The sequence below is a fragment of the Microtus oregoni genome, unplaced genomic scaffold (genome assembly GCF_018167655.1).
Source record: "Microtus oregoni isolate MIOR12 unplaced genomic scaffold, Mior012 000143F_ref0000043, whole genome shotgun sequence".
Lineage (NCBI taxonomy): Eukaryota > Metazoa > Chordata > Mammalia > Rodentia > Cricetidae > Microtus > Microtus oregoni.
The window spans coordinates 578,293-650,381 of record NW_024544793.1 but is presented as its reverse complement, the minus strand read 5'-3'; the positions used below and the strand labels follow the sequence as shown (position 1 = coordinate 650,381).

Here is a 72,089-nt window from a genome sequence, read left to right as displayed (position 1 = left end):
CACTAAAGGGGAAGGACAGCTTTTGCTGTGATGACCATGTGTTCTAACCCCATTTTGAGTGGTGGCTCCATTTGTCACAGCTCACTGAACTCAAACTCTCTTTCCTTTAATTACTGTATGTTAATTATCTCTAAAAAAACTAAAGACAACAGCACAGACCAGTACATGAAAGGGAGTGTTTGAGCACCAAAGTGCTGAGCAATCACTGTTCTGATCAACTCAATGAGTTTCTTGAGTCTGCGACTATGTGTTGCTAACAAAGGCTCTTTGACAAGATTCCTTTGCGTAGAAAACTTCAAACTATCTTGTACTTGTATTTGTTGCTATTTCAAGGGATATGTTTTCAAAGTCAGTATTTTATGCTTCAATGTCACTGGTAGACATCTTGACAACCTTGGCTTCTAGTAATTCTTAGTGGAGTGAGTCCCTAGGGGATGATCTCTGCTTTTGAGGAGCCAACAAAATATTTGGGAAGTTATCTATTTACATATTTTATTTGATATAGATTTTAGGAAGCTATACTTTACAACATATATTGCTCTCAACATGCTATTATTTACTTCTCCAACCTACCTTGGACCTCTTTATGATGAGAAAAAGTAGCCTAGGTAACAGAAGTAGAGATTCTTTCTCTAGAAGCTCCTAGAAGTACAGTTATATATGGCAGTTCCTCTTTAGGTGTCTGCAATAATTATACGAGTATGGGTTATTATAAAGATTTAATGGGTATCTAGAGATCAGAAACTGTGAATATAAGAAATGAAAACAGTGCTGGACTTTATATATTGCCAGTCAATAGCTCAGAGCAGTGTGATATTAAATAGGTGGCCTGGAGATTGTAGGACGGGGGAGTGATTGGACCCCTTGGGTTGATGGAGTGGATGATGTTAAAGATGTACTTCAGTGATTCTTTAGTTAAGGATCCCTTCTTGAACATGAGAAATAAGTGAATTTGGTACAAAGAACATATATCATAAAGTTTAGAGTTGACTGTAGACCATCGGGCTTTTGGAAAGGTACTAAAGCCATGACTGAGGACCTACTCTGAGTTAATGAGGAACATTTGAATGCTTGAAGAATGTCAAGCATCTCTAACCTGTGAGGTTGAGAAGTGAAGGCTGAAGGAAATAGTCTCATCCTTCTATCTGCCCCTTCAGTACACCAGGCTCTAAACGCAATAACTACTTGTTATATAGCTGAGTTGGTGAAAGCAGAAATGTTTCTAAATGTTAAGAAATTTTGGTAAAAACTGCAATTCACTGGAGTAGCCCTTCTATGGAAACCTAAGACCTTGAAGGATCGTTTGCTCTTTAAGGCCATTATGAATTTATCCTCCTCATGAGTGTCCTGGCTCTCAGCTCCATAAAACCTGCAATAACTGCTGTTTTATGACTTACACCTGGTCATAACACAAAAGATTGATTGGAGCTCCCATCCTACGAGGAGGGAAGATAGCACTTTCAAATATATGGCTTCCCAATAGATTTTTCAGAGGATGAGCCAAAACGGCTTCTTTAAGATTCTTGCAGGCAAATGTGGTCAGTGCCCAAGTCTGTAAATAATATACCGAACCCTAAAGTTTACATTCCGGCTTGTTTGAGTTTGTGCTTTCCTTATTAGAGTCAATATGTGTCAGAGGAATGAGCGGTGCTTTACAAAATGAGATTGAAATCTTGTAAGGGGAAAATATTTCTTTCTCCTTGTATTCTTCCATTTCCTTATCTCCCTTCCACACTCTCCTCCCAGTTCAGTAAAACTCCTCTTCTATCAATCTGATATTTTCAAGACTCTTGTGTGCGGTTTACAGTTTTATACAACTAATAAAGAAGATTAAAAAGGAAAAAGGACTTTACACCTTTCTGTGCTCTGAAATCCATTTTTTAAAAAAGCCCTCTTGTGTGGGAAACGTTAAATGCTGCTTTGTCAGAAAGTGCTGGAAATATGACAGGGAAAAAATGACTTCCATATATCTAAATGGCATTTGAAAGAACAAAAATCAGGGGCTGTTAATGTAGCTAGATGTGGGGATTCAGGTAATATGGCCTGTAATTCATTCTGACGGACAGTTGGGAGGGGAAATCAGAAGAAAGCTGACCAAATACTACCCCTTGGGAAAAAAAGTCAGCTTCCAAACTGTTACCTAACACATCAAGCTGATCTCTCTGAGCAGGACTCCTTTCCAGCTAAATACTGAATTTAATTTCATACATCACATTTTCTGGGAGAGATTTAGTAGTTTAATTATATTTTTAGGTGTTAAAGAACTGTAAACATAAATTATCCTTTTGTTTTTTTATCTTTAAAGAAGAGTTTAGAAAATCATAATTAAAAGTTTAATACGATTCTTCTTTAAGTCTTTTTATTACTTATACGGAGGGTCAAATTGATCTCAGGCTTTCGTGGTAGCAAATGCCCCAGGGCATCCCTCCAAGGCATCTCTACACTGACTGAAATGTCTAGAAGTCATTCAATCAGCTATTTGTTTTGCCTACAGAGATAATCGGCATTTCTTCTTTTCTACCTGAAATGATTTGAGGTGAGCATTTATTTCTATATCTTTCAGACGCTGCTGAAGTATAGCATGGGATGGAGGAAAATCACTGGAAATAGTTTCTTAAATTCTAAAACATTTTAATTGTAATATTATAACTCAGACCACCCAGAATATTTTTGACTCAAATGTTAAAATCCTTCATGTCAAAGCATAATAAAAGCAGAGCTAGTCTCATAGAACTATCTGAGAACTTCTTTGCATATAAATATCTCACAGAGTAGGATACAATATTATAAAATCGATTGGCAGTGAAAAAAATGCTCTGATGTTATGTCAACATTTGTTTCCTAGATGTATATACAGAAGTGCTTGCAATGGTGGGGGTTGGAAAAAGGCTGTTCTAGTCAAAGACTAACCTCTTCCTAGCTTGCATCTGGCTGGTAGAACATGCCAACAATGCTTAATGTAATGGGTCACATCTGTCAGAAGGATTTCGAATTGTACCTGTGAAGCCCTGTAATTAGTAACCCTCCAGCTGCTAGTTCCCTGAGTATTTGCCTTGGTAACAACTTATAGGAAGTATAAATGCCAATCAAGAGTATTTAAGAGCCAAAGGACACTGTGGTGAAATGGGAACATTTTCTTCTAATGTAAAAATAAAAATTTCCTCACTTCTTGTCTGTCTTGCCAAGGTTACTAGCAGGTCTTTCATCTAGAGACGAGTACGGAATGGGCTTCAGCTTGTTGAGGAGAGATTTGGCTTGTTGACTTTGCTTCAAAGCGAAATTCTCTCATGAATTCTGCAAAAAGTCAATCTGTCTGTTTTCTGTATGTTAGGGTGATTTGAGAATGACTGAAAGCCTGTAGCTAGAGACTTCACACTGGGAAGCTGACCTTTTGCTTGCAAAGGAGATTTGCTGTTTGTTTGGCTCATGGGTATATCTGCAAATGCTGGCATGCTGGGTTGTGTTTACAGATCAGAATCCATTGCTTGCTGAGATGGAAGGTGCAGTATGGAAAATGGAGGTTTAAAAATGTTTCACTACTTTGAGTTTCAGTACATTCTTTCCTAAACCCATTTGGATGAGCTTCCAATAAAAACTTACTATCTCATAAATGGCTATGTAATAAGAATGAACCCTTAAGTTTATGACATGTGATAAAAACTAGGTGATTTTTATATAAAAGAATGAAATTGAAACTACAAAACAACAAAAAGAAAGGTATTTTTTTATTTGTGTATTTTTGTAATAGCGACCATTTTCTAAGCATAATAGGAAAGCACAGATTGGGAAGAAAAAGATTGATTAATTGATGTTATAAAATCAACCAACCAAACAATTGAATGCTAAAAAAAATCCATCATAAACAAAAAATAAAGGAAAGCAGCAAAAGGGAAAATGTTTGTAGCAGATATTAACTATAATTGTTCCACTTAAACAGTTTGTTTGAGTCAGTTTAAGAAAATGAAACCACAAGTAGGGGAATGGACAAATGTTGTAAATAGGGAATTCACAAAAGAAGAAGCAAAATGCCCAATAAATACATGAAGAATAATTTATTTTCATTAAAAGCCAAACAAATACAAACAAAATACATCTATTGCACTGGTGAATTTGAAAAGGATTAATAATAACTTGAATGAACAATACTTTTAGAAAGCTGAACGCTCACATAGTAAATTCACAATGTAAGAGGTAAATCTTATGTAGTAACATAAAAATGTTCCTTAATTTTCCAAAATATGCATTTTTACTTGTAGGAATTTGCTATAGTGAAATAATTAGAAGTCTGTAGAAAGCACTACTATATTTAGGGTATAAAATTACCAGAAAAACAGTAGGGAGTTGGTTAAATACATTATGTACACTTGTAGGTTGATAAGTTATAGAGATGTATACATGTGTGCTATAACAGAATGTGTATTGACTTGAAAAAGCTGACACAATCTACATTGTGTTTAAGATAACATTAAAAAATAGTAAATAGTATAGATAGCATGGTTTTAAAGAGGGTTGGAGCAGTAGAGAGATAGAGACATGGATACAGTTATCAACGGGCACATAAAATTGTGTACTTCAAAGTAGTTATCTTGTAGAAGTGAGATTACAGAATGATGATTTTTCCTTTACTTTAAAATATTATTAGTTTTGAAGTTAGTTAAGCACTAACAACAAAATTATCTATGTAAGCATATCAGTTCAATTAAAATGCAGCTCATTTACTAGAAAGTACTAGCAAATGTAAGTTTTTATTTTCTTTTTGAGCCCATGCCAAATTTTGTAAACCAATCCCCCCAATTGAGTCCTACAGATTTTTTCAAAACCCTGTTGTCCTTCAACCCAGCAGTTATTCACCCATCTACCCATTTCTATATTCAACACACATTGCATTTATGCCATGTGGATGCTTAGTAATGTTCCCAAATGCACCATGATTTTGGAAAGAATTTCTGCTTTCCATACGTACCAGTTTCGGAAAACGAATCCTCAGACCATTTAAGTCACCAATTAAGATATATCCGTACAGAATAAATACTTTGTTTGAAATGGATGCTGAGCATTGCTACTTGAACTTTAAGGGGAACCTTAAATCTCTTTGCCTAAAAGAGTGAATGTGTGGTCATGGCAAACCACTTTTCAAGAATATACCTGACAAAACACTTCCCCTTCTCTAGTCCACACATATTTGAGGTGGATAGCATATTTCCAATTATATTCCACCATATAGAGTCCCCTAGCCAGATTAGCCATAATCAATGAAGTTTCTGGATATTTGTAACACATATTAGTTCTGCATTGTTGGTACTGACTACCCACTATTTCATGGCTTTCTTAATTTTTGCCATCTGCCCTTCTCTGTGTTTGGTATTTACATTCTTCTACTCTATAACCTGCCCTCCTGACTCTGGCCTCTACACATGGTGTGGTCCAAATGCCTGCTTCATTTTCTCTGTTGACTGTCCAGATTTTCTATTATGGCTATAACAAATTCTCTCAAACACAAGACCTTAAAACAAGACAAAGTTAGCTTGCAGTTCTAGAGATCAGAAATCTAGAAAGAGTTTCTCCAGACTCAAAACCAAGGTGCTCTGAGAATTGCACTTAATTAGCAGGTTTTAGGGGAGAATCAATTTTCTTGATTCTTCCAGCTACATTACTTGACTTGATGCCCCCATCTTCATCTTGCATCTGTATCTCAGTGCTCTGCTGTCATCTACGAAAGCCTTTCCACTGGTAAGAACCTGTAGAGGATTTAACTATTGTCTCTCAAAGATATGTGTGACTGTTTTGTTGTTTAGAAAAAAGTGCTTCAGAAGTGTAATTAGGGATTTGGAGGTGAAGAAACATCTGTAGTATCTGCATGGGTTCTACGTCCAATGACACGTATCTTAGAAAAGAAATAGATGGAGGTTTGAGATAGACAAAGAGAAAGACAGCAACAGACAGGGAAGCATCGTGTTGTACAGGCAGGGATTAGAGTAGTGTAGCTATTAATCAAGAGTTACAGAAGCCGCTGGAAGCTGAAAAGGGGAAGGGATTAGTTTTCCTAGAGCTACACAGGGAGTCAACCTTGTTCCAGCCCCTAGACTGGAAGAATATATTCCCATGGTTAAAAGCCACTCAGTTTGTGGGAATTTGTTACAGTGTGTGACTACAAATTTTTTACTGTAATTATCCAAACTAATCTACTTCGAATTTCTTACATTTTTCTAAGATTTAAGATGTATATTATATGTTCAAGGAATAAGAATTGTTGGAGCCCACAAGACTATACAGTAAATGTACAGCTGACAGACCAATAGGCAGAACCACAGGAAGTGTATATGTAATAGTCTGTCTTGTCCCTTTAAGAGACATGCCCTGCCCATTCCCCCCACCCCAGCCAAGCAGATCTCTTCTAGCCAGAGTCCCTGAGTCCCTTTCCTCTCTCTCTCTCTCTCTCTCTCTCTCTCTCTCTCTCTCTCTCTCTGTGTGTGTGTGTGTGTCTGTCTGTCTGTCTCTGTCTCTCTGTCTCTGTCTCTCTCTCAGAAGCAGCTTCTGCCTCTCTCCCTTCTCTTCACTTCTCCCCTCCCCCCCTCTCTCCCTCTCTGCTCTTCTCCCTTCTCCCCTTCCTCTTTCCCCTCCATAAACCACTAAACAAATATTCAACCTCACTCTGCATGGTAGCCAATCCACCTTGGTCTCTCACCCACCATGAGGTTCCCTGCCTGGGACCTGGCTGCCTTCGTTTCCATGGTCTCATAGCCTGCTGCCCACTGCAGCCACTGGGGGAACAGCACCATTTTATTTAAGCCATTACAGTATATATAAATGTCCACATGGAGCTACCCATTTTGCAGAGCTGCGGGAACACTTGTCTTTTCAAAAAGTTGCTGCCATATTTGTAAAAACCATGTGAGGCCATGATTCTCCCTTCAAAATGGGATTCATTCACAAAATACATCTGCAGTGTAATTTCTCCTGCATGGACGAGGGAATGACCTTTCTATTCCCCCACACCATGAGAGATAACATAGATAACTTGGAGCAATAACATTCACTCTTTCTTCTATCAGTCAAATTTGTTTGGAGTCAATCCCACATAATTACTTGCTAACAGACCACATAGAAATTTATGTAGAAGAGAGGGACTGAGCAGGAAGGTAGCATGACCTGCCTTTACCAGACAGACAGGTTTGGGTGTGTGTGAAGTCCAGGTTCAGGGGTGTTCAGTAACTTTATCTAATGGTTTGAAATGTCAGGTATTTCCCCTTGGATGCTGGCTCTTTCCTGGATGGTGTCACCTGTTCCGAAGTGCTGCTTTATCAGGTCCTTGCTGTCCTTTGTGTGATTTTGATATGTATATTTTCATTGTCTTCACTTATGGAATTTTCCAACTATGTCTGTAAAATCTAGAAACTTTGTGGGATCACCCCTTATTTTTTTTCTCATTCTTCTTCTTCGTGCCCCATTCACTTCACTTTTTCCCCTTGCCCGAAAAATAAAGAACCTGCAGAGGTAATGTGCTTAAGTTATTTTTTTTTTACCTTCAAATCTTCACTTGCCATAGACATCCTATTATGAGCCCTGAGGGAGTACTGAGGCTGGTACTCAAAGTCACCAATTCTGGATGAGGGTTCTATTAGTGGGAATAGTCTGCATACCATGGTGCCTAGGTAGACTGTTCATTCATCCCCCATGTCATTCCAGAGAGTATCCAATCCCAAGATATCTTTTATAATTTACTTCCATATTCACTTAGCTAGAATCTATTTCCTGGATGTCAATACTGGATAATTACGCCCCCACGGATCAGACTGACTTGTTTTCAAATGTTGTTCCTTTATTTTCTGTGTGATCTTTGAATAATTTAATTTCTATCACCTTGATTTTTGATCTGTGAAATCTATAGTCAAATATACTCCATAGAATCATAGCATAATATTGTGTAGGAACTGTCAATGCTCTTTGACCTCACGTCTCTGCCTCTTCTTCTCTATTTTCCTCATCTTTATTGTTGTTTTATTAAAGATTAATTTTATTTTAAATTATGTGTGTGGGAGTGGTGCATGCTTAAGTGTATGTACCTATATGGAGGCCAGAAGAGGGTGTCAGATTCTATGGAACTGGAGTTACAGGTGGCTGTCAGCTAGCGGATGTGGATCCTGGAAGCCAAAAGTAGGACTTCTGCAAGAGCATATGTACTCTTTGACAGCTGAGTGATCCCTCTACCCCTCTCTAGGTTTAATTAAGACTTGATTTCCAGGTAAAGCATGTACAGTCACTGTGTAGATAGCATATTCTGATTGCTTTCTTCCATGACATTGCATTCAAATTTGTATCATGATCCTATATAATACTACAGTTCTTGATTGTAAAGGATAAATCCCATCAAATTTGTTTTAGGAAATTCACAGTTGTAATAATAGACAAAAATATTTATTATTTATCTACTATATATGTTTAGGTCCAAGGCAATGAGGTTGGCACAGTATGTGTGACTGATGAATCAAGAAGACTCACCAGCAACAATATGACTATCGTAGCCTAGTGTCATGATGAACATAACTACAAGGAAGGCTTAGATTAAAAGAAAGAGCAACAAAGACTTACTTGAATGATGTGCAAGTTGAGATGTGAAGGGTGACTGGATGTTTATTTATGTATTGTCTCTCTATGTTCTGCAAAATGGAAAAGTAGAAAAACAAAATAAAAATCTTATTTTATTAAATTCAATAGATTTAAATAAAAACATTAGCTCAAATTTCTGGGTATATTTGTTTGTGTTCTAAAATCTAAAATTTTTGAACATCTTTGCAGTAATAAGGAGAAAGTAAGTGTCCCTTTATTGATAACATTTTGTGGTCACTTTGAGAAATATATGGCTTTTATTTACCATTTTATACTCATGCCCCCTATTGTAAGCAGTTAGTGAAGATGCAAATACCATATCACAAGAGCCCTGAGGTAAAAAATCCTGATTTAGGGAAGAGAAGATGTTTATAGACAGAATTTTAGTCATGGTAATAATATCAAATGATAGTTGATGATCTCTAAGAATAATAATAATAGAAATACATTGTGTATTTATTTATGCTCTACATGCTGTTTCAGGTATTTGTGTATTAATTCATTTTCTATTTCCAGTTCGTGAGGTAGGAAAATGCTGATCTCTTTACTGGTAGGAAAACTGTAGCCCAGGGATTAAAAAGCAATGTGTAAATTTAGACAGCATGTGACAGAGCTAGGATCCAAGTCGAGACAAGCTGAAAGTCTGTGCTCTTAAACCCACAGTAAACGCTCCTCCATCCCTTGGGGAAAAGAAGGGCTTCATGGGAAAGTAGACACAAAAATGATATTTGAGGATGGAAAATGAACAACTGTCAATATAACCATCTGGCTCTATATCTACTAGCTGCCAAGAGGTTGGTTGAGTGTGGATTTAGCTGAATCTGGGAGTTACCTGGTGAGAAAGATTCTGAGGAAAATAAATCTTAAGCGGTGGTTGTTGTTAAAGAAATATAAGTGCGACTATTACTAGACAAGTTTTTGAGCTTTCGCTATGTATTGATAAATACTCTACACGATCTACTTCAACACTCCAAATAGTTGACATTCTGTAGTCACCCCTCAGTGTTGGTGATTAGTTCTAGTACCCCTGTATTAGTTTTTCATCACTGTTACTGACTGACAAAAAGCATTCTACAGGAGGACAGATTTATTTGACTTATGTTATAAAAGTATTTTGGTCCATCATGGCAGGGAAGGCATTGCAATGCAGCCCGGTCCTTAGTAACAAATGTGTCTGGCAGAGGCTATACACATTATAGTAGCATAGTAACCAGAATGTGACAGAAACCTGGAACTGTGTAAAATTTCAAAGGCCTCTCTCAGTGACCTATTTCTACCAGCTATGTGCCACCTCCCAAAATTTCCATAGTCTCCCAAAATAGTGTTACTATCATGGGTAGGAATCAAGTATCTGAAACATGAACCTCGAGGAGACAGTTCAGATTTAAAGATTAATAGCATCTCTCACATGGCTTCCAAAATATGCTTATGACCAATTTCTTTATGTATAATAAAGTACTTATTGTTCATAATCTATGCATGCCAACAGTATAATTAAATGAATCAATTCATCCATTCACCGAAATGGAGTCTTGCTATGTTGCCTAGGCTATTTTTCAACTTCTGAGCTCAAAACAGTCTCCCACCTCTGGTGTGGGACAATTCTGTATTCTGTCAATTATATTTTAAATAAATGCTGATTGGTCAGTAGCCAGGCAGGAAGTATAGGTGGGACAACTAGACAGGAAGTAGAGGGGGGTCAAAGAGAAGAGGAGAATTCTGGGAAGAATGAAGCCCTTTCCTCTGTAGTCCTGCCCAGACCATGGAAGAAGCAGGATGTGATCTACCCCACTGAAAAAGATACTGAGCCATGTGGCTATCATAGATAAGAATAATGGGTTAACATAAGTTATAAGAGGTAATAAGAAGCCTGAGCTAATGGGCCAATCAGTTTACAACCAAATATAGACCTCTCTGTGTGATTTCTTTGGGGCTTGTTGGGCTGTGGGACCTGGTAGGAGGACAGAAACCCTCAACAAAGCAGGCCCTTATGTTACACACCTCAGCTGCCTAAGAGTTGTGATTATAGTTATGTGACACCATACCCAGCCACACTTGAATTATCTGCAGATTACTTAAACTATGACATACAATGTAAGCACTGTGTATATAGTTATTATATTGCATTTAAGGAACAATCCAACAAAATGTTGCTACATGTTCAGCCCAGAAAAAAATTTTGATATTTCATATCCAGAGTTGGTTCAATTCATGGATGTGCAATCCATAAATACATAGATACATAAGCCATGACACAGAGAAGATACTGCCCAAACGCCCCAGACTTGGAAGAGGTACAGTCAGGGTTTGAACCAAGGCAGTCTGAGTCGTTTTAAAATATATTTAACTCTCCCACTAACTCTTCTGTCTCTTGTGTTAAAAACTCATTCCCTTTGTGCTAATTTATTCTCATGAACCTTCAAATAAATCAGTTGTATTTAATTTGAGAAGACGATTTTTCTTAGAGTGAAAAACTCCCTGAAAAAAATGTCCTCTACATTCTGTCTTCATTTATTCTCCTCTCATTCTCATCTACACCAGGCATACTGTTCCTCCACCACGTCACTAACATTGCTTTCATTATGTTCTCCAGTGACTTTCTCATTGCTCCATGCACAGGCTGATTCTCAGGTCTCCTACTACTTGACTTTTCAGCTCTAGTTAGCAAAGGAGATCATTCCCTTGTCCTCTAGGACATGATACTTGATTTTCTTCATCAATCCAAGGTTTTGTTTTGTTTTTCTACTTTCTTTTCTTGGTTCCTTTTCAAATTCTAGGCTTCCCTATATCAGAGTGCTAGACTATTTCTAACTTCTATTCACAGTCATTCCCTTAGCAGCATTATTTTACTTTCTGAAATTGCATGTGTCATATTATTGGATCTCAAAAATATTGCCTGCAGTTCAAATCACTTTCAAACTGCAGAGTGTAGCTGGCAACCTTTTCACTGAAAGCTCCATTTGGGTGTCTAATAGGAATCTAAAACATAACATCTCCCAAACTGTAAGTATTGACATGTCCCCTACAATCAGATTCTCCCACTACAGTTATGGCTATTCAATCTTCCACATTTTCTTAGTTAGTTTCACACTGATGTGATAAAACACCATGAGCAAGTCAACTTATAGAATAAAGAGTTTATTGTCTTACAGTTACAGATTGTTAGAGTCTATTCCACCATTATGGGGAGCATGACAGTGTGCAAGCACGATGCTAATACGGTAGCTGAGATCTTACATCCTTATTTGCAAGTAGGAGGCAGAAAGAGCTAACTGGCAATGAAGAGCTAACTTCAAAGCCCATGCCCAGTGATACACATCCTCCAGCAAAGCCACACATCCTGGTTCTTCCCAAACAGTTCCACCAACTGGGAACCAAGTATTCAAATATATGAGGCTAAGGGCATCATTCTTACTCAAACCACTACAAAGGTGATCAAGTCAAAAGTGTTAACATTATTGTTGAATTTCCCCTCTTTTAAAATCTTCCCACTAAAAACAATCAATAATTTGTTATTCAAAAGATAATTATTATTTTACCAGCTTTGATCATCTCACCACAGCATGCTTGGATTGTTGTAATGGTATCTTGATCAATCTCCTTCATCCCAACCTAAAGCAGCCCAATCTTTCTAAAAACCAAAGATTTATCAAAAACGTTTCTATTCAGATATTCATCTCACTTTAAGCAAAGCTAATATCTATATAATGCCGTACCAATCTCCTCCAATATTTTTAGCTATTATTACATATCAGAACCACCTAGAAATCCTTAAAAAGTACTAAAGTCTGGGCCTAAATAAATTATATCTTTAGAAGGGAAAATATGTGCTATAGCTCTGATTTCTCAAGGTTGTTTTAGTTTTTGGAGAATCTGAAAGCCAGGAAGGGCTGAAAATGCCTGGTTTCACTACCCTTTGATCTTATCTTCTATTCACTATCTAGATTACTGGATTACTCTTACAGTACCCACATTTTCTTTCCTTCTGGAAGAAAGGAGGCATATTCTTTCCTCTGGGGGCTTGGCAGTAGCTGTTTTCTCTGCCTACTAACCCTATCCTTGCTTTCAAACATGCCTTATTCTCTTACCTGCTTCCAAAGTGGGTTTCTGGACTGATGAGAAACTTCCATTTAGCAGGTAAAGGGGTTGCTGCCAAACCTGATGAGCTGAGAATAATCCTCAGGACTCATATTATGCAAGAACAGAAGCCTCTCTGCAAAGTTATCCTGTGACCTACACACATACACCACCCCAATAAGCAAATACCAGTGTAGAAACCAAGAAACAGCATGTATATTCTTACTTAGGCATGGTTACATAGTAACTGTGATTTCAGCACTACTAAGGGGGCACAATATAAAAAGGTAGATTGTTTGTGAGCCTTTCTCTAGTTACTTAGTTAAAAAAGTCTATTCCTTTTCATTTTTGTTTCTTCTAAAATGCTTAACAAAAACTTTAGAATTACTATTTTTATTTAGTTCTTTTAATATGTCTCTCCTATGGAGAAAATGCTATTTAAGGGTTGGGTTACATCTGTTTTCTTTGCTATTTCCTCAATTGTTGCAAAGAGCACACTCAAAACACATTTATGAGGTGAAATATTTAACAAAATAACTCACAGAAAGACAGCATAAGAGACAGTCAAATTAAATGAAGAGGTAAAGGAAATTTATAGTTAAGTAGTTAAATCTGTTTGCTGAGGGCAAAATGGTCCCCAAAGCATAAATGTATGTGGATAAGAATAGAGCTTGAAATTCATTTTTGTCAGTTTAATGAAACTTATGACGCTTTTCTCAGATTAACAAAAAAGAGAAAATCCATAGAGACTAATTGTTTTGAAATAGTTGAAAACTACTTTGAAGATAGAAATAGGAATAATACACATGCCTTCATAGTAACAGATTAAATTGGGAGTTGTAAACCTCTTTTTTCCTGTAAAGGGATATATAATTAATATTTTGATCTTGTGGACAATGCAGTTTATTGGGATTACTTAGCTCTGCTTTTTTTCAGCGTGAAAGCGGCCACATGCAGTATATATGTGATTAAAAGGGCCTGTTATCCATTAAAACAATTATTTTCAAAAAGAGGCAGAAGGTATGTTTTCTCAAATAGTAAGGTATACTGAGAGTTTAAAAGTCGTGATACCTTTGAAGCAACCAAAGGAAAATGAATATTTGAGATATCCAAAATACTTGTAATATGGTATAGAAATTCTTATGGTCTTTTGGTGACAAAATTACAGTGACTGATGATAATCATGTTATTTTTGACTCTGCATTCCTAGTTGAAACAAATACTAAATGAAAGGTTTGTCTGACAAAGGTACATTTTTTCCTATCTAAATTTATAGTTTCACTGATTTTTTCTTTTAAATAACTTTATTTATTCTTTGAAATTTTCACATATTTATGCAGTGTTCTTTGTTTATATTCAAACTTTGACCTCTCTGTTCAACTCTTTTTCAGGTCTCCCTATAACATCTCTGTCTCAACTTCATGTCCTATTTATTTACTTTAATCCACTGAGTCCCATTAGTGCTACAATATGGGTACAGGGTCATTTATTACAACATGGGTAACATACTGATGGTCAACTCCCAGGAAAAAAGTGACACATTTTTAGCAGGTATCAACTATGAATAGCTTTTCAGCTGGGGGGGGGTGACCTCATGAACTCCTCCTATATCCATGCTGGATTGTTGAATTGACTTAATCTTGTACAGCTCTCATGCATGTATAAGTTCATGAGTGCTATCATCATGTCATGTCTAGAGGGCAGAATTTGACAGCACTCCTTTCCACCCTGTGGTTCTTATATTCTTCCTGTCCCCTCTTCTGAGATGTTTTCAGAGCCTTGATAGGGTGTGTGTCTGTGTGTGTGTGTGTGTGTGTGTGTGTGTGTGGATGAGAGAGAGAGAGATAGACAGACAGACAGACAGACAAAAGTCATATTTATTGCTCAACTCTCACAGTCACTTTTGTCCTCAGCATGTTAACCAGTTTTAAGTCTCTGTATTGACTACTACCACTACACAATGAAGCCCCTCTGACAAAGGTTGACAGCAGTTTGGGTCTTGGGTATAAACATAAACAAACACTTAAAGGGAAGTTTGACAACAAAACCATTTTTCAAAAGAAACTTCTAGGGATGTTGTGCAAATATTGCTTTGTCAAGACTTGAAGGCTTTGATGAGGCTTGCCTGTTTATGTATACATGCATACATTTTGTAGAGATGAATGAATTAAGGAAGGCAATGGGAGGACTTGGGTGGAAAATGGTCAATCGTTTCACACATTATTTAAAAAACTTCAAGTCCTTAGACTTTCTCATCAATCTCTAAAATACCCCTGCACTAAATTTTTTTTTTATAAATGTGTAGCCCAGGCTGTCCTCAAACTCGTGATCCTCCTGCCTCTGGCTCCTTCAGCAAATCCTACTGATGTGCCCCACCACAACTGGCTCCAGCAATAATTTTTAACAGTGCATTTTTCATAGATGTTGCCTCAAATTCAATTTTTCTTTATAGTACAGTTCCAATGTAATTATAGCTATCACATTGACTGGGTTAGAGGATTTGTATGGATTTCTAACAAGATCCAAGAAAGACCCGTTTATAAAACCCTGGAACATATTTTTTTTCCTTTAAAGTATTAGTTAAAAGAAAAAGAAAAAACTGGGTATTTTGAATTTTATGGTAATAATAGAAAAAATACTAGGTACGTTTGTTGAGGGAGTTTGAAGTGAATGTAACACTGCAACTATCGACTTCATATTTCAGCTCACATCCATATTTATTGATTAGAGAAGGAATGACTCAGGACAAGATTGATTTGATAGAAACCGTACTCTGCTTATTTATCATGTGGAGAAAATTTGCACATCCACCTAGGCATCGGGGTATTACTTTATTGACTGTGAATTAAGTCTTGGCTGAGTGTCAAGTTTTCACTTGCAGGAGATAGTCTCTTTCCAAGAATCTTCTTGTTTGAAGATGAACAATAAACTAAAATAACTATGGATTGAATGTTTTGGGTTTTGCAGTTTAAATTTTCTGGAACTACTTTGAGAAGTCAAAATATAGCAAAACATTGTTAACCGGTATTTGTGGTAATAGCATTGTTGGTTGATTGGAAATTTCTCCCATTCTGTCTATAAACAAAGCAAATAAAAGCTAGTGTTAACAAGAAACAAAGACTCAATCACTTATATATCTAATCATTAATAATATTAGCTGTAATCTGAAGTCAGTTTCTAATTAGTAAAGTAGGGTGCTCAGTTTCCAAAGTAACTTCCAGTAGTAATCCAGCTTACATTCACAAAGTAGTTAAGATATGTCAGGATTATATTGTGTATTTTCCTGGGTGTTTAATTACAAAATCTCTGGTATTGTTCTCCCTTTACATTTGATAAAACTAAGACTCAAAGACGGCTAACTGATTTACCATAGGTTACAGAACGTAAAACTAGAATTAAAACTGGCTTCAGGGATTTGTGTATTGAGGAGGGAGTGAGGGAGAAAATGACAGAATGAGTAGATAAAAATTAGTAGAAAATTTAAAATTTTGCATCTTTTAGAAACCAATTAGTTAGATTCCTAAATCCATCCTAAGTGACAATAGATTTTGGCAGATGAGGGGTTAAGCTAATTTACTACTGGTCATTTTCTGGTAGCATAACAACTATATTCCAAGGGAAATAGCTGCTCATAAGTGCTAAGAGTCTTATTACTGTTCAAATGCCCTTTTAATACTTTTTATGCTGGCAAATGTACATTACAAATGAAATACAGGGAAAGAATAATTCAAACTCTTCGGATGGTGGCATTTTGTAAACCTTAAAGCCATAGTACAAATCTTTCTCAAACCTTTGGAAATCCATCTTCATAGCAGAGAGTAGGTGGGAAGGCGCTTGCAAATCCTTTTCAACCCGACAGCTCAGAAACCTAACTTGTTTTCTGATTCCTCAGCTGTGACAGGTTGGTGGCGGTGTATTTTTCACTTCAGAAGCTAAGGACTCTTGCTAGAGTGTGGGAGTCAAAGCAGCTGGGCTGTCACTCTAGATTCTAGGCAGGGAGGCAAAAGGAGCAAGGAGAAGGCAGTGTTGCCAGGTCTTTTATAGTGTTTTCCTGTGAAAACGCTTGGATGATCAGCATAGTCTTCGGGAGATTTTTTTGTGTTAATACTCTTTAACAACGTCTTTACACCCAATCTTCAATTGTAATGAATCTATTTTCTCTACTTAGTCAATCCTTCTTCTACCCTTTCTCTTTAAGCCACTCTATCTTTATTCAATTTGAGGGGACAAGTAACCTGTCTCTCTCAAACATCATATCACTTGTTCATTGTGCCTGGCTTTTCCATTAAAATATTTTCAGTCATTTAATTATTTTTCCACTTATGACATCTATCCACCCAACTTCCCCCACCATTATATACCTTAAATATTGATCATTTGTTATGTATTAAGGACTTTAATATGGTCTGGAAAGTCAGTAGCAATGAAAAGAAATATGGTCTTTCCCCTGGAGTATACAGCACAAGAGAGATAGAGAGAGAGAGAGAGAGAGAGAGAGAGAGAGAGAGAGAATAACAGAGCAGGCGAGCACAGGAGTTATTCACCTCAAGTTATGCTAAGTGCCAAGATGAACATGGATGCAGAAGTGAACTGTGATAGAAAATGCCGGGAAGGGATCTATTTAACATGTTCAGGAATCAGCTCAATTGAAACTGAAACATTCCTCTGGAGGAAACTTCATCTGAAATGCAGACACATTATATGGCAGTGGTAATGCATTACCTCACTAGAATGGTCACATTGACAGAGGACATTAGTCTAAGGACAGGGGTCTTGGAACACATCACTTTTGCATGGCACGAGGCTCAGGGAGCAGAGAGGTAGACTACTATCTCATTCCATGTTCTAAAGTTTATAGTGGGTGGTATTGTTTTAAAGACTTCCATTGTACCCTTACTAGGTGGTGAGTATCAACTCTACCAAAGGGATTGGAAATCATCCAAAAAATTCAATAGGATGACCAAGATCATATGGTTAGCTGGTAGCAAAAAGGAGTAGGGGACCTAGAGTAAGTGTGTGAGTGAGGATGGGTTAGACCACAATATGCAACTGTTGAGGGAATAAAGTAACTGATGAGAGAAGGAAGGGCAGGTGAATCTGGAGGATGGAGTGGTATGAGGGAAATAAGTATACTTAAAGTACATTATATACTTGCTTGAAAATGCCTTTATATTAGCCTGTAAAATAATTTAAGAAATTAGAGAGTCTGAGTTTGCCCCCACCCACCAAGAGGGGGAAGCAAAGGCAGAAAAACACAGGGCAAGAGAAGGATTATGGAAAGAAAAGATCTAGTGTTATTAATCACAAAAGCAAAGGATCTGGTTTTGTTCAAAATATCCTACAGTTCACCCAGAGAAATATGCTAATTTTTTGAAAATCACAGGGGAGAATAGTTAAGTCCAGACTGCTTATTTTTTCAAAGGACAAAACATGCAGAATGAATGGAAAGAGCCAGAATACTTTGAAAAGGCCACTAGAATTAGGTTCTCTCCCTGCCCCTCCCTCTCTCCCTTCCATTTTTCGACCCTCTCGAAAATGGAGAATTCCTTTAAGTACAGTGATTGCTTGGTTTTTCTTGAAGTGGTTACAAATGTCAAGCAAATGAAGTATAAAATAATGATGCTGAATAGTCTGGAAGGACTTAAAGCACATTAAGATCGTTGAGTTATGATTCACAGAAGGCTATATTTGTCTGGACAACATCCTGTCCTACAGATACTAGTTCAGGTCCACATGCATAACACCAGTTGTTGTCCTGAGCTCACTGCCCATCCCTAAAATGTGACAATGATTAAACGCAAAATGCAAAATGTTGCAGTATGTAAGTACAAATTTAAAACAATAATGGCCTCTTGTCAGACAATATGGAAAAGCAAAGTTGCCTGGAATTTGTTATTATACTTGCAAATGGAGTAATATTTACAGTGGGTTGACACGGTGCTACATAACCCGACACAAGGCAAGGGAAGGATTATGGAAAGCAGGGTTGGAAAATGGTGAGCTCAAGGAAATCACAAAGCAGTACACAAGGAGGAAAATAGTTTCAAGGTCAGTGTTCCTCATATATTCAGAATAGCCTCTATAATCCAGTTTCTCCTTCTCTCCCTGTCCCTCCCTCTCTCTGTTCCGTTTTTTGAGGCAAGATCTCATATAGCACAGGTTAGCCTTGAACTTGCTGTAGCCAAGGATGGCCCACACATTTGGAGTACCAGAATTACACAAGTATGCCATCACACTTAGCCTCTAATTTTATTTTACAGAACAAAAAGTCCAAATAACTAGACTATTGATGGCTTTTGGCCTAATGTCACCAGTCACAACATTTCTTAATTTTTGTATGATTATTTTTGTATGGATGTGCTTATGCATCACGTATTTGTGTGCACACACATGTATGCACTTATTTGGAACCTAGAGGTTGAAGTTACTTCACTTTATTTGTTGTTTCTTCCCTTTATTTTCCTCATACGGGGTTTGCATAGAGCCCAGAGCTCAGACAGATACACTCCAGAGCTTTTCCTGCCATTGCCTCCTCAGCACTGGGTTTCTAGTTACATGTCACTGTACCAGCTTTTTGTATGTGTCCAAGGGGACTGGACACAATTCCTCATGCATGCATAGCAAGCATTTCACTGACAGAACCATCTTCTTAGCTTTTTAAGACTTTTCAAATACCTTATTCATCTCTGAATTATAAGTGCCATGAAGCCAGAATCAATGCCAATTGTGTTTGCTCCTTTATCTCCAGCATTTAAAAGGTGTCTGACATACAGTGCGAATGTGCAATTCTATTTGATATTTGAATGAATTGTTATTCTCTTGGCTTCTTTGAAAGCTTTTGTGGCTTTTCTCCCATACAGAAGAACTGCCCCTAGCTAGCATGTCTCTCTTTAACCAATTATTTTCACTAAAACTTGCTTATCTTACACTATATTTTATTTCCTAGGGGACTCTGTGAAGAGAGAAGGTATTAGCCAATAAGATTAAAAGTTTCTCGCACTACATTAATCCAAGTACATATAGAAAAAAGGAAGCTATTCTGGTGATTAGAACAGAGAAAACTGAATGCAGGATGCTGGATAAAGCAACAGTGAGGGTACATGTAAAGTAAGTCTTGCCACTTTGCTGACAAACTATGTTGAAAGGGATGTTGGTGCATACAGCTGGTATGGTCTCATACAATCTAAGCATTAGACAGAATCTTAAACTTCTTTCAGGATGAATTCACTGAATAGATAGATGCCCATCACCAATGGCTTTGACTTGTTCTTACATGTCTGCTCTTTTTCCTCAAGCACATAACGCCTATCATCATATAGATACATTTCTACCCAGGATAAAAGACTCTCTTCCTTTCATATGTGCAAATAGTGAAGAGCAGTAGACTAACTTTTAGTTCTATACTGGAGTGGATACATTTAAGACTGTCTCTTTTGGTGGAAAACAAAATCTTTTGCCTTTCTTCCTTCTAGTGAGGAGATAGTGATTGGAACTTCAAAGACCCATGATGTGTCCTTGAAGATTGAAATCACATAATAGACCAGAAAATAGCAATGAGGACTGATGATTTTATAGAGCTACCTGAAGCTTTGAAATACCCACCAAAATCATGAGGAAGTAACCAGGTGGTGGCGGTACATGCCTTTAATCCCAGCATTTGGGAGGCAGAGGTAGGTAGAGCTTGTGAGTTTGAGACCACCTGGTCTACAGAACAGTTCTATGGCAGGCACCAAAGCTATACAGAGAAACCTTATCTTGAAAAACCAAAAAAGAAAATCATGAGGAAGTAAACCTGTCTATTGTTTAGCCAAGGCTTTTTTGATTTTTTGATTTATTCCTGCAATATTCCTAATCTAATCCTAACAAATTTACCTTTGTTGTTGAAGTTACATTGTGACAAACTGGCACTAAACTTTAACCTTGACATTTTTAGCCTTGGAGAACTTATGTTTCAGGCTGTGTATTTGTCTTTAAACAGCTATTACTAATGGAAGTGTTTCTTTACTAATTATGAGTTTATCTTCATTTAGATCTCGCTTATGGGTTGCAGACTGTTTGGGGTGTTACAGAGTACTTTTAATCCTTTATTTCACATGCTGTGAGTTTGAAGAGGTACTCATGTTCTTCTGAATTGGCTCATCATCAGTCTTAGTATTGACAATTCTCTCAACTACACACTTTAGCAGACATGATTTCTTCGTTTCAATGAGCTTATACTTGATTCTTGTCTAAGTTCTTGCACAAGCCCTTCTGAGAAAGAGCTCTAGGCTGTAATAGAGCTGTGTTCTGTACAGCCCCACTTATTTAATAAACTCAATTTAAATTAGTAAAAGAGTACTTTGTACTTGCTCTGTGCTAAATTAGTAGCCTGTGGCTTACATTGTGGACCTTAGTATTTTGGGTGGGCAAAAATCGCGGTTAAAACAAACATGGTCATTTAATCCCATACTATATTATAATCAGTGTGTGTGGCATGAGACTTAAAGCTTTAATTCATTATTAAGCACACTGTACACAAAACAGCTTCTTCATTTACATAGTAGGAGGCAGCATTTTCATTTATTAGCTTTTGCTTAATCTGCTTTAACAAAGCTTTCAATCTATGTGCTCTCTGAGAAAGTAGCCAGTCCTGATCTTCATATCCATGCCTGCCTCTTTAGAATCTACCAATCACTTGTAAAAGAAACATGCTATACGAGTCACCTGAGAATCCAGTTTCTAAATGCATTCAAATAAACTTGCAATCTTTCGACATGTACATCTAGGAGATAGGCTTCTCTCCCCCGATCCCAATAGAACACTGAAATAAAGTCATTGATTCCTCCCTGTCAAATTCAACAAACCAATGTTGCTCCTTAGCTCTGTTGATACTTCTGTGGTATTTGACTCTGTTGAATACACCATTTTCAACATTTTGCCTCTCTTGGTTATTGACATGACAGCACTGTTGTCTCTTCTCTGTGATTGTTCTTCATTTCCTCCTGCTGAGTCCTCTTCCCTTTCTCCCTGTCTCCATGATTTTACTCTGTGTTCTGTACTGGACTTGAATTCACGGTTGTCCTGTCTCAGATTCTCATATGCTGTCTTACTGGTATAGTCTATGATGCCAAGCTCTCTCATCTCAGTAATGTGTTTATTATTTAGAGCCTTGACCATCTGATTTTCTTATTTTATACCTTTATCCTCGATCATCCCATCCTTTCTATGGAATCATCATAGGCTAATTATATTTTGGTTGTTATTTTCACCTTAAAAGATTTTTGAACTCTGAAACATTTTTTTTCGGATTCCGTGGACATAGAGACAATACTATATTTTCATTTTTTTAAAATTTAACACATAGAAACCATACAATTGTGTCTATGCCTGAGATATCATGTGATGTTATAAATACATATACATGTTGTATAATGCTTAAATCAGATTAACTATAGCTATCTTTCCAAACATTTTTTTCTTATAGCAAAAACTCAAAAAATTATTTCCTCTGTCTTTATTGTGTGTGTGTCTGTGTGTGATGGCTACATATGTATACATATTCATGTGTATGTGGAGTATGCATGTGTACATGAGCCTAAGAGGCCCATAGACCAACATCTGGATCAAGATGTCTTCCTCAATTGTTATCCACTTTATTTTTTGAGACAAGTTCTGTTGCTTAACTTAGAGCCCACCATTGTGACTAGTTTTGCTGTACAACAGCTTTGGGGAGACCCATGTTTCTGCTTCTGATGTGCTGAGGTTACAGACACTTGTGGCCTTGCCTGATCTTTTACATGGACCCTGGATATGTGAACTCATGTACTTATGCTTATATGGTAAGCACTCTAACCACTGAGCAATATTTTCAATCCAAATTCTATTTTTCAAAAATGTATAATACATAACTATTATACACCTATAATCATTTTGCCTATAGAAGCTTGTTTCTGTCTAATTCTTAGTATCCATTGACCAACTTCCCTCCATCCCTTCTTCCTTTTGCTTTTCCAGCCTCAGGTAACCAATCATACTCTCATGTCCCATGAGATCAGCACTATCTTGATGACTCAAAGGTACCATAAAACAGATACCATCAGAATTCATTCATTATCTTCCTCTTTAACTTGGATACCTGTATCAAAATCAGAGAATCAAGCATTTACTTATCTGTCTTATTTCTCTCAGTGAACTAGCCATGCAAGTACTATTATCTCAAAATAGAAATGTGAAAACTGAGGTTCAGGGGGATTCTGTAGCTCATCCACAAGTACCTAGGTTACTCTAAGACAGCTTTTAATGTATTTTATTGTGATTCTGGAACTGAAACACCTTTTTTTTTCAATGATGAGGGTGAAAACCAATGTCATGTTTGTGCTCAGCAAGCAATCTACCACTAAACTAAAACCCCTGTCTTAGAGCAGAAACTAAGAAGGACTTTGCTAAATTACTCTTACTGAAAAGGTCTTTGCTAAATTATCCTTACTAGGAGATTCTCTTATAGCATTTTTTTTTTCATTTTGAAAATCAGGAAACAAGATCCCAAGAGATGGAATACTAAAGAGGAAAGTGTTGTTGAGATGGTTAGCTTAGGAAAGAAGTTGGGGTTCTTGAGGCACTACGAGAAGTACAAACTCAAGAGTTCAGAGAACAAAAGGCAGTTGAGAAGAAGGTGAATAGTACCATAACTAGGAAGATAAATTTTGACACCAAATCTCTCTCTTTTTTCTAGGGTCTTCTTAAGTGACATTTGGCTTCACTGACATTCAGTTTGGCCTCAGAGTAGTGGTTTCCATGGAGGACAGGGAAAAATCTTTTGGTAATCCCAAGCTTCAATTTTCATGTAACTCTAGATTCTCATGGAACTTGCACCATATTTGAAAGGGCCTGACTGATACACATGACTGCTAAACACAATGATAACTGGTGTTATTTGGGAACCAAGACAAAAGCACATTTTCATTCCAAGTTCATCCATAAAAATTGTTTGCTACTTTTTTGTTAAACATCTGTGTTTTTGTTTGTTTGTAGTTGATTTTATTCTCTAACCCCAAAATTTCTTCATTAAATTTTTCATCCATATAAGCTGAACAATCAGAACTCATTTCATACATAAAATTCATCAAGTGTCAAATTTCTTTAATTTCAACATTCAGTATATATTGTTTGACTAAATCAGCATATTCCAATAATGATATAGTTAAGATAAATTCTTCTTGTCTATTGCATTGCATATGGCACTGGAGATGTGTTCCTTTTGTATCTTTTCCCTTGATTTTTGCCAAATGGAATTTATTAAAAATAATGAGAGATGGTTAGCATTAATTATCAACTTCATATGATCTAGAATCACCTTGGAGACAAACATCTTGACATGTCTGTGACGGAGTGTTTACTTTAGATTAATTGAGATGTTCAGAGTGCCCACCCCCAGTTACCGTGGGTTCTAGGCTAAGGGAAAAGGGAAAAGTGAGCTAAGCACCAGCATTCCTCACTTTCTGCTTATTAACTGTAAATGTACTATGACCAGTTGCCTCATATTCCTGCTGTTACTACTGTCCTGCTATGATGGACTATATCCCTTGAAACTGTAAGTCAAAATAAACCCTTCATTTCTGGAGTTGCATTGTCAAGTATTTTTTTTTATCAGCAACAAGAAAATTGGTGAGTATAGTACATATCAAGAGATTTTGTATAGATGAAATTAATGCCATATTTGTTTGTTTGTATGTAGTACTTCTTCTGCCATAGGTCCACTCTTACCCTTGTCAAAGAAAGGCATTTTTGTCATGACCTTTTCTTCCTGATCTCATATATTTGAATGCCTAGTTCCTAGTTGGTGAAACTGGTAAAGAAGGAGGAGAAGGTGTGACTTTTTTTGGAGTAGGTGTGTCACTGAGGGTGGACTTTGAGGTTTCAAAAGCCTATGCCAGTCCTAGTCTCACACTCTTTCTGTCTCTAACTTGTGGATTGGATGTGAACCCTCAACCCCATGTCTGTCTGCTGGCTTCCATACTCCCTGCCATGATGGTTATAGATTAACCCCCTGAAACTGTAAGCAAGTCAAATAGATACTTCCCTTTCTAAGTCTTAGTCATGGTGTCTCTGCAGCGCAATAGAACAGTAACTAAGAGAGTATTTATGTTGAACTATAGATTTCTTGGATTCGTTCTTCTTGTCTGAAATTTTTTTTATTTTTTTTCTTTATTTATTAAGGATTTCTGCCTCATCCCCACAACCGCTTCCCATTTCCCTCCCCCTCCCCCGATCAAGTCCCCCCCCCCCTCATCTGCTCCAAGAGCAATCAGGGTTCCCTGACCTGTGAGAAGCCCAAGGACTGCCCACCTCTATCCAGGTCTCGTAAGGTGGGCATTCAAACTGCCTAGGCTCCCACAAAGCCAGTACGTGCAGTAGGATCAAAAACCCACTGCAATTGTTCTTGAATTCTCAGTATTCCTCATTGTCCGCTATGTTCAGCTAGTCCGGATTTATCCCATGCTTTTTCAGACCTAGGCCAGCTGGCCTTGGTGAGATCCCAATAGATCATCCCCATTGTCTTAGTGTGTGGGTGCACCCCTCGTGGTCCTGAGTTCCTTGCTCGTGCTCCGTCTCCGTCTGCTCCTGATTTGGACCTTGAGATTTCTGTCCGGTGCTCCCGTGTGGGTCTCTGTCTCTGTCTCCTTTCATCGCCTGATGAAGGTTAATATTCCTGAGGATGCCTATGTGTTTGTCTTTGGATTCACCTTATTTAGCTTCTCTAGGAACATGAATTATAGGCTCAATGTCCTTTATTTATGGCTAGAAACCAAATATGAGTGAGTACATCCCATGTTCCTCTTTTTGGGTCTGGCTTACCTCACTCAGGATAGTGTTTTCTATTTCCATCCATTTGTATGCAAAATTCAAGAAGTCCTTGTTTTTTACTGCTGAGTAATACTCTAATATGTATATATTCCATACTTTCTTCATCCATTCTTCCGTTGAAGGGCATCTAGGTTGTTTCCAGGTTCTGGCTATTACAAACAATGCTGCCATGAACATAGTTGAGCATATACTTTTGTTGTATGCTAGGGCCTCTCTTGGGTATATTCCCAAGAGTGGTATTGCTGGATCCAGGGGTAACACCCTTAAGAATCTGACCATGGGAGAGTTTGGAGAGAGGAAATTGAGTGGAAAATGATGTAATTATATTATAATTTCAAAAAAAATTTAAAAACATCTGAATTATACTGATATGGGATTCCCCTCTGTATGCTGTGAATGTGTTTTATTTCCAATGGTTAATAAAGAGGCTGCGTTCAGCCAATGACTTAACAGAATAAAGCCAGGCAGAAAATCTGAACAGAGATGTAGAGAGATGTAAAGAGGACTCAGAGTCCAGGAGACACCATGTAGCTGCTGAAGGAGCCGGATGCATCCCAGAACCTTGCCGGTAAACCACGAGCCTCATGATATACATAGAATAATAGATATGGGTTAATTTTAGATGTAAGGGCTAGCTTCCAGCCATTCATACTGCTTGTCTGGGAGTCTTTGGGGCCTGAATTCCGTGTCCAGAGGGAGGCTGCAGCGCTAGGATGAAGCTTGTGAGATTTTTTGATGAAATTGAGTCATGAAACCATAATCATTGAATTGAAGAATGGAACACAAGTCCATGGAACAATCTCAGGTGTAGATGTTAGCATGAATACACATCTTAAAGCTGTGGAAAAGACCCTGAGGAACAGAGACCCTGTACAGTTGGAAACATTGAGTATTCGAGGAAACAACATTCGATACTTTATTCTACCAGACAGCTTACCTCTTGAAACATTACTTGTGGATGTTGAGCCTAAGGTGAAATCTAAGAAGAGAGAAGCTGTTGCAGGACGAGGTCAAGGCCGAGGTAGAGGAAGAGGACATGGTTGCAGCAGAGGAAGAGGGGGTCCTAGGCGATAATGTCTTTCAAGATTACTGTTCCAAAGTGATATGGAATTGGGGGATATTTTTTGTACAGGTTTTGTTTGTCAGTTTTTAATAAACCTAAGTGTGGGATGAAAAAAAGATGTAAGGGCTATCTAGAAATATGTTTAAGCTATTGGCCAAACAGTATTGTAATTAATAAAGTTTCTGTGTGATGGTTTCAGGTCTGGGCATCCAGGAAACAAATGAGCAATCTCCGCCTACACTACAGCCTAATCTGTTAAGGCTCTACATGAATAAATTTATCTTAACATTGTTATGACCTTGCATTCTTGTATTTTATTATATTTCATACTTGTTTAGCCAATACTTACTAAATTGCTGAATTGAAGATAGAACAAAATGAATATTGTGCTGATTAGTAGATGTAGCCAAAGGCACACACTACGTAAGTGAATTGAATAGGAAAAGTGTTTGTGGCAATTTGACCCGAGGGCACTGTCAAGCTTCCTTTGGTTTTCAACAAGATCCCTTTTTAGGGAAACCAAAGGCATGACAAGATCAATGATCAGATCAGGCCAACATCAAGTACCAATAACCAAGGAGAACATGCAGTGACTGTTGACAGACCTGTGTTAGATGCTGCGGACAGATGAAGGATAAGGTAGTATCACATACACATATACATTTACACGTGACTGGAAATAGCTTCTATGGTCTTATCACATGTAAACTGGATGACCACGTCATATCAAGTTAAGAGTTAAGTTAGGAGGGTTCAATCATTAGTAGCGGGAGAGAGGATGGATATTTTTTTCATTATAGAATCTCAAACTAAGAGGAATGGGCCCACTTTCATCACTACTCTCCAGTTTTACTTACATTATTATTTTATTTTTAGAAAAGAAACTAAGGCTGAATAATTAGTGAGTCCTAAAGTGTGTGGATGCTTAATCAAATCAGCTTTTATTAAAGTACCATATCTGTATGCCTAGCTAGTGAATATGCAGATTTGCAAATTTAATTTTTTAATTAAGTGATGTCTGATAAGATTTTATTTATATAATACTTTTCGTCTCTGTCTAAACTTAAATTTATTGGGAATTGAAGCTACAATGACTGGATCTGAGTATATACCCTCCCACATACTCCCTGACTTATCTAAGCAAAGTTCCTTAACGTTTCTGTGCCTCATTTTCATCATTTGTAAAATAGGAATACTAACATCTACCTCAACCACATTTTTGTAGGTAGTGCCTTATTTAAAATAACTTCTCTATTAGTGCTTGTTATTAGCTCTGACGAGTTATACAGGAGTTAAAGTGGAAGAGAAAATGTCACTGTTGTGGACTATTCATTCCTTCATACTGGGGGAAGATGTGTCATTGTGATAGGGTTAATAAAAAGCTAAACAGCCAATAGCTAGGCCATTAGATAAATTGCTAAGCTAATAGCTAAATGATCCATAGCTAGGAGGTTTAGCAGGGTTTTCTGGACAGAGAGAGCTCGGTAAAGAAGAAAGGTGGCTCCTAGCCAGATGGAGAGAAAGCAGGATGGGCAGTACAAAGTAAAGGGTGAATCTGAGTTATAAGAGCTGGTTAGGAACAAGCCTAAGCTAAGGCCAAGCTTTCATAGTTAATAATAACCTGCATGTCATTTTTTTGTGAGCTGGCAGCCCAAAAAGTGAAGTCTGTCTACTACTGTTTGAATTAATCGAATAAACACCTAGACAGAAAAACAGGTTTATGTTGACTCACAATTCAAGGCCACAGTCCTCCATGCTGGGGCCAGTCCAGCATCAGGGCTTAAGCAGCTGTTCATGTTATATCTGCAGGCAGGAAGCAGAGAGTGATGCATGCCTGCATTCAGCCAACCTTTTCCTTTCTATACAGTCCTCCACCTAGCCCAAAGAATGATGACACCCACTTTTAGGCTCATTCTTCCCACTTTAATAAACCTAATCAAGATAATCCTTCACAGATCGGCCAGCAGCTAATCAAATTTAAATAACCTCTCATCCCAGTGCACCTGGGAGGTTTGTTTTCTTGATCTTATCAAGACGACAATCTTTGAAGAAAACAATTCACTTCCCCTCCCAAGGTGAAAAGTAAATGAAAGTGGGAGAGAGAGGAGTGGTATCTTACTTGAGCTCCCTCCACATGGGAATATGAGGTGATTCGTGGTTTATTTTCTATGGAAGAATCCAGAGAAAGAAAAACCACCTTCATTTCAATTATTCATATTCTCAATATAGAAAGATCCTAGGTTAGGGATGGAGCAAAGTCCTTTAATAAATTCTTGATATAACATTGCCCTCATTTTCAGGATAAAAATTTCATTAGGATTTGGTGCTAGCCCCTGGAACTAGCATTTGGAAGCCACTGAACTAGATAGATGACTCTTAAGATTCCTCTATCCATGAGATGTTATGATTCTATGAAAGAATTTCATTTGTGCCTGGCCCAGAGAAGAGAACCAAGGGACTGAACCTGGGTCAAGGGACAGGCAGATCCTGAAAATGTGTTTGTAAAAGGGCTGGCAGTCAGGCCCAGAGCATTTCTCTTTGGAATTCTTAATCATATTTCCCAACTGTCAATATGGAGGAAAATTACCTAAAAAGGCCAGAGGGCTCTTGTGAGTAGAACTTTTTGTTGGACCTCTGTGACCAGTTTTGGGCTTTGGGAATTTCATTCCCAGCCTAGGTGCCACAAGATTTGGAGGAAACGGCAGAAATCTTAACTTGAGCTTTTCTCCCAGTCCTAACATTTTAAATGTATTTGTTTCTTGTCTTCATATGTTATTAGCAGTTTACAGTTCTTCTCCTCTCACCTGTGCCCCACTCCCCCGCCACCATGAACCTATGAAGCCATGTTGCAGCAAATTGAAAAAGAAAACCCCATATCCAAAGTGATTTATCATTAATGTGAAATTCTATGCTAATCTGACAGTCAAAGTGGGGATCCCAAACTATTTCAGTGTTCACACTACAAGACAGACAGTCAGATGCCCCCCAGACCATAACATCTTGTACTCTATTAATTGTGTACTGATGGAGCCCTTTGGTTGTATTTGCATTTCCAAATAAATACAAACACATGTCACCATTTTTTATTGATTTTGGACTTCCCTAGGAAGGAAACACTGTTAAATTATAATAAATGATGTCAACTTAAACAAATAGTGCAAAACCCATTAAGAAGGCATTTGTTGCAGAGCTTGGCTTGATTTGTTGGCGTCAGTTGAAATCATGTCAAAATAATGTCTTTGGAAACCAAATAAAAATTTGTTTGCAGATTTGTCTGAAGCAAGCATTTCTAGAGCATAAAAATCCTTAAGAATCAATATGGTTTTATTCAGTATGCAAATGTATTATAAAGCATTACAGAACAAATTCCATCATTGAATTATAGGATAGTGCTAGTGAATTAATAAATAATAATAGATGATAAATAATATAGTGACTGAATTAGATAATACATTTATGAAGAAGTAGAGGGAGAAAAAAGATTAAGGAGGATAGTCTTGGGAGAAGATCAATTTTCAGATAACCTAAAATAACATTTTATATTCAGAAATTAATGGAATTTAGCCCTAACTCGCAATGTCCGGTTAAACTAAATTCCATTGTAGCCTTTAAAAAAAAAGAAGAAAGATGCAAAATGCCTAGCTCTGAAGTAATAACCATTTGTGTTCTAATATTAGTCAGCCTGCATCTGTAATTTGCATAACTGTGTTTGCCTTCCAGGTAATTGGGAATTTAATTGCTATCAGAATAAAATTTGAGTGTTATTTCCAAATGATGTCAGTGCTATGTATCCCAATGTGCAATTTTGAGACTCACTGCAATTAGGTAGATAGGAGGGCTACAGTTCTAAGTGGGTTTCTCCTCAGCATCTCCCAGGTCGTCGTCTGCTGCCTTCTTCACTGTGGTATCTGAGTTGAACATTGACCTTGGGCTCCTATGTTTTCTCTTCCCAGTAAATCAGATCCACTTTCCTTCCCATCCTTTTTTAATCACCCAAAGATGTTTAAAGGAGATAATTTTGTAAAATAGTTAATTCTTTAACCCATAAACTTCTCAGTTTTTATTTTTGTGAAGTAAAATAAGAATTAAACAAATAAATGAAAGAAATCTCAACCATCATCTCCTATAACCAAAGTTTCATAAAAAGAAAGATACTTTAATGCCCCTCCACAGATAAAAGCCAGAAGGATATAATCTCAGAATAATGGGCAACATTTTTACTTAATACAGTTAGTTTTACGACAAACTCTTTCTGTGTTGACCTTATTTTTCTAGTTTTTGCAAAAGTAATAGTGAAATTTCATCATCACCTGGCACTATCTAGTAAAGCTGGTATTTGAAAACTGCTATTCTAAATCATGAACATTGCCGTGATATTAAGGAGGGAGCTTGGTTTTCTCATTGCTGTTTCTCCGTGGTAGGGTAAAGTACAGTTAGAGAACAAAGCAGAATGAAGCTCCGAGACTCGGCTTAGGGAGCAGACACTAACAGCTAGCTCTGGGGTAAAGTAGGAAGAATGCACAGGACTGAGGCATGCCAAGGCTAAGTCAGCAGGGAGGTTTCACTTGGTAGAGATGATTTCTCAAAGAGAAATGCCTGTAGTTACTTTCCCTTGCTCTCACAACTTCTTTGACATGGAATGTTAGAATTGCAGGGCTTTGTGTGGCAGGGCTGGATTTTTTCCTATCTATATGACACTGTGCAGCCTGCTTCCTTGTTGCAGTGGCTGGCTGCTACATGTCCCTTTCCTCTATAAGGAACTACTGATGTTATCCCATTACTGGCTGGCAAGAACAGCATTTTTTATTGATTTGATTTTTGCAAAGAATCCTATAGGCAAAATTTGCTTAGATTCTGAGAGATTCACATTACTAAATTATGCATATGTTGTTTGTAGCTACGTATATTTGTATGTGTTTGTGTTTTCCCACTCCTAATTCAGATCATACCAATTTCCTTTTTACCTTTGGGGAAAAAAAGACCCAAAGAAGTGTTAAATCAAAGGTTTAACTAAGTGCTGTCAGGGTTTTGGCTGTGGGATAGTTAGAAGCATTACGAGGGAAAATCCTACAGAACAATGCCTTGTTGTTAGTTGTGAATGAAACCCAGAGACCATCAGAGGGAGTAGTTTAGCTGCTTTGAAAGGGCTCAGAGGGAGACAGATAATAAATGTGCAACAAACAATCCAATGTCAGAAATGATCACTATTGCAAAATGAGACCGAAAACCTATGCTTTTAGCAATTTCTACACATGAAGATCTAACTCTGGCCATGGCAATATTAACTGAATCATTCTTTGAATCTGGCTAAGGTGGAATTTCACAAGGACAAAGAGGATTTGTTCACTAACCCACAAGAGAGGTACTGGTCATGCATGCTTAAATGTGTTAATGGTTCTGGTCTTTAATGGTAACAATTTAATGAAGATGCTGTTATGCATTTTTAATTGTTCTCCTCTGATTTGACATTAGCCATGCCTTCCTGACTAATATGAAGATTTGTTGGCCAGCATTACAATTGGCTGAAACTGAATCATTATATTGTCAGTCCATCCCACATTTTGTTTGCTTTTGTGTTCTCTAATGCTGTGCAACTCTATTGATGGGGCCCGCTTTCAGGTCCAGATCATCCTTTGCCTCACTCTTTAGAAATAACATTGTATTTGTGTGTGGCGGGGAGGGCTGAGTAATGTTATATGTGTGCAGGTACTTGTAGAAGCCAGAAGAGGGCAAATGATACTCTACGTCTGGAGTTACAGATGGTTCTGAGTCACTCAATACAAGGGTTCTGGGAACTAGGCTCCAGTCCTCTGGAAGAGCAGGAAATGCTCTTAGCTCCTGAGCCATCTTTCCACTGCCCTTTACCACATTCTGAAATCAATGTTTCCCATGACAGAATATATACCAACAAATTCATATCTCTTTAATAGTCTTTGTAGCACTTAGCTTGTAGTAAACTTCATGCATTTATTCTGCCCATGAATTATAATAGTCTCGGCTGGTCTCTGTAGGTGACTTCTCTGAAGTTTGGTTAGATTTCTCTGAAGCCTGTCTAGTAATTTGACTTTTCCTCCTAGGGGTGGAGTCCCCACTCAAAATTTGGCTGCCCTCCTGTCAATCTTTTCTCCTTAGACTCTTGCCCAGCCCACTTTATATCCAACTAACTGGCAAGTTCTGGACATAGAATGAGGATGGTAGATAATTTGTTTCACTTCTGGGTTGGAATTCCTCCAGGATCCCTTACTGGTGTGTTAACTCTTCCCTCCTCTAACTCTAGTTTGAGGGGATGGATATTGCTCTGGATCTTCCTACTGGAGTATAGCCTCTGCATTATAGTAAGGGTCTCTAAGCATCTATGAGTATCTACTTGGCCCAGCTCCCTCTCCTTTCATATGTGCTGTTGGAGTTCATCAGTGATTGTCTTTGTAGATAATATGTTGGGTTTGGGTGCTGCAAAACACACCTCTACAGCTTTATGACTACAAGTGATTCCTTAAAAGGCTTGCTGTTAAAGATTCAGACATAAGATTTTGTCTGTATATGATGTTGCAAAATTGCATATATTTCAGGTGTCCTAGTTAGCATGGAGTAGCATGAGCTGTGGTAACAAGCAAGTCCACAATGCAATATCTTAATACAATGTTTCATTTCTTGTCTACATGGAAATCCTGTGTAAGTTTTCAAGTCAGGATTGTGATTATTCTTCCCAAAGTTATTTAGATATTCAGATTTTTTTCTCTTTGTGGCGCCTAGATTTTCTAAGCCTTCGATGGTGTCTATACTTAGCTTGTGGCAAATAAGAGCAGGCCTAGAAAGACTCTTCTAAAAGCTTGGATCTGTAGGCGATGCCTTATCCTTTCTCTTGTGTGTCATTGGTCAGAATTCAGAGACATGGTTACATGTAATTTCAAGCTGGGTAAGGAATATGCTTTGATTATTTTGCCTTAAAACTGGGAGGAGGGCTTTTGGAAGATACCCTAGTCTCTACTGTAATGAACGAGGAAAACACAAATTTGCTTTTAGCCTTTGATACATTAACTCAGTTCTGTTTTGAAAATTGCTAGTACTACAGAAAGCAAAATAATATTACAAAATAATGAAATATGGGCCAGGTTAGGGAATAAAAAGGGAGCAAGTAAGGGCACAACATTGATAATATGGGTTACTGATGGGAAGGGTCAGATTTCTCAGACATGATGAGTTTGAGGGTCATCAATTCATGCAAAGCTTGGGACTGCACAATGAGGCTACTAGTTATAGCAGATCCAGATAAAGAGATAAAGATAAAAAGGATGCTTTTAAAGGCATGTCCTTGTGTTTGCCAGGTGAAGGTCTTCAGTCCTTGAACAATTGAACTTTTAGCCTGCCCAGCTTCTTAGTTTGCACCTTCAGGCTCCTGCTTCTTATCAGTGTTTCCAGCTCCATTGTAAACCAGTATTAAATTCCATTAATTTTATCATTCTCTGGCCTTAGAGTAAATCTCCGTGAAACAATAGTTTTCTTAAAGCTGTCCATTTGGTGTGAAACTTCCCACTGAGAGGCTTATATATGAGGCAAAATCTTTTCATGTAGAAATGAATTTGTTCTCCTCTTGATCTGCTTGGTTTTCACGAACAGGGACTGACCTCTAGTTCATCCGCTCCCCACTTCAGGAGTCCTGTTATATGTGAGAAGTTGACTTGTGCTGGGGACTAACTGACATATCCTTAACCATGTAGCTGGAGCACGAATTGATAGTTGAAGTGAGTGAGAAGGTGAAGGTGCTTAGCTGCGAGCCTCAGATGTTGGCTGTAGAGCTGTTAATGGGGCTGAATATGATTTGTGTTTGGCCTGCAAGCACTTTGCAAAGGTAGAGAAGTAGCAAAGGTCTGAGGATGCAGAGGCATAGAAACCGTAGATTTTGTTTTTTTAGCTTGAACCCTATATGTGCTCACTAGATGGCAAAATAATCATTGAAGGTGAGAGATAAGGGTAGTCATCTCTTGTGAATGAATAGATTTCTAAGGGGTTCAGGGTCTTAATATTTTAGATTTAGTCATGTGATGTATTTGTGAACATGCTTCAAAGTGTCCTTTTCTCACAGTGCCCAAGACTTCACCATTATAGATCATTCCTTAAGAGCTTTCTAAAACATTTTTAATAAACAAAGTTTGTTTAATCAATAGTTATGTAGTGCACTAGTTCAAAAGGACTTACAGGTATGAATCCACTTCTTTCTCATAATAACCCTCTGATGTAGGTACTATTTTTACACAGAAATCCCATGTTGTAGATGATGACAAAAAGGGACTCTCAGACACATAGCTAGTGAATGGCAAAGCCAGGCTTACAAACCCAGATAGTCTGGTGTGAGACACCGTCTGTGTTCCCCACCATTACCCCATACTGCCTCTCAGCATATGTTACATTTGTTTGGGGGGACTGATACTTAGTCTATTAGAAATTCATTCACCTAATGACACTAACTTCCTTTCTATCCAGTAGAGTATCAGGATTCTGAATGTTTTGAAAAAAAGGATCATAAATGGTCTTGATTAGATTCTTGGGGGAACCAGAGTGTCAGGATGATTGTCTTGTTAAAGAACTAGATCTATCAACATCCATTTTCCCTAAACATGCACCATTCAAGGAATAGCACCATTGCCTCTCTCCTGTATGCAATATGAATATGATTCCAATAATTAACATTTCTAGTGTCTCATCTCTTTTTCAAGTCATTTTATTTAGTGAACCCAGAAGCTATATTAGCTGGATATGAAACTACCAGAGCAACAGTATTTTGGTTGACTGGGAAGCTACAAGCAACTATTTTAAAATTGTGCTTTGCTTCGGTATTTACAATCATTGTACCCTGTTCTTCCAGTGCAACTCCTTGGCGGGAGGTTACTCGCCAGGCTTGCTTTCACTTCCCCACGGATAATTTGGTAGTAGACATTGTTCTCTGATCACTTGAAGCTCCTGTTAGCTTTTTTTATGTCCTATGCCTCCCTCACACTGTGTTCTGCGGGTGACTGACAGTTGGTTCTATTGCTGTCTTTTCAGAATGTTTTCACCTGGTGTTACATAGCCCATGGCTTTCCCTCTATAGCTGACTCTTTTCTACATCCCTAGCTGTGACTGTTCACATCTTCAAATCATGTCTTAGACTTACTTGTATCTCTCACTGGCTATTCCAGAGGAATATCTGGTGGGAACAGGGAGAGGCATTGATGGTTTGGGTAGCTGTTTCCTTACTTATCCTTGTCTCTGGGACAACTTTCCTGGGTAGATGCTATAAAAAGTCAAGCAATAGGGAACTAGGCACCTACTATGCACAGGATGTAGATAAACCAGATCCTCTGAGTCAAACTCACTAGGGCAGAATGAACAGCCTCATATAGAGAAAGGGAAAAAAATCACTTGGCTGATAAGCAGACTTGTCATTCTCTGTGCAATAACTAGGTATTCAGCTCCTACACTTTGGCGCTGAGCTCACTGTCTTCATAATTAATGCTAAAAAAGAGAAGATTTGGAAAGAATACTGAAACAAAAGGCTGAGTCTCCAGAGGGATCCTTTGAAGTGGACTTGGCGCCACCCCCCCCAATGCACACTATTAATCCCTCACGGCCACATTCAGGGAATACCAATGTACTTCTCAGGTCCCCTGGTTCAATCTCACCATAAGACAATTGACCTATTGCCACCATAAGGAGCAAAACCTCAAACAAAGCAGCTGCTGAAAAGACTTTATCAAGCTGGAAATGAATTATTAATATGGTTCTGAAAGGGATTGGCATCAGAAACCAGGCTTTTTATTATTTACATTAATGAGTTGGAAGATGGTGCAGTGATCAAAATCTCAAGTTTGGCGAATGCTGCAGTTTGCAGTGCAACAATGAATAATGAAACAATAGCATTCAACAAATATAAATGCAGACTAATACATTTCTGAACAAAGAACCCAAGGAGGGAATATTTTCAGAGCAGGAAAGGCTAAAGAATAGTCTCAAGTCATTATGGAAATACCCTGCAGTTGGTTTGTTTGAGGATGAAACTCAGACTTACGAAGGCAAGAAAAAAAAATGCCAGACTGCCTGCTGAATAGACACAATACAATGCACCTATCAAAGGTTGCAGCTTTATCTCTACTAGAGATGTGTGCCCAATACAATATGCCGTTTGCCTCTTATCTACCTCGAATGATAAAGCAAATTATTCTAACTTAATATCATTTTCTGTTCCTCAGACAGATTCCAAGTCTTCGCTGCATGGCTGGCAGAGGATTGTGTGTGTCTGGGCTTTCTGTGTACTTCCTCAAAGTTGTTTACAACTATCTTTTCCCCACCAACACCTTGACCCTCTTTATCAGAATAGTGTTCTACTTAACCAACTTTCTCCATTCCTTGTAGGCACCAGACTAGCAATGCCACAGATGGATGAAGGGGTCTTTTATTATATTAGATCCTTTCAAAGGCTAGTATTTTAATTTTATTTGAGTTATCCTTTATTATATATTGTTCAGTCGCTTACACTTCTCTACATTTCTGTCTTTCATAGAGATTTCAATGGTGGCCTTTTTCAGTCCTTAAGCATTTACGAGCTCTTGGTTATTGGTTGTTTGTCAGGCTCTTAACCTATCACTCTCCTGGTCTTTCACTTAACCTATCACTCTCCTGGTCTCTTTCTCTGTTAACAGTTTCTTTGTGCAAACTCTAACCTGCCCACAAGAGCTTGACTTAGTGACTGCTCTGATAATTAGAACCTGCATAATCTCTACCAAATGTGCTTGCTTTTCTATCTTGCCTTCTTTTCTTAGTAAGACTTGAACCAACCATACTTAATATTTTTTGTGCTATTATGGTTACTTTTTCTTATTCAAATTCCTTTCCAGGAAGGTTTTTTTGGTCCACTTAGAAAAAGGAATATAGCGAGGGCTATGAGTGTGTTTATAGCCATTTGAAATTATTTTCAACAATTTCTGTTTAATATCAACTGAAGAAAGGCAGTGCATTTAAAAATAATTGTAAACAGTGTCAAAGATAATGGTTTATAATGATGGCCTTTGGGTTATTGCTATCCTAATCCTGAGTCTTGACTTAGAAAATCCTTTGCCAATGCTTAGGAAAAATTTTTGATTTGGTTTAGATGCTTCTGTCAGTGAAGCATAATAAAAATCCCTATGTATATACATTGATACTCACTGATTATAAATATTACAGTGATTAATATTGTCAACTGTGGACAGAGTGTGACCACCTACCTACCTCATGCTCCTATCTCTGTTCCTTTCAGTATCATTATAGACCATGACTTCAGGTTATAAGCCCTAATAAACTTTTCCTTCCTTAAACTGCTTTTGTCAGGTATGTCACAACAACAAGAGTAGTAACAAAATTAGAAACTTAGTACCACTGTGGGTTCATTGCCATGATAAACCCGAGCATGTGACTTCTAGGACTTTGGAAGTATGTTACAAGGAGTGTATTGCATGGTAGCATTCAATACTGTGGCATGATTTTAGTTCATTGCTCTTACTGAACTCTACAATGGGAGAAAGCAACATGTGGAGTAAACATATGAAAAGTGTGCCCATTGGAGGAGAAATGGGAGAGTTTAAGGTTCATGTCATGGTAGCTACTGGGAAAACATTTGCAATTGTGAAAGAGGCTAGCACTATTAAGGGAAACCTGGTTTGCTATAAAACAATAGGAAAAGAACTGTGGGGAGAGCCCTATCTGCCCTATCCAGTGATATCTCCATCTAGTGTGCAAATTGAGAATGTCACTGAACTGTTGTGTGTGTGGATTTTTTTCCTCAAAACTTAACTACCTAGGGCAGAGAAGGACTTCCTCAGAACCAATTCACAGAAGGTACACAGAGGACTATGTAACTGTGGTTAAAGTTGATCAAGCTACATCTAAAGCTGTCAGGAGAACCTGGAGTCTTGTGCATGTGCTATGAATTTTATCGGCATGAAAGGTGTGAGAGGTGGGTATCAGGAGACTGTGTGGAGTTTCCAGAAGGCCACTGAGTCCCAAGAATAGATGGCAGGATTGGAAACCCAGAAAAAGAAGTCCCCGAGGGACAACTGTAACCCTAGGATGTTAGAATTGCCGGAATCATGGGTGGTCTACCTAGGAAAGCTGCATGCACGAAAGTGGAACTGGCCTACGAGAAAAGCTATATATGCTACTGGCAGCAGAGCTCTTTGGTTTAAAATTGTCTTCAAATATATTGTCCTGCTTAATCCTTATATTAATCAAACTACATGAAATCACCTCTATCTGAGCATCTTGAACTAAAAAAGGAAAAGAACATTTCTTAAAGCTCAGTCCAACAGTGTACAGATGAGGAAATTGAAGCTTAGCAAAATTAAGTGGCTTCCCATGTTCATCCATCTGTACAATAGGAAGTAGACCTAGCGTTCAAATTCCCCAGTCCCGCTGTCATTTTTTTCCTTTGATATTTCCTTCCAAATTTAAAATTTTCTAAATATGGGTTACAAGTTCCATATTCACTCATAAGTGGTTTTTAAACATAAAGTAAAGAAAACCAGCCCACAAATTACAATCCCGGAGAACTACACAACAATGAGGACCCTAAGAGAGACATACATAGATCTAATCTACATGGGAGTAGAAAAAGACAAGATCTCCTGAGTAAATTGGGAGCATGGGGACCTTGGGAGAGGGTTGAAGGGGAGGGGAGAGGTAGTAAGGGGAGCAAAATAAATGTGGCGCTCAATAAAAGTAATAATAAAAAAACCAAGTTCCATAGATCAAGTGCTATGTTTAATTTACAATGACCCACTGGAATAAATAAGTTTGGAATGCTTGTGAACATCTTAGCAAGTTTCAAAAAATTCAGAAAGACAGTAACATCAAAATTCTCACAGAAACAATCCCAACTATGCCCTCTCCTTTGAAATATGTCAATGTCTAGATACCTGACTCTTGTTTCTCCCTTGTTCTTTATATTTTTATAAAATAATTATTTACTTCTCGTCTTACTCCCTCACTGTGTCCCAGATTACTTGTTTTGAGTATAATGCTTTAAGTTTCTGTTAATACCACTGGTTGAGATTAAGACCACTACCACTGTCTTTGAAATGAATTTGAAGTAAGCTTTCATTAAATTCCAGCCAAGAGAATGGGCGCTGGCCAGGACCATCCTGGGTTCCCAAGAAATGCAGCTTAAAAAGGCAAAACCACAGATCCGGTGTATTTACCATCAAGTCCAATCAGGTACGAGCATATATCCTGATGTACTTTCTAGCTGTGTACCCCCTGCCTACATCCAATCAGCGCCAAGAGTACATCCTGACACGTGTCCTGCCCACATACCTCTCATCCACATGTGAGCAGGCACATCAGTGCAGATGGGTCAAACAAACATAAGACAAACAGGAACTTACTCTTTATTGTCGTAACTACAAACAGAGCCTTTAACCTGCAAGTTATATTTTTAGCGTCTTCATCTCCTATTAGCAAGGTATATTATTCTTTTTTTTTAAAAAAAGATTTATTTATTTATTTATTATGTGTACAACATTCTGCCTCCATGCATGCCCACACACCAGAAGTTGGCGCCAGATCTCATTACAGATGGTTGTGAGCTACCACGTGGTTGCTGGGAATTGAACTCACGACCTCTGGAAGAGCAGTCAGTGCTCTTAACCACTGAGCCATCTCTCCAGCCCCAAGGTATATTATTCTTGTTGCTGTTTTGGCCTCTTATTTCCTCCCATCTTCAGTGGTCTTTTTTCACCAAGATCAGATTTGTACCACTGTCCGTGCTATAATTTGGTTCAATTCATCAAGTAGCACTGGAGAGCAGGGAAACGTGTGTGGGATCCTATATCACCTCAGGGGCCACAGTCACTTGTTGTCTAAGAGCTTCCTGTTTTCTAATCTGCCTGGAAGGTTTCAGAAGAAGCTGACAGGTACCCTGATCATCAGTACAGCTACTGCTGTCCCCAGGAAACACCCTTAGGACCTGAATAGCCCCCTTCTCTGCTGGGCCACACAATACTATCATGAAGGGCTGCTTCACTTCATTAAGTCAAACTGGCAAGCATTGTGCATATTAATGAGCACTCGAATGAGCATTAATTTTTGATGTTCTTCATTAACAAGCATTATACAGTATGACAAATTTTGGTTTGACTTTGTGCCAAAATGAGAATGAGTGGTTGTTTAGAGCTGTAAATCTAAAGGTTTCTCAGGGGACTTGGAGGGCTCTTCATTAATATTTTTGGAGCTTGCAATGTCAAATGAGACAAATATATGGACAGATATGGTTCCCGATGCCTCTGTTCCCACCTGTCTTCACAACCCCCTTAATATTAACAGAGCACTCTCCTGAACACATACACACACAATTTACTTAAGCCACTTTTCACTTCAGACGGGGAGGGAAAAAATGTTCACATCTTGAGAGTTACTAGACCCAGTAATTGCCTGGAAATTTCAGATAATGAAACTTCCAGCTTCAAAACAAAAATGCTTGGCAGGGATAAATAGATGGATGGAAAGATAGGGTTTTTTTAATTGAGAATTGGAAACTCCATTAGAATTTTTTAAAAAGAAGCTGCAGTTTGTTCTACTGCTAGCTGTTAAGTACAAAAAGTGCAAGAAATGAAGTGTTTAAGGCATATATCAAAGCCATAAGGAAGAATAGGCATGATAAGAGGGACATAAAAAGGTCTTTTGGTTTCAAACATGTTTCCCCTTGGACCTGCCAAGGTGCCCACATTCCTGTCATTATATTTCCTCTTTAGGGGCTTTCTGTTTTAATAGAGCTAATGCTTTATATTACCTGGGAGGGGTAACACATTAGTTACCTAGTAACAGGATTTGATTATTTCATTACATTCATTGCACTCCGCAGGCTGTGGAATTAAGGGCCTGAAATATAGGGTGAGGATGCTTTGTTGGGTACAGAGGGCTAAGATTACTTCCTTAGTTAATGACTTATATCGGGTAGCCTTAGGGAAGGCAAACGACAGGAGGAAGTATCTGGGTATGGATGGGTACTGAATAGTAAGTTGTTCCTACTTTGTGATTTTCTACCAATCAAAGTAGGTCTTTAGATACATGCTCTACCAAAATAAGAATGAGGGCTCGATATAGAGAATAGAGGTCAAGAATGTGCCTTTTGAATTCACACTACACTGGCTTTGAGACCTAGCTCCAAACCACTTCTAGTCGTGCAATCTTGAAGAGGTCACTTGCACTTTCTAGGGCTCAGCTTCCTTGACTGGTAAATGGTAATATCTGTCTCAGTCTTGTTGTAGTACTTGGATTTTTCCCAAATTGATTAGCGCAATGCCTATCTTTTTGTAAAATGGTCTTTTGTCTGATATGTGGAACATACAAGACTTCAGGATGGTGTGCCTGTCTCCACCCCTGCGTTTCTTAGTCTGTTCATTACCTTTCATAAGGTGTTTATTTTTTTTTTAGTTGTTCTTCCTTCAGTGGCCCTGGGTTCTCAGGTCTATCTGCATGCACCCTCTTTTCAACATGTCCTTGTGGATGATTCATACCACACAGAGAAACCCTAATGAGTTCACAGCATATCTGACTTCCTGATCAAAGCAGGGAGGTCAAATCCAAAAACAATGGCTTTTGGATTCACTGTGGCATTATTTCCCCTTTCATCACTACCACAATGATAGAAGTTCTTTGAGTGTGTTATCATCTTACTTGTTAATGATGTGGCCAAAATGCAGGTAATAATTACCTAGTGTATAGGAAACTAGAATGAATGAAAGACATAGATTTTCTAAGGATTCTCTCTGTGGATGTAAAACCCAGTAGTAAATTTTGGCAGTGGCTGATAGGCCTGCAGCATTCAATGTGACAGACAAATTCAACCTCTTCCCTTTTTATGTATCCACCACCAGTTTTGGTGTCCTGAAATGACTATGACTTATAAAGTATTATCCCTGACCTCAATTTGCATCAGATTGAGCTTGGAAGTGGAGAATGTGACTAGTGAATCTATTAGATACAAACCAAATGCTAGAAGTTAGGTGGGAGAGTGATACAGATATGAAGCCTTGAAGGTTCTCTTTGGAAACCTACAGAGTATTTAAGATATCCAAGCTATATGTGTATTGAGTGTAGGGAGAGAATAAGAGGACATAGAACTAATAAGGAATTCAGATTCAGGAGTAGGAATACATGTGATGTGTGCAGAGGACAATAAAGCAATCAGATTGTCAAGAGAAGAAAGAACCTGATAAAAAGCAGTGGAAAATGCTATCCTAAAACATGCATATAGGAAGTTTCCAAGAGTTCTTGAAAGAGAAATTGTGAACTTTGATTTTACATAGCCGGTAGAGGGAACCATTTTATATTGGGAAAGAAAGGTGTAATGGGATTCAAACAGAAAGGCAGTGTTAGTAGAGGCATGGTACAAAGCTGTAACAATGAGAAAGGGCTTGGTAATGGAGTAATGTTTAGCAACATAAAATCAATCTTCCCTGGGAGCGTGTTAGAAATGCAGAAGTTTTCATGTCTTACCTTGGACCTACTGTGCAAGCTATCTAAGAAAAACTACTACAAAATTTGATAGTTTAAAACAACAGACATGATTTCACAGTTTATGTGATCAGGTATCCTGAGGTTCTGGTCTAGATTTTGACTGGAGCCATAGTATCTGAAAGATTAGACAGAAGCTAAAGGAGCTTTCAAGCACAGTCTTGTCATTTTTGGCAGGTGGTTCAGTTTTTTTTTTTTGGTTATTGGCTAGAGGCATCAATTTGTCATCATCCTTAGCTTTTCCATAGGTGCTTTGAATGACTTTTCAATACTTCTCCAGTATGAATAATTTGAGAGAGAGAGAGCTTAAGACAAAATTCACATTGTCTTCTATAATCTTATCTCAGAAATGATGTAACTAGGAATATATACACGCTAGAGTACTACGCTGCGGTAAAAAACAATGACTTCTCGAATTTTGCAGGCAAATGGATGGAAATAGAAAACACTATCCTGAGTGAGGTGTCCCAGACCCAAAAAGATGAACATGGGATGTACTCGCTCATAATTGGTTTCTAGCCATAAATTAGGGCCACGGAGTCTACAATAGGTGAACCTAAAGAAGCTAAGTAAGAAGGTGAACCCAAGGAAAAACATATAGTTATCCTCTTGGCTAAGGGAAGTAGACCCAATTGCCGGGGAGAAAATTAGGATCGTGGGGGTGGGGTGGGATGGGGGTAAGGAGAGATGGGGAGAGAAAAGGTAGAAGGGAAGGAGGGGGGATTTGGGGAATCAGGAGAATTGGGATAAAGGAAAGGTGGATAGGGGAGCACGGAACCACAATTCTTAGTTAAGGGAACCACTTTAGGGTGAGCAAGAGATTTGAACCTAGAGGGGCTCCCAAGTGCCCAAGATGAGGTTCCCAGTTAGTTCCTTGGGTAGCTGAGGATTGGGAACCTGAAATGACCCTATCCGAGAGCAATACTGACGAATATCTTGCATATCATCATAGAACCTTCATCTGGTGATGGATGGAGACAGAGACAGAGACCCACACTGGAGCACTGGACTGAGCTCCCAAGGTCCCAATGAGGAGCAGAAGGAGGGAGAACATGAGCAAAGAAGTCGGGACCACGAGGCGTGCACCCACCCACTGAGACAGTGGAGCTGATCTACTGGGAGCTCACCAAGGCCAGCTGGACTGTGACCGAAAAAGCATGGGATAAAACCGGACTCTCTGAACATGGCGAACAATGAGGGCTAATGAGACGCCAAGGACAATGGCACGGGGTTTTGATCCTACTTAATGTGCTGGCTTTGTGGAAGCCTAGCCAGTTTGGATGTTCACCTTCCTAGATATGGACGGAGGGGGGAGGACCTAGGACTTACCACAGGGCAGGGAACCTGGACTGCTCTGTGGACTGGAGAGGGAGGGGGAGAGGAGTGGGGGGAGGGGTAGAAGGGTGGAAGGAGGGGGAGAAGGGTGGGAGGAGGGGGAGGGAAATGGGAGGCTGGGAGGAGGTGGAAACTTGTTTTTTGTTTATGTTTTTTTTCTTCTTTTCTTAATAAAAAAATTATTCAAAAAAATAAACTTATGTCATAGGGCTTAACAGAAAAAAAAAAGAAATGATGTAACTACTGTGTTTATTTTCTTGATGACACAGTACAACCTTGATAGAGTGTGGGAAGCTGCATAATAAGATAGGATAGAGAGATGGAGTTATTAGCAGCCATAATTTAGGCTGAATGCCATATTCACTGCGAATCTTGGTTATGTAGAAATTACATGGGTGTTTCTGTCTTAAAATCAGAGCAGCTGTGATTTTCTGAAGGCAACTTTCATAAGGTTGGGTACACTAACAGTCTCCCATGGCAGGGGGGTTGCTTACAAAGATCACTGTGGGGTATACAGGCAATGCAGAAGCAGTGTGTGAAATATGTGAGGCTCCTTCCAGCCTGAAAAATATATAAACCAGTGGTTCGCAACCTGTCTGTCGTGATGTCTTTGGGGGTCACCTATCAGACATCCTCACATCAGATATTTACATTATTATTCATAACAGTAGGAAGATTATAGTTATGAAGTAGCAACAAAATATAATATTATAGTTAGAAGTAACCACGATATGAAATACTATATTAAAGGGTCACAGAGGTAGGAAGGTGGAGAAGTGCTGCTTATATTATAAGCAGTTAACACTACCATTCTATCGGTGATGTCATGACTCTTACTTAATCTGCCCATGTCCCTTTTGGGATTCTTTCAATAGTTGTAGTAAGGAGCGGTGGGCTGCATTCCAGCCCAGCTCCGCATGGCTAGCTTTACCCGAAATAATTACACAGAAACTGTATTCTTTTTTTTCTTTTCTTTTATTTATTTATTTATTAAAGATTCTGTCTCTTCCCTGCCACTGCCTCCATTTCCCTCCCCTCCCCCAATCAAGTCCCCCTCCCTCGTCAGCCCAAAGAGCAGTGAGGGTTCCCTGCCCTGTGGGAAGTCCAAGGACCACCCACCTCCATCCAGGTCTAGTATGGTGAGCATCCAAACTGCCTAGGCTCCCACAAAGCCAGTATGTGCAGTAGGATCAAAAACCCATTGCCATTGTTCTTGAGTTCTCAGTAGTCCTCATTGTCCACTATGTTCAGCGAGTCCGGTTTTATCCCAGGCTTTTTCAGACCCAGGCCAGCTGGCCTTGGTAAGATCCTGATAGATCATCCCCATTGTCTCAGTGTGGGGGTGCACCCCTCGCGGTCCTGAGTTCCTTGCTTGTGCTCTCTCTCCTTCTGCTCCTGCAACCACTTTGGAAAGCAGTATGACAGTTTCTCAGGAAATTCAGGATCAACCTACCCCTGGACCCAGCAATACCACTCTTGGGAATATACCCAAGAGATGCCCTATCATACAACAAAAATATATGCTCAACTATGTTCATAGCAGCATTGTTTGTAATAGCCAGATCCTGGAAACAACCTAGATGCCCTTCAGTGGAAGAATGGATGAAGAAAGTATGGAATATATACATATTAGAGTACTACTCAGCAGTAAAAAACAAGGACTTCTTGAATTTTGCATGCAAATGGATGGGAATAGAAAACACTATCCTGAGTGAGGTAAGCCAGACCCAAAAAGAGGAACATGGGATGTACTCACTCATATTTGGCTTCTAGCCATAAATAAAGGACATTGAGCCTATAATTAGTGATCCTAGAGAAGCTAAATAAGAAGGAGAACCCAAAGAAAAACATATAGGCATCCTCCTGAATATTAACCTTCATCAGGTGATGAAAGGAGACAGAGACAGAGACCCACATTAGAGCACCGGACAGAAATCTCAAGAAACTGTATTCTTTTAAACACTCCTTGGCCCATCAGCTCTAGCCACTTGCGGGCTAACTTTCACATCTAGATTAACCCATTTCTAATGAGTGTAGCACCATGAGGTGGTATCTTACCAGGAATATTCTTAACCTGCATCCATCTCGGAGAGGAGAGCTATGGCGACTGACTGACTTGGCTTCTTTCTCCCAGCATTCTGTTCTGTTTACTCTGCCTACCTAATTTTCTGTCCTATTAAAGGGCCAAGGCAGTCTCTTTATTTAACCAATGAAATCAACAGAAAACAGAAGACTCTCCCATATCAAATAGTGGTGCCATAAGTAAGTACAAAGAAGCTCATTGATTCATCAAGTTAGACTTGGATGGCATAATTTCTTTGGTCTAATTTTGGTATCTTACCTGAGTAAATGTTCAGCTCTTCCCAGGAAAATCTGCACAGTGATATTGACTCAGAATGTATATTTTAACATCCATATATATATATATGTGTGTGTGTATATATTAGATATATCAAAGTTTGATATGGGCTGCACATGGCCAATATGTCTACAGTTGCAAATAGTGAAGGAGGAGCATATAAGGATAAATTCCTAGCTGTGGTAGATGTGAGGGTTAGTGAAGCGAGAGCCATAGTCAAGAAACAAGTTTCTATCACATGAAATTAGGAAAACAAAGAAGTTTAGACGAGGGGAGGATTTAACCTTCTGAATTTGAGGACATAGGATGTCTAGATTTGAAAACTAGAAGGTGTAGTACTTTTGCTGGGTCCAGGGCATGTCAGGGAGTCAGCAGCAGAGGGAAGGCAGTGAAGTCATGAAGGAATGTAGAAAGCTTAAGACAAATGACGTGAATGTGATGCTTGAAAGTGAGTGATATCGAAATCTGTGAGAAATAACAGCAGGAGGCATGAAAAGGAAAGTGTAAGACCAGAGTAGATAAGGGTAGTGAGGAGGTGGGGTTAGGTGAGACTAGGAATGGGAAACAGAAATAATTTATAGTTTAAGAAGTAGTATATATTTTAAAATATCTATTACATAAGGATTGGGTTCAATAGTAAAATGGTATTCACTTTTGTCCTTTATAGGTACCATGTAGAAAAATTAAATCAAGATCCGATAAACAATTGAAATAAATCTATAACCCCCAAGAAATTAGAAAAAGTCATCAAAAGTCTCCCAACCAAAATAAGTCCAAGACCAGGTTGTTTCAGCACAGAATTCTACCAGAATTTCAAAGAAGAGCTAATATAAGATATAGCTTCTTATATAACCTCTCAGGTATATTTCTCTACTGTTATATATTTAATACATATTTAAATAGTATATATTTTGTGTCAGACACTGTTATAAGATTTTAATGTATATTTATTTATTTTATGTATATGAGTATTTTGTCTGCATGTATGTGTGGGAGGTCAAAAGAGGGCATCAGATCCCCCGAAACCAGCATTGTGAATGGCTGTGAACCACCATGTGGGTGCTGCAAACAAAACCTAGACTCTCTGTAAGAGCAACAGTGCTATTAACTGCTGAGTCAAATTTTCAGCCACCTTTCCAGGAAATAAATCTTTAACCATTTAAACTTCAAAGGAGCCCAACAAGAGGGTATTCTTATTGCCTGTCCTTTGTTCCTGAGGAGATTAAAGCTCAAAGAGACAGCAGTTTAACAGTCAAGCCCAGATTCCAATCCAAGTTGACTGGCTGCAGAATCTGTGCTCTGAATCATTGCACTCCACTGCTTTTCGCATATACACGCAGATCAATTCTCCTCTTTCTGTTTTTAGACAATGGGTAGCATACTATATACGTTACAATGGTTATTTTCCTTATTCTCCTACTTAAGCTATGTATTTCAGAGACCATGTGTTACTTATAATATATCCATGTTGATTAGATTGGTGTGCCATCCTCATGGGTTCCGCAGTCACAGAGTCAACCAACTACAATATACACATGCTGCGCCATTTTACAAAAAAGTGTAATCTTGGACTTTGCTATCCATCAGAGTTTTAGAACCAGTCCACCAGGGATCCTAGAGGGGCAGTTTGGTTGTTTCTACCAAAGTTTATAAACAAGTTTCCTGGTTATTTTTGGTATGTGTTTTTTTTTATTTGCAAATACTTTATAACAACATTTATAAAACGAAAAAGGCAAGTTTTCTACAAATAAGTTAGTTTTAATCTTTTCTTATTATAAGATTATTCTAGTTAATATTTTTATGTGCTTTTAATTTTCTATCCATGAATATTTAAGTAAAATAAATTATTGACATTGGAATTTTGTGGTCCAAATGTAATGTTTCAGTTTTGATAGACATGGTCAACTTGTTTTTCACATACACATGGTATTCATTTATATTCATTTCAATCGATAAGGGACTATTTCTCCATACCTTCCATCTGTGTTAGTAAACCTGTTTCATGGTTACCAGCCTGTATCGGCAGTAAATAAATGCAAAGGCAGATATTAAAGAATATATATACACTTTTAAAGTTTAAACAAACTTACAGAACCGAGGTTTCTGCATAGCCGTTTCACAGGAGGCAGGAAAAAGGAAAAAGGGAGGAGTCGCCTCCTGAGCACCCATTTATCGGTATGCATTCGCCCGAGGCAAACGCCGCCCCCTAAAGGGGCTGACTTAACCCTACATCTCCCCCTTTTGTCTAAATAAGACAGAACTAAACCAAATATAACTATAAACAATAATAACAAATGATAAATATAACAAACAATATTGAGAACAAAAGTGTTTTCTTTTATTGAGAAAAGGAGAAAAAAAAAAACAAGTTTCCACCTCCTCCCAGCCTCCCATTTCCCTCCCCCTCCTCCCACCCTATGCCCCCTCCTCCCACCCTTCTCCCCCTCCCCCACTCCTTTCCCCCTCCCTCTCCAGTCCAAAGAGCAGTCAGGGTTTTCTGCCCTGTGGTAAGACCTAGGACCTCCCCCCTCCGTCCATATCTAGGAAGGTGAACATCCAAACTGGCTAGGCTCCCACAAAGCCATCACATTACGTAGGATCAATACCCCGTCCATTGTCCTTTGTGTCTCATCAGCCCTCATTGTTCGCCATGTTCAGAGAGTCCAGTTTTATCCCATGCTTTTTCAGTCACAGTCCAGAGAACAAAAGTTTTGATAGACATTCTATCTCAAAGAGTCTAAATAATGTAGAGAGTAACTACAATTAAATAATCTTTAACTCCATCAAAGATCTGAGAAGGGAATAAATATTACTTAACAAATGAGAGATATCCAAAATGTGCAACAAATGACAGAGACAACTGACTACCTGGGCAATCACCCAAAGTCTCATTTGCAATGTTGAGTCAACCAACTTTGGCTATGGCCTAACATAACTGACATACCATTATCAAATGCAAGGAACTTTTTTAGAATTATCCTACCCTATCTTGGCAAGATAAGACAATCCTGTTTTATATCTTAGTCAGTAGTTGAGGTATGGGCTTTTCTTAACCCAAAGGCCAGTTCTGCCAAGAAGACAAGCTCCCCGTGGAGTGTCTTTGGTGTTCAACGATCTCTCGGGAGTAGAGTGGTGTTGACAGGAGTAATTGTATCTCGTTGGCACAGAATTCTTGGTTAGATTAAAGGCCATTTTTTACAGCTCTTTAAAGAGGCTGAAGATTATACTATCTATACTAAAAATAATCTTTATGTATCTAAAAGACCTGATTAACCTAAAAATAAATATGACAAACATATAATTTTCAATACCTATCTAATTTGAAAACTAAGAGAATAAACAACTGTGCAATATATGAAGACAATGATCTTCACCTGTAAACAATGTCATTACATATCAAATGTAAACAATGTTATTACATAAATAGTACCAGAGTTAGAAATGTACATTGTGATATGATAGATGTATCCATACAATATAAGCATACTCTTATATAAAAATAGAGGTAGGAACACTCACATTCAATATTCAATATATCAATATACAAGAAACAGTACCAATATAATTTTCTAAAAACAGTAAGTCACAAATACCAATCATCCCATCAAACCAGTTAATCCCCCCCCCTTTTTTTATATCCCTAATTCCAAAAAATATCTCCCCATCCACTCAACCCTAAACCAACCAGTAAAAGATGTCCCTAACCCTGTGGTCAAACTCTGTTGGGAGAGGGGACATCGTCCTCTTAGATTGCTTCTAGCTGACATGGGGGTGACGTTCTTCTTAGGGGCTCCTGTGAAAGCAAATGATGGTAAAATTCCCAAATTAACCTTTGACCTAAGAAAATTATAACTAGTCTCTGAACGTTTTGAGAAGGTCCGGCCAGAGTGTTGTCAAAAATGTGCATCATTCGAAATTGTCTCCTGCAGTTGGTACCAAGAACCAGGTCTAATATTAGCTCTTAAAAAAAAAATTCATGACGTCATAAAAACCAGATTGAGTTGATGTTGTGGGGCCCCATCTTCATCCTGGAAACTTTAAAGATTACTGTAGGAAAATATGTTGCTTGTTATGGGAAATTTAAACATTAACAACAAGGACATATACTGACATATAAAGGAAGACACAGATATGAGGAAAGGCAAAGAAAGTTTATCAAATATAAAATTATTTTTATTTTGTCCCATTTCATGGCTCCTGACCTGAGACAGAAACTCTGAAATATCTCTTATCAACAGGCTTGGAATTGAAGAGGGACCTCCCACATGCCCATTTATCGGTATACATTCGCCCGAGGCAAACCCCGCCCTCTAAAGGGGCTGACTTAACCCTACATCAGCCTCAATGGTGATAACTAATCTCAATGGATTTTAAAATTTACATGTCTCTTATCATGGATGTAATTGATTGACTACATTTTTTAATTTGATATTTTAATTCCTATGGATAACTTGCTTATCATCATCTGACCATTTTACACTGCTTTGTTTGTATTTATAAACTGATTTACCGATATTTTATGTGTAGAAATGTAGCCTTTTTGCTGTGGTACTGTTACAAATTTTTTTTTAGTTTAATGCTATTTTTAAGATTTCTTTATTTATTATATATACAGTGTCTAGTCTGCATGTATTTATGCATGCAGGTTATAAGAGGGCACAGGACCTCACTATGTTAATCACCATGTGGTTGCTGGGAATTGAACTCAGAACCTCTAGAAGAGCAGCTAGTGCTCTTAATCAGTTGAATACTTTTTAACCTCATGGACACTCTTGATATGAGGGCAATTTAATTTTGGTTCTTTCTCTCTTTATTTGGTCCTCCCTCCCTCCTTCCCTCACTCCTGTCTTTCCTCTCTCCCTCCCTCCTCTCCCTCTATTTCTGTGCATGTGCCATCAGACACTACAGCATGTGTGGAAGTCAGAGGACATCTGTGGGAATCTGTTCTCTACTTCTAACATGTTGATTCCAGGGATTAAACTCAGGGAAGTGGGCTTGATGGCAGGTACCTTTACCTACTAAGCCATCTGACCAGACCTGGAATTTCTATTTATATAGTCATTGTATCTGACGTTTTCTTTATTTTTTGGCTTCCGGATGTTATGTTATAATTTGAAATGACTTCTCTCTGGTTCACAATTATTTAAAATAATATTGCTCTTGTAATATTTTTCATGGTTTTATTTAATTCAATAAATCTTTTTTTTTTTGGTTTTTCGAGACAGGGTTTCTCTGTGGCTTTGGAGCCTGTCCTGGGACTAGCTCTGTAGACTAGGCTGGCCTCGAACTCACAGAGATCCGCCTGCCTCTGCCTCCCGAGTGCTGGGATTAAAGGTGTGCGCCACCATCGCCCGGCTCTAATTCAATAAATCTTATATTAAAATTCTGATTTAGGGCAGTGGTGCTGCAGGCCTTTAATCCCAGAACTCAGGAGGCAGAGGCAGGTGGGTCTCTGAGAGATTGAGGCCAGCCTGCTCTACAAGAGCTAGTTCCAGGACAGGCCCCAAAGCTACAGAGAAACCCTGTCTCAAAAAACCAAAATAGAAAGAAAGAAAGAAAGAAAGAAAGAAAGAAGAAAGAAAGAAAGAAAGAAGGAAGGAAAGAAAGAATAAAATTCTGATTTATCTGGAATTTATTTGTATCGAATATAAGCAATAATCTCAACTTTACCATCTTGCTAGACTTCTGCTCAATGGTTTCAATATAATTTAACCAACTGTCTCCTTATAATTGAACTAACTTTAGTATATACCAGATTCCTAACTTCATTTAACTTTCTAGTTTATCAATAGCTTCATTTTGAAATGACTTTAAATTTATATATATTTAAAAAAACATAAAGGAGTTCCATTTCTATTATTAAGGACCTGACAGAGAAGACTGTGGGGTGGGGCGGTGCCAGAGAAACTTAAGACTAATTTGTGAAGAAAAATACAGACTTAGAGCCCATCTCAAACGTATGTGTAAATCAGTGAGACAATGGCACATGGAAGAAATCTTAATTATTTAACATGCGAGATACCTCTACATAGCTATTCATCAGGTGCTATTTTAGAATACTCACTGTGCCTAAGAAGAAACACTTGCTCTGATATCAGTCTTCTGTGGTTCAAATCATATGCGCAAATAATATCAGTAGTTGCATCTTGAAATGCTATGGCCATTCTTCCACGGCCTCAATCAATATATTCACTGCTTTGCTTTATCTAATCTGCTGCAGCTCTTTTCTAACATAGCTTGAAAGGGGCTAGTTATCTTTGGCCACAATAAACACCTGGTAGATTTGAGGTTTTGTTATTACTCTTGCTTAGCTACTTTGAATGCTTCTTGTATAGGAGTAGGCACACTGCCGCTAGGAGAGGGAACATAATCTGCAGCTTCTTTTGTATTCAAAACTTTAAGGATTATGAAGAGCAAACCTAACCCAATAAATCAATCACATAACCAACCAATCAAATAAGTATATGGCAGAGGCAGTATGAAATATGCAAAACCTAAATTATTTACTAGTTGGTGCCTTTCAGAAAATGTTTGTAACTCAATACTGAATCTAAACTTGTTCTTTATCCTGTAAAAATAACATTCAGCTTGCCAATAACAAAATTAGCTGTCTATTACATGTCGATGTAATCCCCATGCTTTGGCACAGAAGTGAATCCTGTTGGCTTATTCCACACCATGTGGCCTTTCTCACCCTTGTTTTCACATGTTATCCATTGGAGATGTAAAGACTCAGAAGAGAATTTCCCTTGCATGACTTTGAGGCAGAAATCATGGATGAAATCTGATGGAGGCTTTGACAACATACTTTTTACGCTGCAACTCAACCCTTTTGCAAGCTTGGTTAGAATAAATAAAAATAACAAGATAGCAATTTTATTTTAAAACATCTATTTTCTCCTTGTTGATTTTCTTCTAAGCTCATAAAGCAAAAGTAAAAAAAATACTTCTTCTTGACTTTCTCCTCTTCCCCATCTGTGGGCGTATCAGGTATGTATCTCGCTAATACTGTGGGTATTGAAACCTCTTCCATGCACAGATGGACTTATTGGATAATAAAGTGTAGAATTTTTATTATTTGTATGATATTTTAATAGTAGGGATATTGGAGATAATTTGAGACGTATCATCATATAAATAATCACACAATTGAACTCGGCCTCTCCTTTGACACATAAAGTTACTGGAGTACTGAAAGGTTTAATGACACACCTAGGTTCACACAGTCAAGAGGTGACAAGAATTGTAGAGAATAGGTCTCTGGACTGTCAGCCCACAACCCTGCTTAATGGATCATTACTAAAAAAAATTAAGTTCTTTCTCTGCTCCTTGCATCTCATCTCTTTCTGGGGCACTAAAAGCATGGTAGATTGAAAAGTAAATATAGAGGCAAAAAATCATCTTGGCTGGTTTTCTTCTATTTAGAATTTTAAAATGGATCTTTTCTGATTACCATTTTCTCTTTACTTACTCTGTGGTAAAGAAAAATGCATACTCCACTCTTTAATTATTTGTCTTACTTGCCTTATTGTATTAGAATTGTTCACACTGCTATTTTATAGTTTTATTTGAGGAGATAATGTTATTGTTGATTCTTTAGAAATGGGCTTCATTCGGTTCCTAGGTGTCAAGAGAATTGGCATGGGGATGGTTTTAAGACTGGATATTGATACTTCAATATTGGAAGCCAAAATTCTTTGTATAAATCATCATAATGCTTGTATATCAATGAATCATACCCTTCAAAATACTTCAAGTCCTTTCCAGATCCAATTAGTTATAGTAATACTGTGTGATTGCTATATATATAGTTGTTACACTGTATTGTTTAGAGAATACTGACAAGAATAAGATGGCTGTGTCTGTGCAGTACAGACCCACCTTTTTCTCAAATATTTCTGGTCTGTGATTGATGGAATGTGGAGCAAGTGGATGTGGAGGAGTAACTTTATCCCATCATTTACATCCTCACTGAAATCTACTGAGTTATATTGCTTCTCTATTATTGGGAATCCCTGGATCTATCCATCTTAGCCAAAGTATCTGCTGGCAAGTAGGGCCTATTGTTTCTATTCTTCATATATGGGCCTGGACTCCTGTGTATGCTTTGAACTTTAATTCAGTGTCAGACACTCTTTCCTCCCTCCCTTTTCTCTCATTCTCTCCCTCTCTTTAGAAACGTGTTTAAACAACTTACAAGCAGGCTCTAAGTGAGAGTTTGTTTGCCCACTAACAGGAAGATAAACAATACAGAGTATCCACTTCACTTTAGAAGCTACTATGTTCATTCTTTTATATCTGTAAGATCCAAGAGAATATGTTTTGTTTTGTTTTTCCTTCAAGCAGATCCTAGTAGTATTTAACAAGGTGAAACTTTCTGCAGAGCACTAGAGTTTAACTGAAGTAAAAGATTCTACTTTGCTCAAACCCATGAGAATATCCTGGGTTGAAGTTAAAGAACTCTTCTTATTTTGAGCAAAGCTCTTAGGGCTTTTGGTCTCTCAGCTCCAACGAGAAGATTTTTTTCAGAGACTACTTGGCATTAGCTATACCTTCACAAACAAAAAGGTCTCATTATTCTTTCTTTTTTTCCAAAATCATAATTTTTTATTTTAATTTATTTTTTAAATTTCATTTTCTATTCCAACGGCAGTTCTCTCCTCACCCCTTCTCTCACACCCCTGCCCCCGCCAGCAGCCCACCCCTATCCACTCCTCCCAATGGGTAAGGGCTCACATGGGACATCAACAAAGTCTGGCACATAAATTGGGACAGGACCAAGCCGCTCCCCCTGCATTAAGACAAAGCATGGCATCCCACCATAGGGAATGAGCTCCAATAACCTAGCTCATGCACCAGGGATAGATGGTGGCCCTACTGCCAGGTACCTCACATATAGTCCATGCTTCACCACTGTTTCCCACATATGGAAGGCCTAGTTCAGTCCCAAGAAGGATCCACAGCTGTCTGCCTATCTAGAGTTCATGAGTTTCCACAAGCTTGGTTCAGCTGCCTCTGTAGAATTTTCCATCATGATCTTGACTTCCTTTGCTCATATATTCCCTCATCCCTCCTGGAGCTCGACCTAGTGCTTGGTTGTGGGTCTCTGCATCTGGTTCTGTCAGTTACTGGATGAAGGCAATTTGGAATAACTAGACTGTGATCGAGAAGAGATCAATATGAATTAATGACACATTTCAATGTGTTTGTCTTGGTTTTGAATCTTTAGAAAGGCCATTTAAAATTTAGAAAATTATTCTTGTGTTTTATAAATAGAGATGGTTATAGAGTCAAATAGATAAAGCCTCCCTCTTGTTTTCTTGCTTACAACAGACACTGGTTAAGTCTTCACAATTTCATATGGGCGGGATCTAGAGTAATCTGTCTGTCCCGTAAACTAGCTCAATCCTTAGATTGCAGCTACTGCCATTTGCAGGTCAGCTTGGATTCTATGAGTAGAGAGGCATTCCTCGAGGCATCACAGAGACACTTTTGTGCATTTAGAAGAAAAAGAATAGATCCCATAAAATACAGAGGGAGGAATAATTTTATCTCCAGAGAGGAAGGTTTGCCTCTAGTCAGTGCATATGTCTACTTGGCCCTATAGCTTTGCTTTTCCTACAGTTCTTTCTTTCTTCTCTCTTTTTAACTTTCTCATTCAACATATATTGATCTCGTGCTCCATCTGCTCAGGCACTGCCTTTTGTCCTGTGCCTTGCAAGGCCCTTTGCTTTTGAGCATCTCTTTAGTTAAAGTGAGAAAAGTGAAGACTTTTTTGTAGCTCTTGCTAGTGATGATCATTGGCTTCACTTTGCTTCACTTCCCCTGTTCATTACTTTGACACTTGGCAAACTGAAATCCACCTCCCTTCCAATTCACTGCTCTGAAAGGTGGCAGTGTCTTTAACAAAGTATCAGGAATTCGCTGAGTAAACTGACATGTATGAACAATGGCTAATAAGAGTGAGCTTGGGGGACTCATGGGACTCAGCAAATAATCTACTTTCAGAAAGCGGAATTCCTCAGAGAGGGGAAGTAACAGGGAGGGCTCAAGTGGGGATGCTTGGATCTCCCAGGGAAGGCGGAATAGAACAGATATCGCAGGTGGACTGGGGCAGGTGGGAACGGGAACAGGAGGGATCAGATGGGGAGAGGATACATGGAGAGAGCACTGGGAGAGATGACTGGAATTAGAGGGGGCATTTCAGGGGTGAGTTAGAAACCTAGTGCAATGGAAACTCCCAGAAATCTGTGAGGATGACCCTAGCTACGACTCCTAGAAATGAGGAATATGGAGCTGGAACCTGCCATCTCCTATAACCAGGGCAACCAACCCAGCCACAAAACCTTTGACCTAAATTTTTTTCCTGCCTCCAAGATGTGCTGGTGTAAAAGTGGCACAGAAGTGAGAGTGGCCAACCAGTGACTGGTCCAACTTATGATCCATGCCAGGAGAGGAAGACTATCCCTGAAACTGCCTGGAGGGCCAGGACCAGAGGCTGGACAGCCCAGAGACCTAGGACAGAACCAAACATGCCAAGCAAAAACAAAGTAAATAAAATGATGCCTAATGATATTCTGCTATACGTGTAGACAGGGGCCTAGCATAATTGTCATCAGAGTGAATCTATCCAGAAACTGATTAGAACGAGATGCAAAGATCCACAGTCAAATATTAGGTGGAGCATGGGGAATCTTGCAGAAGATGGGGAGGAGGGGATTACAGGAGGCAGAGGGGTCAAGAGCACCACAAAAAAACCCATAGAATTAACTAACCTGAGCTTTTAGGGGGTCGTAGAAGACTAAAGCAACAACCAGGGAGTGTGCATGGAACTAACCTAGGTCCTCTGAATACATGTTACAGTTGTGTGACTTGTGTGTGTGGGACACCTAACAATGTGAACTGAGACTGTCTCTGCCTCTTTTGTCTGCTTATGGGACCTTTTCCCTCCTACTGGACTGCCCTATTTAGCCTTAACACAAAGGGGAGTTGCCTAATCTTATTGTAACTTGCTATGCTGTGTTTGGTTGATATCCCTGAGAGGCCTGCCTTTTTCTAAAGAGAAACAGAGGAGTGGATGAGGGCATGGGACTGACTGGGAGGCGAGGAGGTGGGGAAACTGTGGCCAGAATATAATATATGAGCGAATAAATTTTAGCATAAAAGGAAGTGGAGGGTCCTGAAAGAAGACATATTTAGGACTTGTGTAAGGCATGGTGGAATGTCCTAGCCTAAAATAATTAGCTGTAATCCTGGTATTTTTAATTTTCAGAGCTTTGAAATTCTGCAGATAAAAGTGAGGCCAGTAAGTCTTACTTTTTGTACCCAAACAGTGTGATAATAGGAAAAATCTTTAAATTAGTTACTACTTTTTGTGGCTAATTTCCCATTTATTTATATACTTGCTCTGAAGTGACATCATGACCACGGCAATTCTTATTAAGGCCAGCCTGGTCTACATAGGCCAGCCAGGCACACACAGAGATACTCTGCCTCAAGAAACAAAAGAAAACAAAAACTTAGAAGGGCTGATGAAATACATTCTCTAGCAAAGTGTAGTGAGAGCTTGATGTCAGAAACATAGACCAACATGCCAGTGTGTCTTTCCACACTGCCAAAACATATTTAATATTAATACAATTATAAGATAGAGTACTTTCATTGGCTAAAAATTTTCTGTATTATTTTTAAAAAAACCTTATATAATCAAGGCAAGGGGTCTTTTATTCTATTCTAATCTTAATTGCTACTATTAACTCTCAGATCATATACACACTATATATCATGTAATCATTCAACCAATATATCTATATCTCTGTATGTATGTAAAGTTTCCTAGAGGCTAAAGGGGCTGAAGCAGTGTTCAGAGATGTTCAAAGAAGCCAAAAAAGCAGAAATTAAGAGAAATTCAAAAAGAGAAAAATATCCTAAACCTTGTTATGTACCCCACTGTTACTGCCTCCACTGCAGTCTCCAGAAGCTCATTAGAGTTCAGTTGCAGGGTCACAGTTGAGGTGCAAAAGTGAGGTGTGAGAACATGAAAGTTATAAAGGTAAAGGGAAGTACCAGGACCAGGCAAACAAATGTATACTGTGATGCCACTTATATATGTAGGAATAAGTTATTCATTAGTCTGTGCCTTATGGGTGCTGATGGATGGTGTTGTTTCCATGTCTGCCATGGTGAAGCATCATCCTCAAAGTAGAGTCAAATATATTTTGCAAAATGAAGTCTTTCACCTAGACAACAAAGAGGACCCTAAGAGAGATATACATAGATCTAATCTACATGGGAAGTAGAAAAAGACAAGATCTCCTGAGTAAATTGGGAGCATGGAGATTGTGGTAGAGGGTAGAAGGGAAGGGAAAAGGAAAGGAGGGGAACAGAGAAAAATATATAGTTCAATAAAAACAATTTTAAAAATGAAGTCTCTCAGGGCATGGACAGTCTGAGAAAACAATTTTACACAATGTGAAGCAACTTAGTGCAGGACATAGTCTGATGTCAAAATGAGGCAAAAGAAAAAATCTAGTTCCCCTATTTTAGATTAGAACTGTCCCATTGTTTAAGTTTTAAATCTACTGGCAGGTAGATATACGTTCCTCCAAACACATGAAATATTAGAACACTTTCTATTTCCCCATCAAGTTACCAAGGCTCTTAGTTCTGCTTTCTCAATAAATTTTATTTTTGCCACTTGCACAACATTAGTTTTCCTTTGGCTTACGCCTGAACAATGGCAAAAGGTAGCTCATCTTTCTGTTTCTGCACACACACACAAAAATCTTTCATTTCTCTCTACCAAGTCTTTTCTATACAATACAAGGACACTGTAAAAGGTTTATTAAAAACAAATGGTATGATACAAGTTTAGCTTTCCTCAATGTAATTGTGGTTGAATCTCTTCATGTTTAAACCTATTTTATACATCTGAGTTGTCTTCTGAAATTCATTCAAGTTCCATAAGCCAATATCCCTGATCTTTCTAAATTTCTCTCCCATTGTTCTCCAAAATGGATCTGATACATCTACCATGCTAAATTTTTTCCAATATTGTTGATTAATAATTAATGATATGCTTACCTATGTTCTGTTTGAACTATTCCTCTGATGTGGGATTCCCCTCTGTATGCTGTGAATGTGTTTTGTTATTATTGGTTAATAAAGAATCTACTTTGGGCCTATGGCAGGGCAAAATAGAGCAGGGTGGTAATTCCAAGCAGAAATAGGGAAAAAAAAGAAGGCAGAGTCAGGGAGACACCATGTAGCTGCCACAGGAGACAGATGCTGGATGGAAACTTACCAGTAGACCAGAGCCACATGGCGATATACAGATGAATAGAAATTGGTTAATTTAAGATATAATAGATAGCTAACAATATGTCTAAGCGATTGACCAAGCAGTGTTGTAATTAATACAGTTTTTGTGTGATTTTTTGGGTCAGGGCAGGTGGGAATGAACGAATAGTCTCTGCCTACATTCCTCTTATTTCATTTTGCCTTCATCCTGTTTATTCTTTGAGACCTGTCTTAAAGGCTTTCATCATCTTACATGAAACTGTCCTGTCCTCCCAAAACAATACAGGTTATTGTTATTGCTTTTAGTTTCCCTCCTGAGATGCTTGGTAAGACCTTATAGTTGAAGACATCATGTGTTTTACATACAGGACACAAAAAATCAAACTGAAATTTAGCAGGGAGTTTCTTCCCTGCTGAATAATATCCATAATGCTGGAATGTGCTATTGAGGCTTCTGAGGGGAAACATATCATCAATGGACTTCCTCAGTTGTAAACCATACATGATAAAATATTGATATGCAAGGGAAGATATATCCACAATGCAATAGTTGCAAGACTATTTTGGGGGTAACCAACTGCTTTTCTCGTGTATTTTAAACCCACTGCATAGGAGCAAATTCATGTCTAGGACTATAAATCCGATTTCAAAAGCCTGTGCTTGGAGAAGTCACATGCCTTAGGAGAGAATATATTACTGAAGTTTTGCTAAATGGACATGTAGTCAAACTGCTTTCGAAATATTTATGTTTATGTCAATGAACCAGTGCTGTTCTCAGTCTGATTCAGAGAAGCTTCTTTTAGAGTAGGCGAGGGTTAATTTGGAAACATATGACTGATTAAAATCCTGAAAATAAGCTACCGTTGAGTGCTCAGCCCTATGTGGGACATCTATATCAGCACCTCCAATGCTCAGGGAACATGGTGGAAAGCTGTAAGAGCTGGTGCTGTAAGGAGCTCTTTGAAAAACTTCCTTCTAGATGTGACATAGCCACCGTAATCATGCACACATGACACCCGTGGAGAACTGCATCAAACCAATAGACATACACACAAAAGAAATGAATATGAAAAAGGACTAGTCTGGAAAAAACGGTCATCAAGAATAGGGGAGGGATATAAAAGAAATGAAGGGTACAATGTGATCATAATACATTGTATGCAAGTATGAAATTGTCAAATATGAGGACAAAAATCTTCATCTCTTTTTAACTCTCCCTGTTCCATCCTTGTTCATTATATTTTAGCCAACAGTACATATTCCCATCTGAAGTGAATTTTGCTTATTTAATTATTATGACATATTACCAGAAAGAATTTATGTTAAGGAAAGCAGTACTTTTTAAAGTTTTTTCTCTGTTATATGTCTGTATAGGTTCCTAGGAAATACTTTTGATGAATATTACTGTATCACAAAATCATACTGAAGATTTTAGTTGCAAGTTATTTCACTCTTCTGTGATGATGTTTTGCATTCTTTGTGTTGTATGTTTCTTTTTTTAATTTTTTTTTCTTTATTGAGAAAAGGAGAAAAAAAACAAGTTTCCACCTCCTCCCAGCCTCCCACCTCCCTCCCCCTCCTCCCACCCCTCCTCCCCTCCTCCCATCCCCTCCCCCTCCCCCCACTCCTCTCCCCCTCCCTCTCCAGTCCAAAGAGCAGTCAGGGTTCCCTGCCCTGTGGTAAGTCCTAGGTCCTCCCCCCTCCGTCCATATCTAGGAAGGTGAACATCCAAACTGGCTAGGCTCCCACAAAGCCAGCACACCAAGTAGGATCAAAACCCCATGCCATTGTCCTTGGTGTCTAATCAGCCCTCATTGTTCGCCATGTTCAGAGAGTCCAGCTTTATCCCATGCTTTTTCAGTCACAGTCCAGCTGGCCTTGGTGAGCTCCCAGTAGATCAGCTCCACTGTCTCAGTGGGTGGGTACACCCCTCGTGGTCCCGACTTCTCTGCTCATGTTCTCCCTCCTTCTGCTCCTCATTGGGACCTTGGGAGCTCAGTCCAGTGCTCCAGTGTGGGTCTCCGTCTCCACCTCCATCCATCACCAGACGAAGGCTCTATGATGACATGCAAGACACTCGTCAGTATTGCTCTAGGATAGGGTCATTTCAGGTTCCCTATCCTCAGCTGCCCAAGGAACTAACTGGGGACCTCAGCTTGGGCACCTGGGAGCCCCTCTAGGGTCAAGTCTCTTGCCCACCCTAAAGTAGCTCCCTTAACTAAGAATTGTGGTTCCGTGCTCCCCTATCCAACCTTCCTTTATCCCAATCCTCCTGTTTCCCCAAGTCCTCCCCTCCTTCCCTTCTCCCTTTTCTCTCCCCATCTCCCCTTTCCCCGATCCCACCCGACCCCCAAGATCCCAATTTTCTCCCCGGCAATTTTGTCTACTTCCCTTAGCCAAGAGGATAACTCTATGTTTTTCCTTGGGTTCACCTTCTTACTTAGCTTTTTTAGGTTCACGAATTGTAGACTCCGTGACCCTTATTTATGGCGAGAAACCAATTATGAGTGAGTACATCCCATGTTCATCTTTCTGGGTCTGGGATACCTCACTCAGGATAGTGTTTTCTATTTCCATCCATTTGCATGCAAAATTCGAGAAGTCATTGTTTTTCACCGCAGCGTAGTACTCTAGTGTGTATATATTCCATACTTTCTTCATCCATTCTTCCATTGAAGGGCATCTAGGTTGTTTCCAGGTTCTGGCTATTACAAATAATTCTGCTATAAACATAGTTGAACAAATGCTTTTGTCATATGATAGAGCATCTCTTGGGTATATTCCCAAGAGTGGTATTGCTGGGTCCAGGGTTAGGTTGATCCCGAATGTCCTGAGAAACCGAAACACTGACTTCCACAGTGGTTGCACAAGATTGCATTCCCACCAGCAATGGATGAGGGTACCCCTTCCTCCACAGCCTCTCCAGCAAAGGCTATCCTTGGTGTTTTTGACTTTAGCCATTCTGACAGGTGTAAGATGATATCTCAAAGTTGTTTTGATTTGCATTTCCCTGATTGGTAAGGAAGTTGAGCATGACCTTAAGTGTCTTTTGGCCATTTGAACTTCTTCTGTTGAGAATTCTCTGTTCAGTTCAGTGCCCCATTTTTTAATTGGGTTAATTAGCATTTTAAAGTCTAGTTTCTTGAGTTCTCTATATATTTTGGAGATCAGACCTTTGTCTGTTGCGGGGTTGGTGAAGATCTTCTCCCAGTCAGTAGGTTGCCTATGTGTCTTTGTGACAGTGTCCTTTGCTTTACAGAAGCTTCTCAGTTTTAGTAGGTCCCATTTATTCAATGTTGCCCTTAATGTCTGTGCTTCTGGGGTTATACATAGGAAGCGATCTCCTGTGCCCATCTGTTGTAGGGTATTTCCCACTTTCTCTTCTATCAGGTTCAGTGTGTTCGGGCTGATATTGAGGTCTTTAATCCATTTGGACTTGAGTTTTGTGCACAGTGAGAGATATGGGTCTATTTTCATTCTTCTACAGGTTGACATCCAGTTGTGCCAGCACCATTTGTTGAAGATGCTTTCTTTCTTCCATTGCCTTTTTCTTTATCTGGCTACTTTTACATATCTTTATATATCTGCAAGTGCAATAAGACTAAGAGCATTAGTGCTGAAATTATAAATTATGTGATTTCGATAGTGAGATGCTTTCATTTAGACAGAAGTTCCTGTCCTGTCTGGTCCAGCAGCTGTTCAGTACCAATAAAAGACACAAAGGCTGTATTAATTATAAACTGGTTGGTATATTAGCTCAGGCTTATTATTGACTAGTGCTTACAATTTAAATTAACCCATAACTCTTATCTATGTTTAGTCATGTGATTTTGTACCTTACTCAGTGAGGCATTCTCATCTTGCTTCCTCTGCATCTGACTGGTAACTGTAGACTGTGTTTTTCCTCTTTTCCCAGAAGTCTCCTAATCTGGTCACCCTGCTTATACTTTCTGCCTGGCTACTGACCAATCAGCATTTTATTAAACCAAAACAAGTGACAAATCTTTACAGGGTTCAAGAATGTTATCCTACAGCACTATATCATGTCCTTAATATGTTTAATTTTTTTTTTGTTTTTTGAGACAGGGTTTTTTGTGGTTTTTTTGGAGCCTGTCCTGGAACTAGCTCTTGTAGACCAGGCTGGTCTCGAACTCACAGAGATCTGCCTGCCTCTGCCTCCCGAGTGCTGGGATTAATGGCATGCACCACCACCGTCCAGCTAATATGTTTAAAATTTAAAAGACAAATAAAACCATATGTTGAGGAGAATTTAGAGGAACTTCCAAATATTGCTGATGGAACTCTTTCAATGGTATACCCACTTTGAGAATAGTGTTAGAATTAGATTTCTAACAATAAGAATAGTTGAGAAATAGATTTTTTTATAATACCAAAATACATATCCCCATGACTCAAATATTCTGTTATTTGATATATCCTGAAGAAACACAAAATTATCTGTTCACCCAAAGGTCATTGTAGCAGTAGTCATTATGGCCAGAAAATAGAAATAATATCCATCAACAGGGGTATGAATAAACAAATTGGGGCATATCCATTTAATTAGATACCTCTCAAAAATGAAATAAAACACAGTTTTATTTAAAAGTAATTTTTAAAATCACATATTTGAATTCTTAGAGTAAATAGATTATAATTCCATTAATACAGAGATTAGGGCAGAAAAAAACTAAATTATGGTACAAGAATGTACCATATTATAACGTATATAAAGAAACAGTGTCTGCTTCTGCCAGTGGAAATAGACTGGAAAAGAGTATCAGGAAACTTTTGGGGGGAGTGATAATTCTCTGAATATTTTTTTTAAATATTTATTTATTTATTTATTATGTATACAATATTCTGTCTGTGCAGGCCAGAAGAGGGCACCAGACCCCATTACAGATGGTTGTGAGCCACCATGTGGTTGCTGGGAATTGAACTCAGGACCTTTGGAAGAGCAGGCAATGCTCTTAACCTCTGAGCCATCTCTCCAGCCCCCTCTCTGAATATTTTTTAAAGAAGAATCTTGTTGTGTTGTGCTAGCTGGTGTGGCACATACTACGTTGAACAGGCTGGCCTCAAATATGTAGAAATCAACCTAACTCTCCTTCACTTAAATGTGCTTTTACATACAATTAGCATATAATTAAATAGATATGTTCTAATTTCTTTGCTCTTACCCCTGTTGATAGATATTGCTTCTGTTTTTGGTCATGATGACTACTGCTACAATAAGCATTTATAGGCAAGGGTTTGTGTAGATATAAGCCTGTAAATTCATATTGTCTTAGTCAATGTGCTATTGCTATGAAGAGACACCATGACCATGGCAAATCTTATACAGGAAAACATTTAATTATATCTGGCCTACACTTTCAAGTTTTAGTCCATTATTGTCATGGTGGAAAATATGGTGGCATGCAGTCTGACATGGTGCTGGAGAGTAGCAGAGAGTCTTATGTCTGGATCCACAGGCAGTAGGAAGAGAGACACTGGCCCTGATTTGAGTATTTGAAATCTTAAAGCCCAATCCCCAGTGACACACCTACTCCAACAAGGTCACCCTACTTCAACAAAGCCACACTTTTTAATCCGTCTCAAGTAGTGCCACTTTGTGAGGACAAAGCATTCAGATATACAAGCCTATGGAACCATTCCTATTCAAGCCACCACAAATATTAATATTAAAGTCTGTTAATATATATCACTTATATATTATATAGTGATGGGATAAAGATGTGCACCAGTGCACCTAGCCTTTAAAAATAAATGTACTTCAAAAATTATTTATAGATGTGTGTATGCATGTGTACATATGTGTGTATGTGTAGGGGGTGCCTGTGTGTGTACAGATGCAAACAGACATGTGTGTTCACTTGTGTTTAGAGGTCAGAGGACAAGCTCTGTGTCCTTAGGTACCTTCCACTTTCTCCATTGTTGCTATTGTTTTTGAGATAAGATCTCTCATTGGGCTGGAACTTTACCATGTAGGCTAGGACAGCTGGTCGGGACACTTCAGATATGCTTCCCACCTCACTATCTCTGAGATTGCAAATGCATGCCACCACTCCTGCCTTTTAACCTAGATTATGGAGATCCGAACTCAGGCCTTCACACTTGAGAAGCAAGTGCCTTATCAACAAAAGCATCTCCCCAGCCAATACTTTTGTTATGATTTTAAGAACTATTATTGTTTTATTGTGTGTGTGTGTGTGTGTGTGTGTGTTTTGCCTGCATGTATGTCTATGTACCACATGCATGCACTGCTCCAGGAGGACTGAAGGAGACATCAAATCCCCTGATCTGTAGTTATAGATATCTGTAAGCCACAAAATGGGTGCTGGGAATTGAACCAAGGTTTTCTGGAAGAGCAACTTTCAACTGCTGAGCCATGTCTCCATAATATAGCAATATATTTATGGAGTACAACATGGCATTTATATAGAAGTATACAATGTGTAATGATCAGATCAGGTTCTAAGTATTTCAATTACTTCAAACAATTATCATTTATTCTTTGTAATAGGAATATTCAAAAATATTCTGTAGTAGCCATTTTGAAGTATGCAATTAATGTCAACCATAGTTATCCTACTGTGCCATATATATGTTCTAAATCTTTACATGGCTTTGGATAGCAGAAGCATATGCATTTTTAATCAAGTGTTTGTGGAAGATTTGTGCATTTCATTGTAAATTAAATCTAAAGAAAAGACTGTAAAATATTAAATATTCATTAGTGGTATGTTTCCTATAGTCATATAGCATATACTTTGAGATACATCAAATGAAGATGCAGTCAATGGATCTTTTAAATTTAATGTATTTCTAAATGTTTCAGAGTAAATTTTGAAGAAAAAAACAATATAACATGTGTTTGGGTGCTGGTACTGATACTAAGAGTAAATGACTAAACAAAATAAATTGTCTGACCTTCAGTTTCTCTCTGTAAAATGGGCATGCTATGATAGCTACCTCATAGAATATTCCCTCCTCCTTAGCCTTTCCTCAACTAACATTCAACATCAAAAGGGCCAATTAAAATAAAATCTGTTTCTGATTGGGTTGAGTTATAGTAGTATCTTATATTTCTTGATTCATTTTGGGCATGCAGCACAGTGAATTTTGGCAGTAGTTCCCTGGTTTTCTTGATCATAAAAATAATAGAATTTTCTTTCCTCACAAAATTTTCTATCTATGAGAAGAGACAAACAAGTAAAAATGAAAATTATAATGCAATGGTTCTAATAAAAATAATTTGGAGTTACAGATCAGAGGTGCTATCTTAGTTACAACAGTAGCACAGACTCTGAGAGCAACAATAAATATATGGAACCTCCTGAGACTGAGAAGTTTCTGTAAGGCAAAGGACACAGTCAGTAAGACAAAACGGCAGTCAACTGAATGGGCAAAGATCTTCACCAACCCCACATTGAACAGAGGACTGATCTCCAAAATATTTAAAGGACTCAAGAACTTAGACATAAAAATTCCAAATAACCCAATTAAAAGATGAGGTACATATCTAAACAGAGAATTCTCAACAGAAGATTCTCAAATGTCTGAAAGACATTTAAGGAATTGCTCAACATCCTTAGCCATCAGGGAAATGCAAATCAAAACGACTATGAGATATCATCTTACACCAGTCAGAATAGCTAAGAATAAAAAAAACAACCTATGATAGCTTTTGCTGGAGGGGATGTGGAGTAAGGAAAACACTTCTCCATTGCAGGTGGGAATGTAAACTTGTACAGCCACTTTGGAAATCACTGTGGCATTTTCTCACAAAATTAGGAATCAATCTACCTCAAGACCCAACAATACCACTCTTGAGCGTATACCCAAAGGATGCAGACCCATACCACAAGAACATTTGTTCAACTATTTTCATAACAGCATTATTTGTAATAGCCAGAACCTGGAAGCAACCTAGATGCCCCTCAACCAAAGAATAGATAAAGAAAATGTAGTACATTTACACAATGTAATACTACTCAGTGATAAAAAATAATGCCATCTTGAAATTTTTATGCAAGTGGATGTAACTAGAAAAAGCCCTCCTGAGTGAGGTAATGCAGACCCAGAAAGACAAACACAATATGTACCCACTTGTAGGTAGATATTAGACATAAAGCATTGAATAATCAACCTATAATCCATGACCCTAGAGAAACTTGGTAATAAGAAGGACCTTAAGGGAAGGGAAAATAGGCAAAAACTCCTGAGAAAATTGGGAGCATGGTGGAGCAGGGTGGTGAGAGATGGGAAGGTGGAAGGGGAGGGGAACTGGAGAAGGGGAGAAGGGAGGAGAACATGAGAAAATAGGCTGGCAGGGATGGGGGAAAGACAGAGAGGGAGAGCAAGGAAAGAGATGTCTTGATTGAGGGAGCCATTATGGGACTAGCAAGAAACCTGGTACTAGGGAAATTCCCAGGAATCCACAAAGATATTTGCAGCTAAGATCCTAAGAAATGGGGGAGAGAGTTCCTGATGACTACCTTAATTGTCATCATAGAACCTTCATCTAGTAACTGATGAAAGCAAATGCAGAGATCCACAGCTAGCACTGAGCCAAGCTCCTAGAGTCCAGCCGAAGAGAAGGAGTGATAATATGAGTAAAGGGGTTGGGACCATGATGGGGATACCCACAGAAACAGGTTTCCTGAGCTTGTGGGAACTCATTGACTCCAGATTGACAGCAGGGGAACATGCATAGGCTTGAACTAGTCCCTCTGAATATGGGGGACAGTTGTGTGACTAGGGCAATCTGTGTGGCTGGCAGTAGGGCCAGGATTTATCCCTAGTGCTTGAACTGACTTTTTGGAGCCCATTTTACTATGGAGGGATACCTTGCTCAGTCTAGATATGGGAGGAGGGCCTTGGTCTTGTCTCCAAGTGATATGCCAGACTTCGTTGACTCCCCATGGGAAGCCTTACCCTCTCTGAGGAGTGGAAAGAGGATGGGGTGGTTGAAAGTTAGAGCGAGTGGGAGGAGGGGAGGGAGAGGGAACTGGGATTGGTATATAAAATGAGAAATGATTATTTTTAAATAAATAAATAATGAAAATAGCAAATAACAAATTTTAAAATGGGCAATAAAAATAAAGAAGAAGAGAAGAAAAGGAAAAAGACCGTCTATCTTGCTTCCCTAGTACATTTCATATGTATGCACTCTGACAAAGCACTACCAAGCTTCAAATTCAAAGCACTTTCCTTCTAAAGCTACAGTGATTTCCCATCATAAACTAATATGACAATTCCATTTTATATTTTAAAAAGAGTTTGCTTTGTTTATTTTACTTAATTAAATAAGCCTGGCTTAAACAACCCTTAGAGGCAGACATTATCATGGAAGATTAATTGCTGCAATTCTACTGTTTTTCCCTTTGCATATGGCCTATATATAATATATACATATTGCAAATACATTTTTGTTTTTTTATTTTTTTTAAAAAGAAAACTAACTTTTTCCAGTTTACATACCAATCCCAGTTTCCTTTCCCTCCCCTTCTCCCATTGCCTCCAACTCCCCTCCACATACCCCATTCACTCCTCAGAGTGGGTAAGGCACATTGCTTTGGAGAAGGCTCAAGGGCCTCTCTACTATATCTAGGCTGAGCAAGGTATCCATCCATAGAGAATATGAAGGTGAAGGCGTAATTCAAAAACAATCCCACACCAGTTTAGAATTATGATTAATAGAATGGTTATTTATTTAAAGGGGAAAAAACTTACAGATCACCTTCCCAGACAACAGCCCTCTGCGCAATCAGGAAGGGAGTCTAGTCTCCAGAAGCGGAGCAGGAAGTAAGAGAGAGAGAGAAGGGAAGTGGCTACTTTTTTAAAGAGGGACCACGCCCCAATGTGCTGGTATCTCAGCGGCTATTGGCTGGAGGAGCAGAAGGACCTCCCACAACAAGAATTGGTTCCCAAAAAGCCAGTACAAGCATTAGAGAAACATCCTGGTGCCACTAACAGTGGCCCCACAGTCTGCTTAGCCATACAACTGTCACCCACATTCAGAGAGATTAGTTTGGACATATACTGGTTCCTTCCCTGTCTGGCTGGAGTTGGTGAGCTCCCATTAGCTAAGGTAAACAGTTTCAGTGGGTGTCCCCATCAGGATCTTTGCTCATATTTTCACTCCTTGCACTCTTCAACTGGACTTTGGGAGCTCAGTCCAGTGCTCCAATGTGGGTCTCTGCCTTTGTTTCCATCAGTTACTAGATGAAGGTTCTATGGTGACATTTAAGATATTCATCAGTCTGACTACAGGGCAAGGACAGTTTGGGCATCCTCTTTATTGCTTAGGGTCTTATCTGGGCTCATCCTTGTAGATTCCTAGGAATTTCTCTAGTGCCAGGTTTCTTGCTAGCCCCATAATGGCTCCCTCAATCAAAATATCTTTTTCCTTGCTCTCATCTCTGTCCTTTCTCAATCACAACTATCTCATTCCCTCAAATTCTCCTCCCCCTTCCCCTTCTTACCTCTTACCCTTTCTTCTCCCCCCACCCCCATGCTCCAAATTTTGTCAGAAAATCATTTCTATTCCCCCTTTCCAGGTGGATCTATATATGGTTTTCTTAGGGTTCATCTTGTTACTTAGCTCTCTAGAGTCATGGACTATAGACTCAATATCCTTTGCTTTAGAGCTAATATCCACTTCTGACTGAGTACATACCATGTTCATCTTTCTGGGCCTGTGTTACCTCACTCAAGATGATTTTTTCTAGTTCCATCCATTTGTATGAAAATTTCAAGATGTCATTGTTTTTACTCCTGAGTAGTTTTCCACTGTGTAAATGTACCATATTTGCTTTATTCAGGTTTTGGTTGAGGGGCATCTAGGTTTTTTCCAGGTTCAGACTATTACAAATAAAGCTGCTATGAACATAGTTGAACACATTTCCTTTTAGTATGTTTGAACATCCTTTGGGTATATGCCCAAGAGTGGTACTGCTGGGTCCTGAGGTAGGTTGATTTCCAATTTTTTGATAAACTGCCATACTGATTTCCAGAGTGGTTGTGCAAGTTTGCATTCCCACCAGCAATGGAGGAATGTTCCCCTTACTCCACATCCTCTCCAGCAAAAGCTATCATAGTTGTTTTTATTCTTTGCCATTCTGACTTGTGTAAGATGATATCTCATAGTTGTTTTGATTTGCATTTCCCTGATGGCTAAGCATGATAAGCAGTTCCTTAAGTGTCTTTCAGCCATTTGAGATCCTTCTGTTGAGAATTCTCTGTTGAGTTCTGTACCCCATTTTTTAACTGGATTATTTAGAATTTTGATATCTAAGTTCTTGAGTTCTTTAAATATTTTGGAGGACAGTCCTCTGTCTGATGTAGTGAAGACCTTTTCCTATTCAATAAGATGCCTTTTTGTCTTGTTGACCATGTCCTTTGCTTTACTTAATCTTCTCAGTTGGAGGCCCCATTTTTTGTTGTTGCTCTCAGTGTCTATTCTCCTGGTATTATATTTAGGAAGTGGTCTCCTGTGCCCGTGCATTGCAGGCTACTTACCACTCTCTCTTCTATCGGGTTCAGTGTGGTTGGATTTATATTGATGTTTTTCATCCATTTGTGCTGAGTTTTGTGCATGGGAATAGATATGGATCTCTTTTCAGTATTTTACATGTTGGCATCCAGTTTTGCCAACACCATTTTTTGAAAATGCTTGCTTTGTTCCATTGTGTACTTTTAGCTTCTTTGTCAAAAATAAGGTGTTCATAGGTGTGTGGATTAATATCCAGGTCTTCAATTCAATTCCATTGACCACCCACTCTGTTTTTATGCCAGTACCAAGCTGTCTTCATTACTGTAACTCTATAATAGAGCTTGATGTCAGGGATGGTGATAACTCTGGAAGTTCCTTTGTTATACAGGATTGGTTTTGATATTCTGGGTGTTTTGTTTTTCCATATAAAGTTGAATATTGTTCTTTCAAGGTCTGTGAAAAATTGTGGTTGGGATTTT

At 38.5% G+C, this 72,089-nt stretch overlaps 1 protein-coding gene across 1 annotated transcript; it reads left to right on the top strand.

The window, feature by feature from the left end:
* The first annotated feature begins 14,180 nt into the window (after window positions 1–14,180).
* On the top strand, window positions 14,181–26,601 carry LOC121444826 (small nuclear ribonucleoprotein Sm D1-like). Its single transcript, XM_041646727.1, has 3 exons — window positions 14,181–14,235; window positions 26,255–26,332; window positions 26,456–26,601. The coding sequence occupies exons 1-3, from the start codon at window positions 14,181–14,183 to the stop codon at window positions 26,599–26,601; spliced, it is 279 nt and encodes a 92-aa protein (XP_041502661.1).
* Window positions 26,602–72,089: the final 45,488 nt, after the last annotated feature.

Bases quoted from the DNA above. Each gene is read 5' to 3' on its own strand.
- LOC121444826 (XM_041646727.1), top strand. From the start codon at position 14,181: ATGGGTAACATACTGATGGTCAACTCCCAGGAAAAAAGTGACACATTT. The intron at 14,236-26,254 runs GTATCAACTATG...GAAGCTTGTGAG, and splicing joins AAGTGACACATTTTTAGCAG to ATTTTTTGATGAAATTGAGT. The intron at 26,333-26,455 runs GTGTAGATGTTA...TTATTCTACCAG, and splicing joins AGTCCATGGAACAATCTCAG to ACAGCTTACCTCTTGAAACA.